This window comes from Macaca thibetana, chromosome 4 (genome assembly GCF_024542745.1).
Source record: "Macaca thibetana thibetana isolate TM-01 chromosome 4, ASM2454274v1, whole genome shotgun sequence".
In the NCBI taxonomy this organism is placed as follows: domain Eukaryota; kingdom Metazoa; phylum Chordata; class Mammalia; order Primates; family Cercopithecidae; genus Macaca; species Macaca thibetana.
The window spans coordinates 86,162,231-86,213,050 of NC_065581.1; the positions used below are offsets into that span (position 1 = coordinate 86,162,231).

Here is a 50,820-nt window from a genome sequence, read left to right on the forward strand (position 1 = left end):
TTCATCTAAATCCCTTTAAGTTTATTCAAGTTTGCCAAAAAACTTTCTTTTGGCGAGTTTTCATTGGAGATAATGGGAGATTACATTATAATTAGGGTTTAGGCAAATAGGCTTTTTCAAATTAGTATACAGGCCTGCATATGTAGAAATATAATATTTAGTACTGGTGATGAGTCAAATTAACTTTGAAATGAAAATGACATTATTGTGTATATAATTCACTTTATTAAAGTGAGTTTCAAATAAAACAAATGCTGTTTGGGTAAGTTTGGTGGGGGTTGATCTATATAGTAGATATATAATATAAATAACTGTTTTTCAATGATACATCAAATTAGAACCCTCTCCTTTACCCCATGCCCTAACATCAGTTGCCATTGGGCCATCCTTTTGCCTGGTATCTGGGCTGTGTGGTCTAGGTGATGGCAGTTTTCTGGTTCATAGAAAATGCTGGCATTTCGAGTATAAATGCAGATGTCCAGTGACGTCTTCCCATTTATTTTGCTTTCTGATTTTCTTTTTCTCTTAAGAAACCGTGTGAGTATTTCTCATTCTAATGAGTTACAAGTAGTCCCAAATAATGTATTTCCTTGAAATGTTTATGCAGAAGAAATCATTCTCTACCCAAGTTCCTCAGTGAAGACATCATATCACTGAGAAAGGACTTCTCTTTGAACAAGGACATGCTCCAAGAAGAAGATACACGAAGTGGTGATTATATAAAAAGGGACCATTTAAACACAAATTTTCTAGCCTAGTTACCTCTATGACACAACAGACAAAATGCATGTGTGTACTCTAATCTTCCAAGTTTCCCTACCAGGGAAACTTTTACCAAAATCAGAAGCAATTGCACCAATCTAAAGAGTTTTTCTTGTGAAGGAGTAAAACTTGTGAACCACAGCATATAAAGAAAAATAATGTGAATATTATCATTGCCTTTTATTAAAATAAACATGCAGAGGCAGAGTCGCATACAAAATAGGTAATAGGTTATAAACTGAAGCATGAGTTTCTGTCAAAGTGAGGATTTAGGTGCATGTGAATTTCATGCAAATGGCCTTTAGGTGCTTCCAAGTCCACCTAGCCTGAAGAATGTAATGACACTCGAGGAAAATAAATTATTCATGTGAATAGCATCAAGGGTCTAATGGGTGGAACTAAATGTGCCCACAACACTGGTAGTGTGCTTTTCCAGGGGATCTGGGTGACAACTAACATCAATCGCTACAGAGTCATACTCCTGCAGCACCTAATATAATGCTGTATATTCAATAGATGGTTAATAAGTACAAATTAAACCAGTAAGTGTCTTGTCAATGTAGCGTTGCAAAACTGCAGAAGGGATAGTGAAAACATGGGTGGGTCCTGGGACTTTTTTTTAACCATACCCTTAAATTCTTTTTCATTATACAGTTATTTCTGTAGTGCATGCCATGGAAATGTGAAATTTATAGAATTACAAACATCTAGGAGAAAATAGACCAGTATATTAAATTGAATAAAATGTATGCCGCTGGAAAGATGATCCTGGAGTATTTATCAATGGCGTGGGTGTCGATTCTCATGCTCACGTAGCTGCTTCTCTGACTTTTCCTCTGTGGGGAGCTCCTCTCTGAGGCCAGGGTCAGCTGCACCATCATCCTGTCAGGCTTCTCTCCATTCTCTGGCATGTAGTTGTCCAGGTCATTCACCTCCCCGTCACTGTAGTTGCCATCCAGCATCACAGTGCGGGGCGGAGGTAATCCACTGGTGCAGGGAAGCTGCAAACACAGCAAACACACTGGGGTGTGAGCTCAGCATCACCTCTCAGAAGCCCTTCAAAAGGAACTGCATAGTGGAGGGTGTTACCTTTTTCTGGTTTCTGGTATTCCCAGTTTGGGAAGAGGGTAAGTATCTTTTTTTTTTTTTTTTTTTTGAGACTTGAGTTTCGCTCTCATTGCCCAGGCTGGAGTGCAATGGCACAATCAGTCTCAGCTCACTGCAACCTCTGCCTCCGGGGTTCAAGCGATTCTCCTGCCTCCGCCTCCCAAGTAGCTAGGATTACAGACACACACCACCACGCCAGGCGGATTTTTTGTACTTTTAGTAGAGACGGGGTTTCATCATGTTGGCCAGGCTGGTCTCAAACTCCTGCTCTCAGGTGATCCACCCACCTCAGCCTCCCAAAGTGCTGGGATTACAGGCGTGAGTCACTGAGCCCAGCCTGGTATCCATTTTTGCTGATCTAAAATCTGCATACTGACTCTTAGGAAATATCACAATGCCATACCAAAGACCAAGAAGAATGCTCATGATTCATAGATCACCCTGTTCTCCATGAGATCATAAGCTGTTATGAGCCCTTGATGAAAATGTTTACAGATCACATTATTACAAGTGTGTGCATGAACATGTGCATTTGCTATGGGGATGGGGATTGGCATTGTGGGGATAGATTACTGCAATATGGTTAGAGTTTGCTGGGGGAGATAACCCCTGAGCTGCACACTGCAGGAGGAAAGGAGAGTCAGGTGGGAGGGAAGATAACCTGGGGAAAGGTGGAGGATGCATGAGGTTACGTATGAAAAAAGATTTCCTAGAATGAGAAAGTTCTTCCCTGGACAATTCTTTTATTACACCTTTATGTTCATAAATAATTTGTTCCACCATGTTAAATTGTCATTTATTTTTCTCCTGGGATTCCCTCACTAAACTATGAACAACACCAAGAAGTTCCCTAACACTTAACTAAGACGTGGTCCAAGTATGTGGTAAGTGGAAAATAAATGTTTCAATGAATGAAAGATGTCACCCAAAGTAAATTTCACAATGACTTGAAATACACCAATTTGTTTGCTCTTCACAACAACCCTGTGAAGTAGGCACAGGAGAGGGTTTCATGACCCTGCTTTACAGGGGAGGTCTGCCCTGCCTGAGGTTCCAGAACTAGATCAGGCTCCATCCTGACCAGACACTATAAGCGCATGGCAAAGTCACCTTCTCCCTCAGCTTCTGTTCCTTCCTCTCCTGCACGGTGGTCAGGTAGTTGACGGCCGCGTACTCCAGCACCGAGAGGAACACGAACACAAAACTGACCCAGAGGTAGATGTCCACGGCCTTGATGTAGGAGACACGTGGCATGGAGGCGTTCACGCCCGTGATGATGGTGGACATTGTCAGCACCGTCGTGATACCTGCAAGCACAAGAATGAGAAACAAGTGTTTGCTTGCCTTTCAACAAACACGGGATGGTTTCATGCCTCTGCTCATTTGTCCCTGCTGCTCCCCAACCTAGAATGTCGCCATCCCTGCTCCACTGTCTAGCAAACACCTACACATCTTTCAAGATTTAGCTTTTCATGAAGCTTTTCCTGTTCCTCTCCCCCTGCATCCCTACCCTTTCACCCCTCTGCATACCCTGTGTATTCATCATAGCATCTGTGTCACTATTCTTCTGCAAAGAACCCTAGACATTTTGACATTAAAACATTTGTTTCAATTCAAGTTTTACAAAATAAGAGGTTGCATGTATGAACAGGTATATATGTTTCTTATAACTACTGCTCCATCAAGGGGAAAAAGCCCATAAGGTTTATTTTAATATCATGTCCTGGCTCTTGGTGTGCAGTCCTGTTGTCCCGGGCCTGTGTTGACAGCTGCCAGGGCACCCCCAGCAGCCACCACCATGCTGGCCCTAGCTGCCCATTCAGCATTGTTCACTTGAGGATTCATGGGTCAATTTCACTAAGGATGACAACATTAACTTCATTTATAGGAAACAGATTTTAAAACTAGAGTGTTTATCTATTTAGCACAGTAACTGTTCAAGCTATGGAACAACTGTTAGAGGACAAGGCATCTGTCCATGGAAATTTGCCCGGGATTTCAAATTAAGCTCAGAACATTTGTTTGGCAAACAGCAAATCACAGGGGATTGGGGTCATCTTAAGGGCCAGCTCCAATCCAGTTTCACTAAAACCTGGTGGGTCGCATTCTCCCCTGCAGCCCCTGAACTGTCTGAGCAATGGTGGTGTGTATAAATGGGTACAATACTTAAGGTGAGAAAAAGAGCTGATGGCAAATAGCCATAAGTGGAATGCTTATAGAGAAGGGATTCTCAGACTTGAGTGCATAGAATAATTACTGGGAGAGCCTGTAAAAAATGCAGGTTCCTGATCCTCCCTCAGAGATTCTCATTCTATAGATGCAGATGAGACCCAGGACCCTTCGTTTTTAACAATTTCCCACAAAGATTCTATCACAAAGAGCCCTTGAGCTACCATTTGAGAAACACTGTTGTAGGACATGATTCATTTTGCAGGTGAGCAAAGAAGGCACCTAAAGACCAGGCTCACCCACCCTGGAACATGGCTTCGATAAGACTAAAGGGGGTCTGTTTGGATGGGCACCTGCAGAGTCCTGGAAAGCATTTTGCTACATAGATTCCTAATTATGGGATTTTACCTATAAATAAATAACTCTTGAGTTTTTCCAAGTCATAACGCCAAAAGGGGTACAGAATCAATTTGAAAAGAATGGTTTTATCTGGAAGGAATTGTTAATACCTATATTTGCAGATGCTTGGAATATGCACTTGAGATATTCCTTACCTAAGGGGACTCTGGCAGGCACAGCTCTGCGGTCGATCCAGAAGGACACCCAGGACAGCATGACCATTAGGGTGGCGGGGAAATAAGTTTGGAGCAAGAAGAAGAAGATGTGGCGACGCAACGTGAAGTTAATGTACAGACGGTTGTACCAGCCTGGGGGACACAGGAATAAAAGACAGTACACATCATGGCTCCTTCATAAAACACATTTTATTCAGGAAATCGTAAGTGCCTTAGACACTCCAATGGACTCTTGGACCATGTCTTTATAAGGTGAAAGTGAGATAAATCATGGAACAAAGTGATTATACAGCAACACATACCACCTAGGTGCATCTGTTTCGAGAAACCTTTGGCCCTTGTCCTATTTACAAAGGGAACCCCTTGAAAAGATCATTTAAATTTTTTTCTTTTTTTAAGACAGGGTCTTGATCTGTCACCAGGCTGGAGTGCAGTGGTGCAATCTTGGCTCACAGCAGCCTCGAACTCCTGGGTGCAAGCAATCCTCCCACCTCAGCCTCCCAAGTAGCTGGTACCACTACACCGAATGAATTTTTAAATTTTTCTGGTAGAGACTGGGTCTTGCTATGTTCACCAGGCTGGTCTCGAACTCCCGGCTTCGAGTGATCCACCCACTTCAGCCTCCCAAAATGCTGACATTACAGGTATGAACCACCATCATGCCTGGGTCATTTAAACTCCTGTTACTCCCATTACCTGGTCTAGGGTTCAGCAACCTCACTATCACCTGGGAGCTTGTTATAAATGCAGATACCTGGGCCCCAACCCAAACCTACTTAATTGGACGTCCATTGAACAGTATTCTCGGCTAGGCGCGGTGGCTCATGCCTGTAATCCCAGCACTTTGGGAGGCCGAGGTGGGAGGATCACTTGAGCTCAGGAGTTTGAGTTTACAGTGAGCTATGATCGCCCCACTGCACTCCAGCTTGAGCCACAGAGTGAGACCCTGTCTCTATTAGGAAAAAAACAAATATGTATATGTGTGTATATATATATATGTATATATATGTATATGTATATTTATTATTTGTTCATAATTCATATGCACGTCAAAGTTTGAGAAGCACTGATTTAAACAATCTCTTTAGATTCCTTAAGGGGAGAAATGTGCTTTAAGTTAAAAAAGAAAGTTACATACAACATTGTATTTAGGAACACAGTGAACAATCACAGGTCCAGCTACATTTTAGCTCTTCTTTTGTATCCTTAACAAGGAAAACATATGCATGGAGGAGTTGAAGACAAAGGGAGGATGATGGAAAAAAAAAAGTAAAAGGCCTTATATGAGTGAGATGCCTAGGACTGAAAATAAAATGGATGCGGACTTGGTAATATGAACTTGGAAACTTGGCATCCCGGGTCATTATAATGCATGGGACACGCCTCTGGTTACCAGCAAGCTACTGCAGAGGGATTGTCAGAATGCTGAGGGTCAAAAGAACAGGGTTCCCCCAAGGAACCAATACTTTTGGGGTGATGGATACAGGAGATAGTATGTGCTAGGTTGCAGTGCTATGTTGGTTCTCCCTCTTACAGATTAGAAAGACCATGGAGTATTTAATAAGAATGTGCTTCCCTGTGCAGTCAGTTGCGCAAATTTTAGCCATAGAAACTGCATGAAGATTTGAGCAAAATCATCCTGAAAGGTGACTGGTCAAAAAAGAGGCAAGAAGCACAATTCACAGTTACAAAGATATGGAATCAACCTGAGTGTCCATCAACAGATGAATGGATAAAGAGAATACGGTATATACACACCATGGAATACCACTTTCCCATAAAAAAAAAAAGATGAAATAATGTATTTTGCAGTAACTTGGATGGAACTGGAGGCCATTATTCTAGGTGAAATAACTCAAGAATTGAAAAGCAGATACCATATGTTTTCACTTATAAGTGGGAGCTAAGCTATGGGAACACAAAGGCATACAGAGTGGTATAGTGGACACTGGAGACTCAGAAGCAGGGAGGGTGGGAGGAGAGTGAGGGATGAAAAACTACCTATTGGGTACAATGTACACCACTCAGGTGACAGATGTACTAAAATCCTAGACTTTGGCCGGGCACAGTGGTTCACACCTGTAATCCCAGTACTTTGGGAGGCCGAGGCGGGCGAATCATTTGAGGTCAAAAGTTCGAGACCAGCCTGGCCAACATGGTGAAACCCCATCCCTACTAAAAATACAAAAATTAGCCAGCCTTGACAGTGGGCGCCTGTAATCCCAGCTACTCGGGAGACTGAGGCAGGAGAATTGCTTGAATCCGGGAGGCAGAGGTTGCAGTGAGTCCAGACCTGGCCATTGCACTCCAGCCTGGGCGACAGAGTGAGACTCCATCTCAAAACAAAACAAAACAAATCCTAGACTTCACCACTATACAATTCATTGATGTAATCAAAACCCACTAGTATTCCCATTAGTATCCCTAAAACTATTGAAATTTTTTTTTTTTTTAAAGGCAAGAAATGGAGCGAGTTAACCTCAGCTATTTAGTGCAGGCAAACTCCCAGGAGAGAGGTCACAGAGCATGCCCTCAGGCAACAGGAGAGGGTGAGCCTGTCCCGACCCTTGGTTCAAAAAGGAACAACTGGGTCCACAGGGGACTGCACTGAGACTTAGAAGGGAGTCACCAGGAGGGGCCGTGCAAGCAGCATAGCAAGAGCAGACTGGTCAAGAGTGGAGTGACCCCATGGGGCTGGCTGGAGCAGGGAGAACGTAAATTGAAAACAACAGACCTGAATTATACTTGTTTCTTGCTGTCAAGGAGGAGGCTCAGATCGGCATATCATGGTTGAGATGCCTACTAAGCTGGCAATGCGATTGTCTCAAATAAACCCGCTCACGCGGCTTATGTTTTCAGTCCTTACTAATTTTTTAGGTTATTACTCTGATGCATTGGTGGTATCAAAAAAATCACTTCCACCCACTGCTTGCTACCCACTAGATTTCACTTAGGATTTCTGTCTTTAGTTTCTTTTCTTTTCTTTTCTTTTCTTTTGAGACAGGGTCTCACTCTGTCGCCCAGGCTGGAGTGCAGTGGCGTGATCTCGGCTCACTGTAACCTCGAACTCCAGGGCTCAAGGGATCTCCCACCTTAGTCTTCCGGGTAGCTGGGACTACAGGTATGTGCCACCATGCTTGGCTAATTTTTGTATTTTTAGTAGAGACTGAGTTTCGCCATGTTGGCCAGGCTGGTCTTGAACTCCTAAGCTCAAGCGATGCATCCACCTTGGCCTCCCAAAGTGCTGGGACGTGAGCCACTGCACCCTGCCTCTGTCTTTAGTTTCAAATATAAGTGACACTGCTCAATTGATGACCAATTCAAACCTTTCCTGTAATAGAGGGCGAACCTCTGAGACCAAGCTGAAGCCGCCCTGACTCTCAGCCCTCACCCCACACTTACCTGTGCTGCTGTAGAAAGCCAGTTTGGTGGTAGTGTGGAATTCTTGAATGAGGAACTGGGAGAGTGAGATCCGTTCATCTGTCTTTAAGGAGTCGTTGCCTTTTTTCCAGTACAGCATGAGGTCATCTTCTGTATAGGCATCTGAAAAGACAGGGGCCAGCGTCAGACACAAGGTGGTGGCAAGACAGGATGGTCTGTGGGGCTACGTGGAAGCTGTGCCCTGACCTCCCACACTGATACTGGGATTGTGATATGATAGTTTGAAAAACAAACCACAGTCTAAATAAAGCAAAACAATATCCAAAAAGACAAATTTAATTATCTCCACTCTTTCAAAAGTCATCAGAGCAAAGTTCTCAAGCCCAAATGCTCATACTTCTGCAAAAGTTTCACGCTAAAATTCTGCCATTTATTAGGTTCAATCAAGTGAAATTGCTATTTTTGTAAGTTAGAAATGGTTAAATATTGGCAAAATTTCACATGGCTCAGCCTTACAAACAGGGAGTAATTTAGCCTTTTCCTTTCTTCTTTCAAAGTGTGGCGACTCATCAATTGATGGCAAGTATCTGTAAACACTATCAGGTAATAAAGGCTGCATTTTAGCAAGAAAAGACCCACAAAGAGATGGGAGTGGAACAAGTCCCTCCTCTGTAGGACTCCAGTTACTCCTACTCAGGGTAAAGTCGAAGTGTCTCCATGATCATCACCCTTTCTGGTGCTACCATTTCCCCTTCCCTCACCTGCTTCCGGTGAACTCCGAGTGAACAAACCTACCTCCAGCCTGAGCATAACTGAGGAAAAGCCACATGGCACTGCCAGTCCAGTCTGCTCATGTGTAAACAATTCCTTCCAGGACTCCCTGGCACTATTTTATTCCTGTTTTCTAACACTTGACCTGTGTGATGGTCAGTTTCATGAGTCAACTCGGCTTGGCTATGGTACCCAATTATGCAAACAAACAGTAATCTGTAACAGTGTTTTGCAGGTGTGACTAACATCTGCAACCAGTGGACTTTAAAGGGGATTTTCCTGGATAATCTGGGTGGGCCTGATTCCATCAGGTGAAAGGTCTTAGGGGCAGAGCTGAGGCTTCCTGGAAGAAGAAATCCCACCTGTGGACTGTGGCATCCGCTCCTGCCCCAGAGCGCCCCTCCTGCACTCCCGATGGCCTGCCCCGCAGATGTGCGACTCTTAGCCAGCCCCCACAATCCCGCTAGCCACTTCCGTGCGATAAATCTCTACTCTGTATATCCTACTGGTTCTGTTTATTTGGTGGAGCCATGACCAATACAACCTGAAAAAAGGCTACATTCCAGATGGAGGCAGAAGCTGCCCAGGCATAGTAGGGAAAACTAAGTTCTGGAGACAATGAACTCAGTATTTCAGTCTGGCTCTGCCACCGAGCTCTGTCCCTCCTTTGTAAAATGATGATAACCTGCTCATCAGGCTCTTGTGAGGGTTGCATGACAAGGCAGAGGTAAAGCCATTGTGCAATAAGCAGCCGCTCCCTTGGTCCTGGGTTTTATTACACCCTTTCCCCACATCCAATGCCCTAGGCAGCTGTCCCTTTGGCCCCAGTGGTGTGTGATGTCAACATCCCTGCACTCCTTGGTCCCAGGTGATTGGAGCCAGGGGACAAACACCTGATCCACTGCCACAAGCCCAGGCTGGCTTACAAAGTGCCCTGGACCAGTGAGAACCCTCACTCGGGCTTTGACACTGCCAGGGAGTGCCAGCGTTCAGGGGGAGTGTAGGAGTCACAAGGGTGTCCCCTGTGCTGTCAGAGAAAGTGTTTTGGCAGGGAGGAAAAAGGAGCGGACATGTAGAGGGACAGAGATGCATGTGGATGTGGATCATTTTACACAGCTTCAGCCTGGCTCTTTCTGTGGCCTGGTTTCTGGGAGGGGGGTGTGTGTGTGTGTGTGTTGTGTTAAAATACACATAACATAAAATTTACCATCTTAACCATTCTTTAGTGTAACTTCAGTGGTATTGCACTACATTCTTAGTGTTGTATTTATGATGCATGATAAATATAATGAAAATTATACTACATGAAAATTACTACATAAATACAACCATTCTTATGGTTGGACATACCATTTGCCAATGTATATTCTCCCATTCGTGGGTTGCATTTACTCTGTTGATAATGTTTTGATGCACAGCATTTTTAAATTTTCATGTAGTATTTATGTGGTAATGTAGTACCACATAAATACAACCATTATGATGGTCATACCACCATCCATCTCCGGAACTCTTTTCATCTTCCCAAACTGAAGCTCCATACCCATTTAACAATAACCCCTCATCCCTGTTTCCCCTCCCCCCAGCCTCTGGCAACCACCATTCTACTTTCTGTCTCTATAATTTTGACTCTGCTAAGTACCTCTTAAAAGTGAAATCATACAGTATTTGTCTTTTGCGATTGGCGGATTTCACTTAGCACACTGCCCTCAAGTTTCATTCGTGCTGTAGCATGTATCGGAAACGCTTGTGTTTTAAGGCTGAGCATTCTTCCACTGTATGCAGATACTACATTCTGTGTATCCATTCATCCAGTGATGGACACTTGGGTTGTTTTCATGTTTTAGCAATTGTGAATAAAACTGCTATAAATATGAGTATACAAGTACCTTTTCAAGACCCTGCTTTCAATTATTTTGGTTATATACCCAGAAATGGATTTGTTGGATCATATGTTCTTAATTTTTTTTTTTTTTTGAGACAGGGCTCTTGCTTTCTCACCCAGGCTGGAGTGCAGTGGTACAATCATAGCTCACTGCAGGCTCAGGCTCTTGGGCTCCAGTGATTCTCCTGCTTCAGCCTCCCGAGTAGCTGGGACCACAGGTACCAGCCACCATGCCCGGCACATTTTTGTATTTTTTGTAGAGACAGGGTCTTACTATGTTCCCCGGGCTGGTCTTCAACTTCTGGACTCAAGTGATCCTCTAACCCCGGCCACCCACAGTGCTGGGATTACAGGTGTGAGCAACCGTGCCCAGCCATTGTTTTAATTTTTTGAGGAGCTGTTTTCCCCAGTGGCTGCACCATTATACATTACTACCCACAAAGCATAAGGGTTCTAATTTATTCACATCCTCCCCAGCATTGTTTTCTGTTTTGTTGACAGTATCCATCCCAGTAAATGTAACTCATTGTAGTTTTGGTTTGCATTTTCCTAATGATTAGCGATGTTGAACATCTTTTCATGTGCTTCTTGGCCATTTGTATACCTTCTTTGGAGAAATGTCTATTCAAGTCTTTTGTCCATTTTTTTTAAGCAGATTGTTTTGTTGTTGTTGTTGAGTTTTAGTTGTTCTCTTTATATTCCGGATATCAATCTTAATCAGATAGATGATTTATCAATATATTCTCCCATTTGTGGGTTGTCTTTTTACTCTGTTGATAATGTCGATGCTCAAAATTAACAATTTTCATATAGTCCAATTTGCGTATTTTTTCTTTTGTCACCTGCGCCTATGGTGTCACGGGGCCTGGTTTTTAGCTTTTCCAGGATGTCTGTGTGTGTGCAAGCTTCCTGAAGTCGCTTGTTGTGCTTGAGAATCTCATCCACCACACGAACTCGCAGTGGCATTTCCCTAGGGCAACTGTTGTCAAACTTGTTTTGGCCAGGAAATCCTTTCTTCAGCAGAAATTACATTCAGAAGAGCAATAAAACATATCAAAAATGAGCTCTCTGGATGAACTCATGTGTGTGTGTGTGTGTGTGTGTGTGTGTGTGTGTGTGTGTGTGGCAAAGGGCCTGGAAGGAGACCCACATTCGCTTATCCCTCTCCTTCCCCTCCCCAAGCAGTTACCCTGACTCAATAGAACAAAGTTTAAAACCATTGCCACAGGGCATTAAAAAGGCCAGTTATGGCAATGAAGATTTTAGTTTCAAATTTGTTCCTGATATTTAAAATTACCCTAGACCTAGCTTCAATCTAACACATTACTTTAAAAGTATAGTCATGAAGACTGGGCGCGGTGGCTCACGCCTGTAATCCCAGCACTTTGGGAGGCCAAGGCAGGTGGATCACAAGGTCAGCCATTCGAGACCAGCCTGGCCAATATAGTGAAACTCCGTCTCTACCAAAAATACAAAAAATTAGCCAGGTGTGGTGGCAGACACCTGTAATCCCAGCTACTTGGGGGGCTGAGGCAGGAGAATCACTTGAACCTGGGAGGCAGAGGTTGCAGTGAGCAGAGAGACCGCACCACTGCACTCCTGCCCAGGGGACAGTGTGAGACTCAGACTGAAAAAAAAAAAAAAAAAAAAAAAAAAAAAGTCTACTCATGAATAAGGAACACACACTGTTCCTGCAGCTGAGAGTTAGAGGTGTTGAGAATTATCGGGAGCTGTGTGCTGATGCCTGGGCACAAGTCTACTCACAGCTTTCAATTTCAAGAGAGCACGTTTGTGTGTCCAAGGGAAATCGGCTGAAGTCCATGTTGCACATTGCAGTTACTGTAACCCTAGGGCGAAAAAGACAAAATTGATTTATTCAGAGCCTGCAAAAGACAAGTGCAAAATGATAAAACAAACAGAAAAGCCTCTGCTTCCTTCCAGTATCATAAATGCCTCTTCTCATACTTCATAAGCAACGTGTCAGGGTTTAGATAAGTAGCTTAAGAGAGATACCCTCACTGGAGTACTCTTTGGCATTTATGTTTAACCCAAGGGTCAGTGTGAGGCAAATAGAATGTCTCTGCTAACTCTTACCACATTCAAGCATTTTAAAGAAGCAATGGTCTCAATCAATATAATAATGTGAAATAAAAACTTACATGGTGTGGTTTCTTAAAAGAAGCCCTAGGACCATATATTGTCTCCTGTTTCAGATAAATTCCAGTTCTTTTGTTCTTTTATTGATTTTATTGATATTCAATATCGTATACAATACGGTGTACACTTACCCCAGTTGCCAAGCCTGGCACTTTTTCTTTAACAATGTTGATATTTTTATATTGATAATAGTATAGTGGACATATGTGTTGTTAGTGGATAATTCCTTGGAGATCAAAGTAATGGAAAAACACTGAAAGGTCTTATCGTGTTAACAGGCAAGCACTTGCTGACATTGAGTGATTTTATTTCAGAGTTTACACTGGGAAAGAGGCTTCTGCATCAAAAGCCAAACACATACAGATCATTCTTCACAGGTGAAAAGGCTCCTATCCAGTGGGAAATTTCGCAGCAGGACACGATTAACTCTTCTTCGCTGGTGCCGAGTGGACTACTTTTCCTTCGACCACGCAATATTTGCTATGTAAAAGTTGTGGAAATTATATGAATAATTTCATGGTCAAAAAGAAAAATCACTTTTAATTTAAATGGAAATTTCAAGGAAAAGAGCATTCTTGAAATGGAATTTTTCAAACATTTGCCTCATTTTTTCCCACTGCTTTGAGGATGTATTCTATCTATGAGGCATTTTTGATTGCCAGCAGCTGGGTGGTCTTATATCTCCTGGAAATCCTGATAAACAGGGAATGTTAGAGTGCAGGGGTTGAGGTGGGGGTCAGGCTGGCAGCTGACTCAGATGTGTAATGGATGGGTTTCCATTTCTGTGGGTACATCATCACATAACGATGCCCAATGGCATCATCAACATGAAATAAGCTAAGAACTAACTTCAGGGACACTTGGAGCTAACTTTAGGGACGTAGAATGCCCAATGAAGGAAATGTTTTGCTACGAACAAGGGGACTGAATACTCCTTCTCTTTCTGTTAGTTGGTACAGGAATAGCTGTTTTCAGATTTACAGACATAATCAGAATGGGTCTTCCCACCCTGAGTTGATGCTTCTCTCCGTATAACCTATACATAAAACAACTATTTGTGATGTAATCAAAGCCCATGTTTATTGTCATTTCCACAAGTCCCTTTAAAGCATTCATTGGAGGGGCTCTTCCCTGCCCTGGATGGAAACTTGGCAGGTCCCGTGGCTCTTCTGTTCACTCTCATGTAATAGTCAAAACCCTCTTAAGTTACACACAACACCTTAATTCAGAAATTAAGAGTTTTGGTCTGAGGTATTCATTAGCTTCAAAGTTCATTCAAATGAAGACTTCTGCTGTCCCTCCTCAGCTAAGATAAAAAGTTGGCATTTGACGGGTGTAGTGGTGGGTGCCTGTAGTCCCAGCTACTCAGGAGGCTGAGGCAGGAAAATTACTTGAACCTGGGAGGCAGTGGTTGCAGCGAGCCAAGATCGCACCACTGCACTCCAGCCTGGGCGACAGAGCGAGACTCCATCGAAAAAATAAAAAAAATAAAAAAACAAGTTGGCATTTGAGTGATCAGTTTCTGCCCATCTCTGATCTCCTCCCGCACAGGTGGAAGTGCAAGGAGACAGGGAGGTGGGCGCAGGGTAGTTCTGTGGCTGGGCAGTTTCCTGCTCTCTGGGCCTGCTACCTGGTGGAAGCTGATACTTTTTTCCTGGCTTCCTCACTCCCACGACTGGGTGCCTCCACACTGCAGGCTTCTGTTCTCCAGCTCTTGGTTCACCCACCGTCCTCTCCACGTACACTCACAGATAAGTACAGGCTGATCCCACTGCAGCAAAAACTTCTGGTTCTGCCCCCCAGGGTGGTCAGACAGCTCTTCTCTCCCACCTAACTGCACCGTGTCCCAAACTGCAGGCACACACACACCAACCTTTCTGAGAGGTCCCAGTGAAGGCCCACTCACGGCATGCCCACAGTGCTCTCCCGGGAAAATTTCATAAATCTTTCCTTTCTCCCGCTGTCATTGACTCCTCTTCTTCTTCTTCTTCTTTTTTTTTTTTTTTTACATCGTCGCTCTGTCTCCCAGGCTGGAGTGCAGTGGTGCGATCTCAGCTCACCGCAACCTCCACCTCCCTGGTTCAAACAATTCTCCAGCCTCAGCCTCCGGAGTAGCTGGGACTACAGACATGTGCCACCATGCCCGGCTAATTTTTGTATTTTTAGTAGAGATGGGATCTTGCCATATTGGCCAGGCTGGTATCAAACTCCTGACTTCAGATGATCCAGCTGTCTCAGCCTTCCAAAGGGCTGGGATTACAGGCCTGAGCCACCACGCCCGGCCTCACTGACTCTTTTATATCTTGAAGTTGACTAGGGATTCAAAAGTCATGGAACTGGTTTTTCAATATTACCTTAGCAATATTTACCAAGCATAACAGAGCATCTTACTTGTGGATTTCGGTTTTTATTGTATGCTGATGCCTAGGAAACTGTTCTCATCATCCTGTTATCTGTGGCTCCCTGCTCCTCCTCCCACTGCACTGCTGCATTCCTCATTTGCGTACTAAGCATTGGGTTCTGTGCCTGTCTCCTCCACTAGCCTACAGTCCCGGGAAGGACACTGACCTCTATTCCTGTCTTTATGTCCCCAGAGCTTGATCTAGAACCTGGCATGACTTTCATTCGTACAACTCCACAGGCCACCGTGGCACCCAGGAGGCTGTTAATAAGAATCTGGTGGAGTAATCAATGAGTGAATGAAGTGAGGAGATGGTTAATTAGATGTATTTTAGGAGCTGGCCAGTGGCTGACAGAGCTGACATGTTTTCCTTAAAATAAATTTCAAAGTGGTGGTCTTCAGTAACTCAGATCTCTTTTTTTTTTTTTCATTTAAATTGAACAAACTCATAACTCTATTTGCAATGAGAATTAACTCATCTGTTTTCACGCACAGAGAGGGAAAGGAGGTGTTTTCCTGGTGGGTGAGGCTCACTGAGGATTTTTTATTCTGAACATACCAAAGATTTTCTACTCCCTTCTTGCACTCACATCCAGTGGTGCACTGGACTAGACTTCTATAGGCTTTCGGGAGCTGATTGCTAGATTTTTAGGAAGCTTGTGAGCCAGTTGTTAAACACAGTCACTATTAAACATTAAAATTAAATGTCACATTAAAAAACATAAATAATAGCTTCCAGTTCCAAAATCGTGGCATAGAGGCAAGCTGCTTCACTCCCCACCACTGAAAACCAAAAACAAATATATCACGCTAAGATTTTCACCAGCAACAACCCAGAGCTCAAGGATGAGGATGAGACAGTTCCCTGGGCCACAGAGAAGTAGAAAAACTGAGATGACAGTAGGAGAACTGGACTTACACATCCCTGATGCTCCTCTCTCCCATTCTACCTGCCACCAAATGCATGGAAAATCTCCCCCCAACTCATGACTTCTACACTGGAAAAAGTGAAATTGAGGTGATCAGTCAGATTCCCTACCTTCTTGGGTTCCCTGGCAGGAGATTTCTCCTTACCTCAACCAACGAGAAGCATCATGATTGCCTGAAGGGTGAAATAGCCCTGAGAACAGGCAGAGACAAAGGGGAGGCAGGACTACCACCCTCATCCTGGAAATTATGCTCTGTAACCTGACCAAAGGAGATGCCAAATCAGAGTGGCTGTTCAGTAGTACTGTAGGAAGAACATTCTGTAGGTCCCCTAGGCACGAACTCCTAGCCAGCCTTCCCACACTGCTAGGATAATCCCCTCGGGACCTCCCCGATTTGGGACTGGCAGTGCACAGACAGACAGGTTACTGGAGTGAGGCAAACCTGGGCTTAAGGTGCCACCTAGAGCTGAAAAGGAGGCAGCAACCTAGTAACAGATTCACTAAACAGATATAGTCAATAAAAAACAAAACTAACTGGACAGAGAAAACTGGAATAAATAACTAATCCTTCAATGCAAAGACGTAGACGTATACCAACAAGAAACAACAGCAAACAGGGAATTAGGACCTCCCCAAAAGGGGATCCTAACAAGACCATAATTTGTAGTCTCTCTGACCAAGAATCCAAAATAGCAATTTTAAGGAAATGCAGTGATATCCAAAATAACATAAAAAAGCAATTCAGAAATTTATCAAAGAAATTTAGCAAAGAGATTGAAATAACAACAACAAAAATCGAACAGAAATGCGGGAACTGTGAAATACATTTGCTGAACTGACGAACTCTTTAGAGGCTCTCAACAGCAGAATGAACCAAGCAGAGGAAAGAATCTGTGAGCTAGAAGACTGGCTATTTGAAAATATAGTCAGAGGAGAAAAAAAGAAGAAAGAATGAAAAGGAACAAAGGCTGCCTATAAGATATGGAAAATTACCTCAAAGGACCAAATCTAAGAATTATTGGTGTTCAAGACAGAGCTGAGCAAGAGCAAGGGGTGGAAAGTGCATTCAAAGGAATAATAACAGGAAACTTTCCAAAACTCAAGAAAGAGATAAATATACAGGTATAGGAAGGTCTGAGGACACCAAACAGAATCAATGCAAATAAGACTACCTCCAGGCATATAGCAATCCATCTGAAAGGTCAAGAACAAAGAGAAGATCCTAAAAGCAGCAAGATAAATAAGGCAAATAACACATTAAAAAGCTCCAATTTGGGCTAGGCACAGTGGCTTATGCCTGTAATCCTAGCAATTTGGGAGGCTGAGGTGGGCAGGTTGCCTGAGCTCAGGAGTTTAAGACCAGCCTGGGCAACACAGTGAAACCTCGTCTCTACTAAAATACAAAAAAATCAGCCGGGGGTGGTGGTATGCACCTGTAGTCCCAGCTACTTGACAGGCTGAGGCAGGAGAATAACTTAAACCTGAGAGGTGGAGGTTGCAGTGAGCCGAGATTGCACCACTGCACTCTAGCCCAGGTGACAGAGTGAGACTCCATCTCCAAAAAAAAAAAAAAAAAAGCTCCAATTTGTCTGACAACAGACTTCCCAGTGGAAATTATGCCGACCACAAGGAAGTAGAAGAACATTTTCAAAGTGCTCAAAGAAAAAAAACTGTCATCCAAGAATATTATATCCAGCAAAATTATCCTTTGAATGTAAAGGAGAGATAGTCTTTTTCCAGACAAACAAAAGCTGAGAGAATTCACCAGACTTATCTTGTAAAAACAAAAGTAAAAAATACTCATCACTTCCTAATTATTTAACTACATTTTATTATTATCTATATTCTTGAAACCATTTACACTTATTGCATCTGTATAGTGGAAATACTGCATAATGGTGTGCTGCCATGAATTTCTTCCTAATTCTGCATTTAGTGACATCAGGTTGGGAGCCTGAAATCAGCCAGGATGGGAGTATTTACACTACAGAAATCAGCAAACATGACAAATCAGGGCTTGATTTATTGTTTTGTTGATTGTCTAGACTTAAGGCAGATTAAGCCTAAAAGGGTGTTATGCCTATTACCATTACATTGTGAGTAGTACAAAATATTGAGGATATATTTCAATATTTGAAAGCTATCATCCAATTCAGCAAAGAACTTGCTTTTTCTTTGATGAATGAGTAAAGTTCCTACACAGTTCTTCATTGTTTCACTTTTGTCTCACTAATGGAAAAGAAAATATCAACCAACATTCATCAGCTCTACATTCATTTGTTGATGACAGAATTATAAAAAACTTACAGTGGTTTTTCCAAGAACTAGGAAATCATGCTTAAGTTATAAATACATAGAATTTATAATAAAGAGCATTATACATCCTTTATGTCAGTGATGTTTACAATAAACTTATATACACATAGATATGCATACTTTCCCCCCAGGTAACCAATTGTTAAACATTTACTGGCATACCAATGGTCACATATGTTATGGTCTAGAACTCTGTAGCCCTAGTGATGCCATTGAGTTGTGTTGTTGTGTTGGTAGTTTCTGAGCCTTAAGATGCCTTGAAAACCTGTCTCAGTGGGCCAGGTGTGGTGGCTCACACCTGTAATCCCAGTACTTTGGGAGGCCAATGTGAGAGGACAGCTTGAGCTCAGGAGTTCAAGACTAGCCTAAGCCAATATAGGGACATTCTGTCTTTACAAAAATAATTTTAAAAAATTTATCTGGGCATAGTGGCACATGCCTTTGGTCCCAGCCACTTGGGAGACTGAGGTCAGATTATTGCTTGGGTCTGAGAGGTTGAGGCTGCAGTAAGCCATGATCATGCCACTGCACTCCAGCCTGGGCAATAGAGCAAAACTCTGTAAATAAAAGAAGAAAAGAAATAAAGAAAAGAATGAAAAAAAAAGAAAACCTGCTTCAGAAATGAGGACTTCAGGGAGAACCAGCTCAACATGGCTTGGGGAAGGGGTTGCACATCCTGCATCTGCCTGAGTACTTCTTATGGGAGGAAGCATTTTAAGCCTCAAAGATGAAAACCCCATAATCCCCACTCCGTGTCAGGTACCTAATTACTTAAGTTCCAAGCCAGAATGAGTATGGAGGGATCATCATAAATATTCCTTTGGGGAATGGGGACAGAAAGTCAGCTTCAACATTGCAATCTCTGACTCTATAGATCTATAGGTCTACTGTGCAACTATCCATGAACCTTCTACTTATACACTGATGTGTGGATTCATCTTTACCATTCATCAACATGGAGGCCAAAGCAAAGTCCGTGAAACTGGAATGCACCGTCCACACAGCAAAATAGGAGCAGACCACAGCAAGTGACCACATCCCTTCTCTGTGAAGGCCTGCTGCTCATCTCCACATGCCTAGAGTACCATGAGTTTCTAAAGCTCCTGTGCAGCCTGAAAACCACACTGTGGAGCTGGGTTTAAGGAAAGCTTCCTCAGGCCAGCGTTTAATGAGCAATTAAATGTTTTTAAAGTGTCTGAACTGGTAAGAAGATTTTATTTATTATATTTAAAACGTGATGTTCGGAATGGCACGTCAAGTCATAAAGTTGCCAGGGGTCCCCATAGTTTCTCAAGTAGAACACTATGGAGAGAAAGGAGAAAAAACATGCCTGCGGTGGCCAGATGAAGCAAAAGAACTTTTTTTAAACAAAAGTTCTAAAATGTTCCTGAAAAACGGGAATCAGAGAGATTGTAGGAGGTAAGTCCTTGAGAACACACTATCTATTTCTCTGACTCCTACTAGAGAAAAAAACTTGTTTATTATTGAAAGATAACATATAGAATAGTATCAGCTTGAGAAATTGCCCCAAATGTATTTTCAAGACTAATTCTTTAAAATTTCTACTCACATATAAAGTTAGTTTTCCTTGATGTTGAGAAGCTGGCAGCTACTGAAAAGTTAGAAAGTAGACATTCAGAGCCAAAAACCCAAACTGCTGTTGTGAAACCAATGCTTTTCTTGGTTAATATGAACAATCTGCTTTTCTTCCTACCTGAGACTGTAGAGCACTTTCCCATCGGGCTGGACCCGCAACATGACATTGTCTGTGGTGGTGTCATGGATGAAGGAGCGTTTGGAGTGCACGAAAAACATGTCAGGGACCCAGATCTTCTTGACCAGCCTGCCATCAAATGTCATGCTGAGGTTGTTGGTGCTTGGAAAAGACAGCCTCTCGTCCTTCCAGTAGTGCCTCAGGTAGAGTGTCATCGTAAAGTCCTGGGGCAGAGGGGCAGAGAGGGAACCCCAGACACACACAAACCCACTGAGGTGTGGATTCTGTAGCCCCTGTGGAGCCTCATTTAGCTGGGGAATGAAACCGAGCCAAGGGAGGTCTTGCTTCTAGTCCCCGGAGTTTGCTGCAGTAGGAGGAAAAGAATGCTGCAATGGCAGGGAACTCAGTGAGAAGCCTGGAGCAGACAGTGTGAGCGTGCCTGGCCCTGCCTCAAGCCACTGGCATTCGCTCTACACTTGAGGGGCTGCTACTGCCACCATGTGTGACTCAAGCCACAAGTGCCAGAAAGTTAATGTCTGCAAACAGCACTCAACCAGAGAGAAGGCAGTGGATAAATACCCCAGCTCCTGCACCCCTGAGTCGGGATAACCCTGAAGTGTGTTCTTCGCTGACTCCCAGAGTACTCCAGTGGCACTGAGTTCTGTGGTTCTATAACTGAGTTCTACACCAGTTCCAAAGTAACTGGTTTGATAGCACAGCCGTCTTTGCTTCCTTTTACTCCTCTCTTCCCCACTTTGTTCTGGTGTTTCCCAGGATCACCTCCCAAATAAACTGCTTATACTTATGCTTGTGACTGCTTGTCTCAAGTCTGCTTCTTGGGGGACCCAAACTAAGCTAGGTCCCTAAAACGTCCTGTAAGTCAAGGAGTTAGAGAATGTTGCACTTTTTATCTGAACCCAACAAAAAGTGGGGAGAAAAGGACACTCTTTTGCTTCTTTTGCATTTCCACAGCCAGGTACAGAATCCACAGGAATAAGATGTGTTTAACTACTTGGCAGCTGCAAACTTGGGCCCTGCTGCTCACATTTGAGAACATTTGTCCAGAAAATGCATCCCAGTGGCAAGAGCCTGACCACTGGAGTGGGAAAAGCCAAGCTTGTTATCTGGCTCTGTTTCATACCAATTGGGTGGCTTTGGGAAAATCTTCTTGAGCCATCTGTAAAAGGAGTGTGGGGATTCCCACCATCCAGGTCAGTTGTGAGACTAAGTGAATTCAGGTGCATGGAGCTCCTGGCCCTGGACAGGCTTTGTGAATCCCCCTGCCACGGCCCTGGTCAGAGAAGCACTTACCATGTCAACCTCTGAGATGCTATCCAAACTCTCCACCTGCACATCCACACCAACAGGAATGGCAGGGCCTGGGGACAGAGCATGATAAGAGCATTCACTGTTTTTACTTGAAATTTTACTATGGAGGAAATAGGCAAAAGAAGCATTTCCCCTGGAACCTCAACGTCATGTCAGATTTGGAGGTTTGGTCATGCCAACCTGAAGTCAAACCAGAGACAAAAGCATGGAACCATAGGCTGGCTTTCTGAAATATTCCAACAAAAGTTTGAAAGCTCCTTTCTTGGTTATATATGCTCATCTGAAGGTATGATGAAGACCTAGGTCAAAGGCTGGGTCTGATCTAAGAGTAACTGACTTCTTAGCATGAGGTCACCCACATGATTCCCTATATTTACCTTCTAGTTTTGCACCCTCTTTCACTCTGGAAGCCAGTGTCTCTTGTCTGGCCATGAGAAAGGCATTGTTTGGTAATAGGCACTCAGAACCAAAGTCATATTCAGGTCATTAGCCAAACCCACAGATCTGCATCTTTGCAACGTGATGAAGTGGCCTTAAAACATTAGATTTTTTGTTATTTCTGGGCCTTACGGACTCAATATTGATAAAGAGTAAGGAAGATAATGAAGGGAATCAATTCCTGCCCCCTTTCTTCCCTGCTCTCAGGGTGAAGGGCAGGCATGGAGCACACTGAATCATTATAGAGTATTAAAAAGGTGGGTTTGGATTCAACAATGGTGGATTATGGACTGGATAGAGACTCTCTTCTACAGCCTATTTACTCTTTGGATAAAAGTGACCGGAAGAAATAAATGGCAAGATAATTATTTCTTTTTTTTTGGAGACAGAGTCTCATTCTGTTGCCCAGGCTGGAGTGCAGTGGTGTGATCTCAGTTCACTGCAACCTCCGCCTCCTGGGGTCAAGTGATTCTCCTGCCTCAGCCTCTTGAATAGCTGGGACTACAGGTGCCCGCCACCACAGCTCTGTATTTTTAGTAGAGACATGGTTTTACCATGTTGCCCAGGCTGGTCTCGAACTCCTGAGTTCAGGCAATCTGCCCGCCTCAGCCAGGGCAGATGAAATCCCAAAGTGTTAGGATTTCAGGTGTGTTCCACCATGCCTGGCTGAGAAAGATTTCTAAAATATTTTTTTTCCAGGAAAATAAACCCATAAGGATGAAAACTTCTTGACATTAAGAAGGCTGAAACCCAGCAGCTGCAGGCTAAGCTTCATAGGGCTTTGCTATTCTTCTGCACTAAATCATTATTCTCTCAAGCTATTTTCATTTAATTAAAATGAGCAGATCACATTCTGCCCTAAGATATGTACCCTGAACTCTATCTGCCAGCTCCCAGATGACAACAAATTTAGTCCAAGGTTGTTATTTCCAGGTATTTTTAGGAGGCTGTATTGGGCTGCAGCTGCCCTGTGTTCCCCTACCCTTCCTACAGCCAGCTGCTGGCCTCCCTCATTGTGAGCCATCCTAGAGGGGCAGCAGCCACCCAGCAGCAGATGCCTCCTCAGACTCTGTTCAGCAGAACCCAGGGCGGGGCAAGGCGGATGCTCAGAACGTACTGTGGGCTCGATGTCTTGTCCACCAAGCACAACCGAGGCAGACTGGGTCAGGGGAGAGCAAAGCTGTGCTGTACCTTGGCTGATTTCCTGCCCACAGACAGAGGACCAGAAGAAAGAGCGCACCGCGAGAGCACACATCCCATACCTCCGAAGCCAGGCCTCATGCTGAAATCATGGTCATCTATCCTCAGAAGCTGTTCCGACTTTGTCAGAGGCGATTTGGTGATGTCAGGGCTTCGTCTCAGAATTGGGCTGCCAAGGGGGAAGAAACCAGTGAGATCATATATTCCAACCAAGACAAATAAAAAGTAACTCACATTCTGACTTGATCTTGATAGGTGTGATGGGGTATGCTATTTCTTCTTTTAAGCTATCCCCTCTTCCTTTCTCCATCTTTCTGGATAAATGAACTGACCCAGAAGGTCCAAGACATGGACTTTGACCGTGACTGTGGAGCTTTAAAAATACTGATGCCCAGGCCCCACCTCAGAGATGCTGATTTGGACTGTCTGGAAATAGGGCCTGAAAATTGGTCTTTTTAAAGTTTCCCAGATGATTTTAATGTGTAACCAACACATTAAATCACTGGTTTAGTCTTGTTATTAATCGCTGGTTCTAGTCTTGTTATTAATAGCCCAAATTCCCTTAAAGTGTCTCAGCCTTTTGAGGGGTTTTGAGCTGGAGGGGAGAGCAAGTGAGTATGGTCCGAGCCTGGTCCCCTGATCTCTGTTGGCCCACTGTGGAGGGAGCAGGACCTTGCCCTGGAGGGAAATGCTGACCATCCCGTCTGCGTGGAAGGCGGCTACTCCTGCTGCTGCTTCTGAACTGCACCTGGGGTCATTTGTATTTGTTTTCTCTTTTTCTCTATTGGTAACATACTTTGAGCATTTGAAAATTTTTTAGAAGAAGAAATGTAGTGAAGACTCAGCCTCCCACTTCTGCCTCCACCCGCCCCAGCCCTCATCCACAGGCGTTTCACTTTTTTTTTTTTTTTTGAGACAGAGTCTCACTGTGTCACTCAGGCTGGAGTGCAGTGGTATGATCTCAGCTCACTGCAACCTCCACCTCCCAGGTTCAAGTGATTCTCATGCCTCAGTTTCCCAAGTGGCTGGGATTACAGGTGCTTGCCACCATGCGCAGCTAAGTTTTATATTTTTAGTAGAGACAGGGGATTTGCCATGTTGGACATGTTAGTCTTGAATTCCTGGCCTCAAGTGATCCACCCACCTCAGCCTCCCAAAGTGCTGGAATTACAGGCATGAACCACCGCACCTGGCCAGGTGTTTCTCTTACTGGTTTCTTGTCTATCTGAGCAGAGTTTCTTGTATACAAATATATACAGATATATATTCCTAGTTATTCCCTCTTTATTTTATATTTTTATTTACTTACTTATTTTTAGAGACAGGGTCTTGCTCTGTCACCCAAGCTGGAGTGCAGTGATCTATCATGAGCTCACTTCAGCCTCAAACTCCAGGGCTCAAGTGATCCTGGACTCAAGAGATCCTCCCATCTCAACCTCCCAAGTAGCTGGGACTACAGGTACATGCAACTGAGTCCAGTTAATTTTAAAATTTTCTGTAGAGACAGGGGTCCCACTATGCTGCCAGGCTAGCCTCAAAGCCCTGGCCTGCAGGCAATCCTCCCACCTAGACCTCCCAAAGTGCTGGGATTACAGGTGTGAGACACCACACCCAACCTGGAAGTACTTCTCAAACTAGAAAGTGGTACACAAATGGGAGGAGCCATTGCCATTTCTGAACCCACCAGGAAGTGTCCTTCTAAAGTGAGGAATTACCGTGCTGGCAGCAAAGGAGGTGGCCCAGGGAAAGAATTGGAACCAGCGAGCTGCTTACAGATATAAGAGAGGAAACCGGGTTTGTCAAGAGAAGGAACACCAGCTCCCATTGCCACAGACATCCTCTCTCACCAGCTTGATCCAGGAGCCAGCCCCCCACCCCCTGCTGCCGTCTCCTTTCAGGCTCCCGTTCCTCTGGTCCCCATCCTCCAGTTTCTGATCCTTGGTGAGGGGTCGGGGAGCGGCTCTGCTGAAAATCACTGCGGTTGAGGTTCAGGGAAGAAACATCTGCAAAACAGTGTGCATGTGCTTATGGTCATACCTGATTTGCTTGTGGGCATCTTCATGTACTTCTCGTCTTTGTCTTTGAGGCCTACTATGAACAAAAAAAGTAAAGGCATTGTAGAGACAGTCTAGTTACTCAAATCAACCAAGCACCCCTCTCCCTCCAGATTTGCTTCAAATCTAACCAGAATAAAATGTGAAAGAAGGAGAAAAAACTATGAAGCTTCAATGCATTCATTTAGCCTCTTCTTGAGCATTTTCCAAGTACCTACAGAAGAAACTGGAGGATTCATTACTCAGAAGGTCTAATTTGAAGAGGTCCGACCTAAAATAATCTTCCCCACTGGTCTACCCAGGTCTGAAATGGACACCATTCTCTTAGAAGGCTCTTAAGGATGTATACATTTTAACTTTGATCCACCATAAAACCATCATTATGGAGAGTAACACATTTGCTAAGTGAACTGCATCACTTGAGCATCCTCGTTCTTTGGCTCATGATTTCAGCCAAATGGGCACTGACAGAAGATGAGAGAGGAGGAGGAGGAAGAAAGAGGTCAGGGTATTTATTCCTCATTCTCTCCTGGCTTTGATGCCAGGGACTAGCAATGCCTGTGTTACTCTGTGATTGCAGATAATCACAGTATCTTCAATAAACTCCAATAATAATATTTCCCCTTCTAGTCAAGGGGTAGTCCTGGCTTCCTGCTATTCCTAGTCCTTGGGGGCATCAACACGCCTGACTGGATCCCTGAACTCTGCCCACATCTCTTTGAATTGTTCTCTTATTTAATTATCATGAGTTAAGCCCTTTTGAAGGCAATGCTGTTTTCTGCCAGGACTCAACTGATGCACAGGGACACATCAGGACAGATGCACAGGGATTATGTCATCTGTAGAAAATGGAGCAGAGACAGGTGTGCGCTCTGCAGGCGTGGGCAGAGTTAAGACCGGGGAGTGGCATGCACTCCGGGCAATGGGCCATCACAGTTGATGGGCAGCATGAGGCCGAAGGACACCGGGGACAGAGTTCTCTTCGCATTCAGTCCCTTGCACGGTGCTGGACCCCGGTGGACCCTCAATACCTATTAGTTGAATGAAGGAAGGAATCAGCCCCTTAGATGGGCACTTAAGAAGGGAGACAGGAGGGAATGAAAGAGGAGGTTGGAATGGAAAAAAGCTTGGCCCAGCTCTTACTTTGGCTTTGGGCCGGCCTGAAATGGAACCAGACACTGACGAAAGGAGTTTTGTCAAATTCTGAGATGCCACTGCCTTTGCCTTCAGGAAGCCTGGATTCTAGCCAAGAGAAGACGGATGAATAGGATATAGTTATGGTCTTTTTCATTATTGTTTAATATTATTAAATAACTTTTTTCCTGTTTACCTGCCCGTGTAAAAAAATTTAGAAAATAGATTAATCATAAAGGAGAAGATGAATATAAACTCACAAGTAACCTCTGCCATTCTGCATCTGTATTTCTTATAATTCTTGGAGAATTACACTGTTTGAAACTTTCTTTTAAACTCAAATTATAATATATCATGGAATATTTTTTGCGTGATTGGCATCTTTTCGCCATCTGAGGGTATGATTATTAATATTGAAATGATGTATTACACAAAACAAGTAATAGGAAAATCTGACACTGCTTGAGCACTTCCTATGTGCGAGTTATATGCTAACTCCTGTTACGTGTGTTAACTCAGGTTATTCCTCAAAACAACCCTAGGAGGTAGGCCTCGTCATTATTCCCATTTTATATGCAGGAAACTGAGACACAAAGACTTTTAATAACTCGTAAAAGTGAAGGAGCCAGAAGTCAGAGCCAGGGGTTCTGGCTCCAGGGTTGGAAGCAAGACTGGTCATAGCATCACGTTGGAAGATTTGCCCCCCACTGCCAGGAAATCGGCTTAGATGTGGAAGGTCTGAGCTTATCGTCTCCTCATACACAAGTTAACATGGACCTTGCACAAAGTTGGTGCACGATAAATATTTATTGAATGAGCCCCAGGAGGTTATGAAGAAAGGATAGGCATGTACCAAGTTAAGATGATACAGGATGACATTCGAGACAGCTTTTTGAACTGAACATACGGTGTACATTTGTTGAACACCCATTTTTATTTTGGATGAAATGACAAATTCCAACCTATGAGACTTCTTGATGTCTGCTTGTTCTAGTTCTTAGTCTGTGCGTGGATGCTTTCCCAAGAGGTGTCAGAACTTTCTCAGGGGTGAGCTGGAGCAGGGATGGGGGTTTGTGATGAGGGAGCTCTGCTGGAAGGCTCATTCAGCTAATGGCTGGGCATCTGATAAGTTACACTTCACCTTGCTGACTATTTCATCTGACAAGATAGAGAACTTAATTTTTACAAAGAAGCAGAAAACGGCTAATGAAAATGATCTTCCTTTCTCAGCATTTGTAACAGCCAAGAAAAGAAGTCCTTGTATGTAGTGCAAAACACCCAGATGTTGTCCTTGGCACACCCCCACCCCGCACACCCCCCCAAGCCCCGCCCATCTCTCAATCCTCCTCCAGAGCCACTGAGAACAACAGGGTACATCCAGTTCTAGCTCCACTTCTTAGATATGTACCTGCTCATAGGGGTCCATTTTTCTGATGTGCATAAAGGCCATGAAAGACCAACTGGGGCCTTGCCCACAGCAGTCAGGTGGCCAGTCCTGGCTGACTTCCTTCTCAACGTCCCCCACCCTGCCCCGGCTGTCTTGTCCTCTCCATCCCCACCCTGCTGCCTTGGGTGTCATTACTTAGCATATGGGAGGCAGCAGGCTTTCCTGCCTCTGGTCTTATCCTTCTCTAATCCAACCATCCCACCAATACCATGGAATGAAAATCACAATTATGTCACTTCCCCTCTTAAAACCCTTCATCCTCAAAGTAAAATCCGTGGAAGTTGGGCATACAAGGCCCATAATAAGGCTCCTACTCACTTTCCCACTCTCAGCTCCCACTCTGCCCCCAACTTCTTGCTGTTGTCAATTACATCTCTATGCTTTGCTCCCGATGTCCCAACTCTCTGGAATGCCCTTCCCATTAGTCTTCACACCCTTTGTTATCCAGACAGCTCCATGCATTCCCAGATAAAATACCACCTCCTCCTGAAAGCATTCTTGAGTTTTTCTCCTTCGCACTGAATTCAGTGCTTCTCTCCTTTACATGCTTTCATCAGAATGTGCACACTGTGCTGTTGTGGTGATAGGCCTTCTGACCATCCCATTCATTTCACCGTGGGATCAATAGATGAGAGACTCTACTTTTTTTCTTTTTTTGAAACAAGATCTCTCTCTGTTGCCCAAGGCTGGAGTACAGTGGTGCAATTATAGCTCACTGCAGCCTCAACCTCCTAGGTTAAAGCAATTCTCCTGCCTTAGCTGCCCAAGTAGCTGGGACCACAGGTGTGTGACATCATGCCCAGCTAATTAAAAAAAAAAAAAAAATTGTAGTGAAGGGGTCTCACTATGTTGCCCAAGCTGGTCTCCACATCCTAGGTTCAAGGGATCCTCCTGCCTCAAACTCACACAGTGCTGGGTTTATAGTTGTGAGCCACCATGCCTGGCCTCTATGTTACACATCTCTGTAAACCCTTAGCAGTGTGCAGAATTGACTTTACAAAGACAGGTACAAAATATGGAAGGAGTAGCACAAACTCAAGGGTGTATTCCACAGAATTGAAGGGACCCATAAAAACGAGTCAAGGGAGGCCAGAGTCTAAATGAGACTCAAGAGACATGGTAAAGACAAGCAGAATTCTTTCCAGTTGCATCCTGAGCTAGGAGAGTCAGTAGAAGGAAGTATACCACTTGGAGAAGATGAAGCAAGATTTCATTTTGGTTTTTTTTTTTTTTTTTTTTTTGAAGACAGGGTCTCACTCTGTTGCCCAGGCTACCATGCAGTGGCACAAGCTCAGCTCACTGCAGCCTTGACCTCCTGAGCTCAAGCTATCCTCTCACCTCAGCCTCCTGAGTAACTGGGATTACAGGCATTTGCCACCACGCCAAGCTAAGTTTTGTATTTTTTGCGGAGTCGGGGTTTTGCCATGTTGCCCAGGCTGGTCTTGAACCCCCGAGCTCAAGTGATCTGCCCGCCTCAGCCTCCCAAATGCTGGGATTACAAGTGTGAGCCACCGCGCCTGGCAGAGATGAGGCAATGTTAATAAACAATTACAATAAGGCTGAGATTCTGCTAACAGAATCCAATTTTACTTTGCTATTCTCCATCAAAGAGAGTGGTCTTCAAATCGGGAAGAGAAAAAAGAATTATTTGCTATCAGAATAGCGGACATGTAGCACACAACCATCTAAGGCTCAGCCCTGATCACACATTGGAATCACCTGAGGAGCTTAAAAATCCCAGGCCACAGAGCAGACCAATTAAATCAGAACCTCTAAGAGTGGGAGCCAGTCATCAATAGTTTTCAAATCTCATGTGATTCCAATGTTCAACCAAAGTTGTGATTTCTAATTTTAAAAATGGAACTCTTTTGCACAGCTCTCTGAGGCCGTGACCTGGTACAATAGGAGGACAGCAGGCAGTCAGGAAGCCAGCACACTGCCTTGAACCCATTTGGCTTACTGGTGGGAGATGGCAAGTTGCTTCTCTCCGGGTCTGTTTCCTCAGCTGTGAAGTAAGGGTTTAGGCAATGAGATGGCTTCAAAACATTTCAAGTTCATTCCAGAAGGCAGCAGGCTCCCTGAGATGTGAGAGGCGCTTCACTGCTCTAGTCCTGTTGGCTGAAGGCGATGCTAGAAAGGTAGGTCCCCTGCCAGAGCTGCACCAATAGGGGTCTGGGTTCCACGCAGACCCACTAGCACTGGGGGTGTGTGTGTGTTTAACTTTCATTAATTTAATGAGCATGCACTCATCATGTTATTTATATTGCATTTCTTGAATTGTTATAGGGGCTGTGCATTCTTCCACATAATGAGTTGAGCATTTTGTATTTTTCCTTGGCTGTAAATATTAACTAGTTCATTTCCTTTGATTCCTTCCTAAGTGGGTTTTTGGTAACTACTACTCTGCTTTTCAAATCATGTTCTCTAATATGTGTGATGGTTAATTTTATGGGTCAACTTGGTTAGACCATGGTACTGTTCTGGTCAAACATCAGTCTAAATGTTACTGTGACGATATTTTTAAAAGAGGTGATTAACAGTTAGATCAGCGGACTTTAAGTAAAGCAGATTACCCTCCATCATGTGGGGAGCCCCCATCCAGTCAGCTGCGGGCCTTCAGAGAAAAGACTAAGGTTTCTCGAAGAAGAAGGAATTTGCTTCCAGACTGCCTTCCTACTCAAGACAGCAACACGCCAGCTTCTGCCAGAACTTCCAGCCTGCTAGTCTGCCCTGCAGATCTCACACTTGGTAGTCCCCACAAATGTGTGATCCAGACAGAGAAAGGCATAAGGATGTGGATGTGGACAGCCTATTGGTTCTCTTCCTCTGGAGATCCCTGACGGATAGAGTGTGAACACTCCTTGACCTCTGAGGCCTGCACATCTGAGGGAGACCTGAGCTGTTGCCTGCAGACAAAGGGCCACGAGGGCTGTCTGGGGTGGGGGTACCAACCCAGCTTTAACCTGTCAGCTTCTGTCCGGTCTCAGGGTATTTGATCAAGCTGTCTTGCCACCATTACTGATTTCTGTTCCCACCAACTTGGGCCCCTAACACACAGACAGCCCTGGCCTGCTACTGCCTTGCCACAGAGTAAAAAGAACACATCAATAATATGTTTGTCTAACTGCTTCTTAGATAAGATCTCAGCCTATAGTCCAAGTTGCGGACTTAAATAAAAAATCTCAGCCTAGATCATCCCTTTTTTCCCCTTGTACATATGTCTGAATTCCTATGCCTGGGAATACCATATGCCTTCTCACTTGAAGATGCCAGGTTACTTTATTTATTTATTTATTTATTTATTTTTAATTTAAAGCTCTGAATTTTGTCCACCTATTTGCTTTATTAGAATTCTCAGATTGTATTATTCCCATTTCTTATAGAACGTACTACTTTCTAACTTGTAGATATCTATTTGACCCTAATGCCAACATTTTAGACTCTTGTTAATGCCTTTAGAGTGAAATCCCCATAGCCAATTAAATGTCTCAGTGCTTAAAAACAGAAACAAAACAAACAAAAACGAGTGTTTGTCAAGGGGACAGCCTGCAATGCATTTCAGAATGTGAAACTGTGGATGGAACATCTCTACCTCGCTTCACCTCCCGCCCTCTCGCCTGGGGAGTGGAGCAGAGACCAGGCCTTCAACAGAGGTTAGTCAAGACTCACGAGGTCTTCTCAATGCTATCACCGCAATCCCAAGAGCCACCACTGCTTGTTTGAGGTTAGATTTATTTGATGAGGCAGCTTACGGTATTGGAAGGAGTGCAGACTTGGCATCAGTCAGACTTCAGTGTGAATCCCAGGGGAGCCACAAACTAGCTGTTAACCTTGGGCAGTGATACCTCTGATCTTTCTGTGTCTCAGTTTCCTATAAAATGGGGGGAATAATACTAACTTTACTGGCGTGCTGTAAGAATTAAGCAAGAAAATGTTAATTTGAACCACAGGAAATGGCTGACATTCAACTGTTTGTGATGTACAAAAACATTTTTACTTGGTTCAACCTGAGTTTTATGTCCATCAATATAACTTTCTTTCATTTTCTGATGGCGGGAGGAGAGCACCAGAGTAGAAATGTGGGGTCTGTGGGGCTCTGCGGGTATGTTATGTGACTATGGCACAAGTTTGTGTACCTTTTTGAGCCTTGCTTTTTTCATCTTTAAAGTGAGGGGGTTTCTAAGGTCCTTGAAGGTCTGACATTCTGCAGAATATTTTTTTTTTTTTTTTTTTTTGGAGATAGGTCTTACTCTGTCACCCAGGCTGGAATGCAGTGTCACAATCTCAGCTCACAGAAGCCTCGACTTCCCAGGTTCAAGTGATCCTCCCACGTCAGCCTCCGGAGTAGCTAGGACCACAGGTGTGTGCCACCACACCTGGGTACTTTTGCTTGTTTTTGTAGAAATGGGGCCTCACTATGTTCCCTAGGCTGGTCTCGAACTCCTGGGATCAAGCAATCCTCCTCACTTGGCCTCTCAAAGTGCTGGGATTACAGGTGTGAGCCATCATGCCCAGCCTTCTGCAAAATTTTTGATTTTTGTATTCACAAAAACGGTCTGACTAAGGTCTGTCTCCCCCACTAGACTGTCAGCACCTCGAGGGGAGGAGCAGGTCTTTTCTGCTTTCCATTGCCTCCCAAGCCATGGGCACAGTGCCTGGAGTATAGTTCCCTCAATACATATTTGTTGAATGAATGAATGAAGTACAGGAAATAGCAAGGGTCAGGATTCACTCATTTATTCATGCCCAACATTTCATGAACATTCACCATTGTTCTTGATTGTGGGGAAACAAGGATAAATGCGCCCTCAAGGGGCTCACAGTCTAGAAGCAGAGACAAATGAGATAAAAAAGGCAATGCTGAGTGATTAGTCCTTAGACAGAAGAGTGGTGGAGAGCTGCAGAAGCTCAGAAGTAAGCCACCTAATTGAGACTTGAGAGGCAGGGGGTGAGGGAGGGCCACGGAAGGCTTCTCAGAGGAGGTGACACCTCTGCTAAATATTGGAGGGAGAAAAAACGGGTCAGAGAAATAAGAAAGAGAATGGCGTTGTGAGCATGGGAGCAGAAGGTGCAGAGGCCTTAGGAGACTGCAAGGAGGAGGGGCAGGTCGTAATCAGCAGGGAGACAAGGACCAGGCAGCACAAAGGGGGGACTCAAAAGTTCAAGCAAACTTTCTGGGGAGCAGAGGGACGAGACTAAGAGAATGCTACTAGCTTCAGAGAAAATCAAATTTTAAGGCGTTTAGGGCAATCAGTCGCTAATCCCACAGCTTTCTCTTTGTCACGCATGACAGGGATTTGACAGCAACACCTCATGCCACATTGTTGCCACCCCTGGCCTGTCTTCATCCTTTGAAACCTCCAAAGTCCCTCCTACCCTAAAGCTCTCCTGTCTTCCTCTTTCACCTTCATCCCGTCTCAGTCTTTCAGTTCACACCAAGTTTCTTGTAAATACTGTCTATATTCACTCCATTTTCTCTTCTCCTCTCCTCAACCCACTGACATCTGTCTCTTTGTGGGATGACCATTAATGACATGTAGCTACCATATCTAGGGCTCACTTCTCAGTCCTCTAACTAGTTGATTTTGACCTTGCAGTGATCTGACCACTCCCTCCTTCTTAAAACCCTTGACACCTCGCCAGAACCCCTTCCTAGTCAGAAAGCCTCTGATGGCACAGTCTGCATCTCATTGAGTGATTGGTGAAGAGCTCACTGCCCAATGTAGTGCCTGCCCTGTAATAAGCACTTGATAACTGTGGAAAAAATGTGCCTCTTAACATCTGCAACACCTCTGTGTTCCAGTTCTATACCCATTTCTCTGGTCACTCATTTCCAGTTTCCGTCATTGAGTCCCCTTCCTTTGTCTTCTCCTCAAATGCTGCTCTTCCCCAAGGTCTGTCCTTGATCCGGTCCTTATTTCATGCCACATGCTATCTCTGGACACCTCATCCATTGCCACCTATGGGGACTCCCTTTAAATCTAATTCTCCAAGCCCAGTTTCCTTCTTGAGCTGCAGACTTATATCCCTTCCTGCTGACTGGACAGCTTTCTCTTGGTATCTTGCAAGCACATCTAGGTCCATATGTTCATACCAAACTCACCACCTTCATCCCCAAACCTACTCCTCCGCCTGCTCTCCTTCCTAGCACCACCATCTACTCAGTCATACAATCCAAATACCTGCTGAACATTCACCCTAAACTTCTCTCTTACCCTGAAGCCAATCAGATTCTGACCATTCTAGCTCCTTGAAATCTCTCATATTCATTCCTCCCCCATCCCCATCCTGTTCATTGCACTATGAATGAGCTTTGCACCAGCTCTTACCTGGCCTCAGACTCTGGTCATAGACTCTGGATTACTTTCTCTGTTTCCCCTCTAGCCCCCTTCCTGGTGTTCCATCATGCTGCTGAGCAAGGAAGCATCGTCTCTCCGAAATGGAAATCTGCTGAGACCACTCAGCTCCTCTTTACCTTCAGAATAAATGTGAATTCTTTAGCACGACAAAGAATGCATGATAATGTACTTCCAGCTTCTGGTAGGATCAGTTTGCCCTCCCACAGCCTGAGCTGGCATTGTCCAGGGGCCTGTAGTGTAGGCAGCTTATGTTTCCATTCTTCCAGGGAAGAGAGGAGAGGACAGACAGTAAGTTTTGGGTTTTGTTTTGTTTTGTTTCTGAGACAGAGTCAGATGGGCCCAGGCTGGAGTGCAGTAGCATGATCACGGCTCACTGCAGCCTTGACATCCCAGTCTCAAGCCATTCTCCCACTTCAGCTTCTTGAGTAGCTGGGACTACAGGCACATCTCACCATGCCCAGCTACTTTTTTTGTACTTTTTATAGAAACTGGGTCTCACTTTGTTCCCCAGGCTGGTCTTGAACTTCTGGGCTCAAGTTATCCTCATGTCTCAGTCTTCCAAAGTGCTGGGATTACAGGCATGAGCCACCATGCCCGGCCTGAGACAGTAAGTTTTGATTTATTCTAGAAAGATCGCCCAGTGCCCTGGCATTCTGATCTTGATTCTGCATGATTGGTGAAGATGGGTCCTATCTGGATGTGCCTCCCATGGAGATTCTGGGAAAACATGAATTATTTGCTGGGGTGGAGACTATAGTGAGGTAGGTAAGGCGCATAGGGAGTAAAATGTTAAGAGCCAGTCACTCTCTGGGGCATATAAGCACCTCCTTCAGTTTTGCACCCTAGGCACCTCACTAGACTCACCTTCTGGTGTGCCCATGTTTACCTAAGCTATTTTATTAGCATGACCATGTGAAGAAGCCTGGATACAAATTACCAGCAGCTTATGGATTTAGAGTCTGGATGAAATTCAGTAAGCCCTTTAAAAGTTTAGGCTACATAAAAATGAAGTTTAACCTGACTGGTGGGGTATAAGTTGGGTCCACCTAATATTCTGGAAAGAAATTTGCCCACATGTATCTGGAGCTTTCAATGTTTTTGTTCCATTTGATCCATACCACTTCAAGGAGTCTATCCTAATTAAATAATTATGTATGTGAACAACTCTTCTTATATACAAAGACGTACAAACAGATTATTTGTAATAACAAAGAGGAAGCAACCAAATGTCTGTAAATAGAGACAAACACTTAAATGGTAGCACACTGTGTATTAATTTACATATTTGCATTATTATGCAGCCAATCAAATGATAATTCTATTGACTTTTAAAATAAGTAAACATGCAGACAATATTATATTAAATACAATAAGGTTATAAAACTATACGTATAGCATAATTCCAAACTACTTAGTATTCAGTATATGCTTACCAAAAAAGACAAGAAAAAAATACACAAAAATGTTAACAAGGTTACTTCTGGGTTTGGAGATTACGGGCAATTCTTGGATGTTTTAAATTTTTTTTTCTCCTTTTTTTGGTAAATTTAAATAATAGTTATATGTGTCTTTCATAACTAAAGAAATGAAAGTTTTTAAAAGTAAAATTACAAAGAAATTTTATTTCACTCTCTAAGATCAGTAACAAGACTCACTCTCACCACTTCTATTCAACCATAGTACCAGAAGTCCTTGCCAAAGCAGTTAGACAAGAGAAAGAAAGAAAAGGCATAGAAATAGGAAAGAAAGAAGTGAAATTGTTGCTGTCTGCTGATGACATGATCTTATACATAGAAAACCCTAAAGACTTCACCAAGAAAACTGTCAGAACTAATGAACAAATACAAGAAAGTTGCAGATTCAATTCAACATGCAAAAATCAGAAGTGTTTCTATACACTAGCAACAAACTATCTAAAAAAAGAAATTTAAAAAATCCAATATACAGTGGTTACAAAAAAAAGACTAATAAACTTAACTGAGGAAGTGAAAAATTTGTACAATGAAAACTGTAAAACACCAGTGAAAGAAATTAAAGGAGACACAAATAAATGGAAAAGTATGTTCATGGGTTGAAAGAATTGATATTGTTAAAATGTCCATACTCCCAAAGTGATCTGCAGATTCAATGCAATCCCTGTCAAAACTCCAAGTCATTTTTCATAAACATAAAAAAAACCCTGAAATTCATATGGTACCACAAAAGATCCCAAATAGCCAAAATGATCTTGAGCAAAAAAAACAAAGCTAGAGGCATCACACTACCTGATTTCAAGCTCTATTACAAAGCTATAGTAATTAAAACATCATGGAACTGGAATATAGACGAACACATTAACCAGTGAAACAGAAGAGAGAGCCTAATAATAAACCCATACATTTACAATCAATTGATTTTCAACAAAGGTCCTAAAAACACACAATGGAAAAAAAAAGTCTCTCCAATAAATATGTTGAGAAAACTGGATAACCGCACGCAGAAGAATGAAATCGGACCTTCTATCTCACACCATATACAAGAATCAACTCAAAATGGATTAAAGACTTAAGTGTAAGACCTGAAACTGTAAAACTGATAGAGGAAAACATAGGAGAAAAGTTACACAATATTGGTCTAGGGAGTGACTTTTTTGCATTTGACTCCAAAAGCTTGGGCAACAAAAGCCAATAGACAAATGAGATTACATCAAACTAAAAAGTTTCTGCACAGCAGAATAAATAACTAATGCGGTGAAGAGACAATCTGTAGATTGGAAGAAAATATTTGTAGGGCATACACATCTGATAAGGGGTTCATATCTAAAATATAGAAGAAAAACAACTCAGTAGCAAGAAAACGAGTAACCTGATTAAAAATGGGCAAAGGACTTGAATAGACATTTTTCTTTTTTTTTTTTTTTTTTTTTTTTTTTTTTTTTGAGACGGAGTCTCGCTGTGTCTCCCAGGCTGGAGTGCAGTGGCGTGATCTCGGCTCACTGCAAGCTCCGCCTCCCGGGTTCACGCCATTCTCCCACCTCAGCCTCCCAAGTAGCTGAGACTACAGGCGCCCGCCACCGCGCCCAGCTAGTTTTTTGTATTTTTAGTAGAGACGGGGTTTCACCATGTTAGCCAGGATAGTCTCGATCTCCTGACCTCGTGATCCACCCGCCTCGGCCTCCCAAGTGCTGGGATTACAGGCTTGAGCCACCGCGCCCGGCCAGAATAGACATTTTTCAAAACAAGGCATACAAGTGGCCAACAGATATATGAAAAAATGCTCAACATCATTAGTCATTAGGGAAATGCAAATCTGAACCACAATAAGATATCATCGCACACCAGTCAGAATAGCTATTATCAAAAAGATGGCCAGGCATGGTGGCTCATGCCTGTAATCCTGGCACTTTTGGAGGCCAAGGTGGGAGAATCACTTGAAGCCAGGAGCTTGAGACCAGCCTGGGCAACATAGTGAGAACCTGTCTATAGAAAAAAATTTTTTAAATTAGCCAGGTATTCATAAATTAATGAAACCATTATAATCCAGCCTAGGTAACAGGGCAAGACCCTGTCTCTAAAACAAACAAAAAACAAAACAAACTTAAAAATATGAACAATAACGAGAATTGGCGAAGATGTGGAGAAAAGAAAACCCTTGTAACACCGTTGGTGGAAATGTAAATTAGCACAGCCTTTATGGAAAACTAGACGGAGGTTCCTCTAAAAACTAAAAACAGAATTACCATATGATCCAGCAATCCCATGTCCAGGTACATATCCAAAGGACTTAAAATCAGTTTGTTGAAGAGATATCTGCACTCTCATTTTCATTGCAACATTATTCACAATAGCCAAGTTATAGAAACAACCTAAGTGTCCATCAATGGATGAATGGATAAAGAGAATGTGGTATACAATGCAATACTATTCAACCTTAGAAAAAGAAATTCTGTCATTTGCAACAGCATGGATAAACCTGGAGGACATTAGGCTTAATGAAATAAGCCAAGCATCAAAGACAAATACCGTATAATCTCATTTGTATGTGAAATCTACAACAATAGAAATCATATTAACAGAGAGCAGAATGATGGTTACCAGAGGCTGGGAGATTGAGGGTATGAGATGTTGGCCAAGAGGTAGTTTCAGTTAGGCAGGAGGAATAGTTTTTTGAGACATATTGCACCGCAGGGTGACCATAGTTAAAAATAGTGTATTGTATATTGCAGAAGTGCTGAGTAAATTTCAAATGTTCTCACCACAAAAAAATAGTAAGTATTTGTGGTAATGGATACATTAATTAAACTTAATCATTCCACATTGCATGTATATATCCTTACATCATTTTGTATGTACCACATTAATATATACAATCATAATTTGTCAATTAAAATATAAATGTTTAAAATAAATTATTTAAAAGAAAGTCTATTTCACTCTCTTAGACTTCTTAATCACCGATATTTGTGAATAGGTTGCCACTCTAACTCTGACTTGGGAAAAGTTTTTGATGAAGACCAACAGAGTTTGTTGTTGTTGTGGCTTTTAATCCCTATAAGCACATTTGGATCAAATAATCTCTATGGCTGTACCACTCCACAAGTTCCAGTGTTTGCCCAAGCACCTTCTGACTCTGATGGTAATAGGGCACAGTGGCCTCCCTTAGTATCCCAGGGCTCACCATGACCACTGGATATTTCAGCTCCTAGTTTTGCAATGTTGTTAAGAACAGCTTGAAACAATGCTGTGAGCTACAGCTGGCTGTCTGGGAGCCCATGTGAGGAGGGCTCCCTCCAGCCCCAGAGGGAGGACACTGAGGCGCTAGACACACAGCCCTCCTCCTAACCCCAAACTCCCAAAAGCTAGATTTCTTTTCATATTCACTGATCTCTCAGACTCTATTTATATTTACACTCAAAGAAAGGTGAAGTTCAATTTGAAGTTAAGGCTAATAAAAGACCAAGAATCAACAATGCCCTACTGTCTCCATTTCCTCATCACTACAAAGACAGCACTGGATTAGGTTGTCTCCAAGTCTCCTGTATTATTGACTGATGCGGGGCAAGCAGGTGTGCATCCCAGATTAGACATTGCCAGTGCTGCCACCAGAATGGCCCAGGCAAGGCTGAGTGCTAAGGGGCTGGTGGGGAACCTGGTTTCCTGTCTAAGCTCCCTCTGCAAGTGCTGGCAGACAGGGCAGCATGCACCTTTGGTGTTGACCACAGGCAAGCACTTGCCTGCAGGCACCTCCGTCCATGGCCCTCCCAGTTTACAGGTAGTGGACCATCTAATAATGATCCTTCTAGTCATACAGCTTGGAGAAAGCTGCTTTCTTTTAAAATATTAAAAAGTGATTCACAAATCTAACAGAAATAATTACAGCAGAATCATTCTCATGAAATATAGGTCCCATTGGTAATTTGAAAATTCACAGATTTGTTCTAACCCTAGGACACAGACAGCAAATAATTGCCCTTGATTTTTTTTTAATGTGCATATATTCTATTTTCCAGAACCTACCTTTCACCTAGGACAATTCATAAGGAATTTTAAAATATGCACTGATAAAATAATCTAATCTAGCATCATTTAAAAAGAAAACGTAATTCTAACCTTCTAAAAGCAGGGCAGCAGGAGAACAAAGGGAAAGGGAAGAAAAAGGCATCTACACAAAACACCATATGCTGGAAATGATGCTCAGTTTCTAGAACAATACTGTAAGCTCACTTTGCGCACCCTCTTTTCCTAAATCCTCTATCCGTAAATGTCCACTCACCTGCCTTTCTTAGACATCTCGTGGACTTCTCTTCCAGGCCAGTGCACTCTGCTTTCAGTGGCCAAAACCCATCCCCACCACAAAAGAAAGATGCCAAATTTCATATTTGGGACAGTCAACATGGGTTTCCAAATTCAAACAGCTCTCTCCAGAAACAGCAAAAAGGAAAATGTTGTTCTTTTTCTCTCTTTAAGACATTATTGGTCTGTTCATTATTAGAAGGATGTTTACTCATGCAAAAAAAATCAACCCACAGGATGCAATCTGGAGAGCAGGAGAAAGCAATTTCCACTAAACCTATAAATCCTCCTACGTCAGATGTCAGGGATTTTCTGAACTGAGGTTGAATTCCTGTGTCCCAGTGGAACAATTATTTTGGCCAGTCTAAATTAGTTCATCATCAAATGTGGTAAAAATGTTGGTGAAAGTCTTACTTTCTGGTGCATTGAATAAAAGGAAAGTAAAAATGGACCAAAGCAGTTTCCAAAAGGAATAAGGCCAGAGGTGCAGAACTGCTTTCTATGTTCACATTAATGAGCTCCTCCCTGGATCTATTTTAAGCTTACAGCCATTATTATTTGCTTTAGCTGAGGGCTGGATTTGAACAGCTCCCTGCCCCCACTTCCTGTGGCTGAATCCCTGAAACCCCAGGGCCTGGTACCTGCGTGGGCTGTCTATATGGCTGAGATTGAGAGGGCAACTGGGGAAGAGGCTTTTTTGTCTTTGTTTGGCACAGAAATAAGTAAATTTCCTTGTCAGTTGCATTATTCTTATCATGAACCTCACTGCACTTTCCACATTTCAAAAATACCAGTAATAAATTAATTTTAGCCTCAAGTCTGTGTTATTTATAGATAGTTTTTCTTTTGCTTTGATGCTTACTTCAAGACTCTGCTATAATCTACAGGCCAGAGTTTGTGTCTTCATCAAAAGACAGTCTCAGAGCCTCGTGAAAGAGACTGTTCTAGGTACTCCAAACTGTTATCTCTTCAAAGCTGAGCTGATATGGTTTTGATAACTTTCAGACTGTACCGGTAAACTGAGTCAGGATTCCCAGAACTCTATAGCTGAAAAGCAGTTTCACACAACTGCTAACCCAAGATACAACAGAATGAGAATTAATTACACAGGACTGAACGAATTGATGAGAGAAATTTTGTTGGGGTTATTTGAAATGTAGTTGTTTTAAGGTTCTGTTTCCAGATCGTAAGAAGCTTTGTCTTTCTCTTCTTATGCTATCTGTAATTCACAATAAGTTTTTAAATTCTGCTTTTATAAACCAAAATGAAGTATTCTTGAATGATATATGATTCTCACTGACACGATTCTCCTTGTTTGAATTCAGAAACTTACCCAGTCTCTTAACATTTCTTGGCAATATAGTTGTTTGCATAGGTTTAGTAAGAATCTGTCCTCTCTTTTGCCAAAATACAACTGGAAGCGAGAGGTGACAATGTACTAGCAGCCCTTGCTCTCGATGCCTCCTCGGCCTCAGCATCCACTCTGGGGGCGCTTGAGGAGCCCTTCAGCCTGCCACAGCACTGTGGGAGCCCCTCTCTGGGCTGGCTGAGGCTGGAGTCACCTCCCTCTGCTTGCGGGGAGGTGTGGAGGGAGAGGCGTGGGCAGGAACCCGGGCTGTGCCAGACGCTGGCGGGCGAGCGTGAGTTCCAGAGGGCACAGTTGCGGGCTTGGCTGGCGCCGCTGGCCCAGGGCAATAAGGGACTTAGCACCCAGGCCAGCAGCTGCAGAGGGTGCCGGTGGGCTACTACTGCACTAGAGTTCTCGCCAGGCCTCAGCTGCCTCCCTGCAGGGCAGGGCTGGGGACCTGCAGCCCCCCATGTCCAAGTACCCCCCTCCCTGTGGTGGACTTCTGCACGGCCCAAGGCTCCCAGATGGGCGCTGCCCCCTGCTCCATGGCGCCCAGTCCCATCGACCGCCCATGGGCTGAGGAGTGCAGGCAGGGCTCGGGACTGGCGGGCAGCCCTGCCTGCAGCCCCCTGTGAGATTCACTAGGTGAAGCCAGCTGGGCTCCTGAGTCTAGTGGGGACTTGGAGAACTTTTATGTCTAGCTAAGGGATCGTAAACACACCAATCAGCACTCTGTGCCTAGCTCAGGGTTTGTAAATACACCAATCTGTACTCTGTGTCTAGCTCAAGGTTTGTAAATACACCAATTGGTACTCCGTATCTAGCTAACCTGGTGGGGACTTGGAGAACTTCTCCATCTAGCGCTCTGCGTCTAGCTCAAGGATTGTAAACGCACCAATCAGCACTCTGTCAAAATGGACCAATCAGCTCTCTGTAAAATGGACCAATCAGCTCTCTGTAAAATGGACCAATCAGCAGGATGTGGGTAGGGTCAGATAAGGGAATAAAAGCAGGTTGCCCCAGCTATAAGTGGCAACCAGCTGGGGTCCCCTTCCACGCTGGTGGAAGGTATGTTCTTTAACTCTTTGCAATAAATCTTGCTGCTGCTCACTCTTTGGGTCCACGCTGCCTTTAAGAGCTGTTAACACTCACCGTGAAGGTCTGCAGCTTCTCTCCTGTCAGCGAGACCACAAACCAACCAGAAGGAAGAAGCTCCAGACACAGCTAAATGTCTGAAGGAACAAACTCCGGACACACCATCTTTAAGAACTGTAACACTCACCGTGAGGGTCCATGGCTTCATTCTTGAAGTCAGCGAGACCAAGAACCCACCCATTCCAGATACATTTTGGCGACCACAAAGGGACTATTGCCTATCCCCAAGTGCTGACACTTTCGCCTATTGTGGTGAGACTTTCACCTATCACCAAGCAGTGGAACATTGACTATCACCGAGTGGTGAGCACCAACGGACCCCTTTCGCTTGCTATTCTGGCCTATTTTTCCTTAGAATTTGTGGGCTAAATACCGGGTACTTGTTGGCCAGTTAAAAGCGACTAGCGCGGCCACCGGATTTAAGACAAGGGTGTCAGGCTTTTTGGGAAAGGGCTCTCTAACAACCCCCAACCCTTTGGAGTTGGGAGCGTTGGTTTGCCCAGAACCAGATTCCGCTTTTGCTGTACTTCTGGGCTGAGCCGAGGGTCGACTGAGAGGAAAGTCATGCAGCTCCAGGGTCCTGACAAGTTGGTTGACCCTGCGGCCATGAGCAGAACTCTCAAAGGCATGTCACCCAAGTGAGACTCGCCCATCTATTCTATCTACTCTGACCCTTGCCCCTGGGTCCTAATGCCTGCCAGACAAACTTCCTCTTGCCTGTCTTCTCTGAGGTTAGTCCAGCTTCTAAAAATCGCTCCCTGTCTCTGGTGGTTTTCTAGTTTCTCCTGTAAGAATGACTTCTAATATGAACTCCAAGACTCTGTTACCTTCTTTAGGCACCCAGACTCACCAATCAGAAAGACAGTTTTTGCCCAAAGCCCTGTCATAGCAGGGACTACCTGGAATTTCAGGATCCCTGCTCAGACTACCAGGCCTAACAAAAGCTATTCCTGAAAGCTAGGATATGGGGAGCCTCAGCAATTGTATCCTTCCTGTTCATGTAAGTGAGGACAAAAGGTGTCACTATTCCAACCCTGGAGATCCCTTCTCTCCCTCAGAGTATGGCCCTCCACTTCAATTTTGGGGTATAACATCTTTATAGGACAGGGGTAAAGTCCTAATGCTAACAGGAGAATGCTTAGGACTCTAACAGCTTTTCAAGAATGCATCAGTAAGGGCCACTAAATTCGATTTTTCTCAATCCGGTTCTCCATGTGGTCTGGGTGGACAGGCAAGGGTACAGGGTTTCGAGAATGCATTGGTAAAGGCCACTAAATCTGACCTTCCTTGGTCCTCCATGTAGTCTGGGGGAAAAAACTAGTGTTTCTGCTGCTGTGTCGGTGAGTGCAACTATTCTGATCAGCAGAGTCCAGGGACCACTGCAGGTTCTTGAGCAGGGGTTGTTTCTGCTGCTGCATCAGTGAGCGCAACTATTCTGATCAGCAGGGTCCTGGGACCATTGCAGATTCTTGGGAACGGGGAGAAACAAAACAAACTGAAATCACAGGCGGTTTTGTCTTTCAGATGGCAAACACTCAGGCATCAACAGGCTCACCCTTGAAATGCATCCTAAGCCATTGGGACCAATTTGACCCACAAACCCTGAAAAAGAGGTGGCTCATTTTTTCTGCCCTATGGCTTGGCTGCAATATTCTCTCTCTGATGGGGAAAAATGGCCACCTGAGGGAAGTACAAATTATAATACTATCCTGAGGCTTGACCTTTTTTGTAAGTGGGAAGGCGAATGGAGTGAAATACCTTATGTCCAAGCTTTCTTTTCATTGAGGGAGAATACACAACTATGCAAAGCTTACAATTTACATCCCACAGGAGGACCTCTCAGCTTACCCCCATATCCTAGCCTCTCTATAACTCCCCTTCCTGTTAGTGATAATTCTCTTCTACTCTCCCCTGACCAGAAGGAAATAAGCAAAGAAATCTCCAAAGGACCACAAAAACCCCCAGGCTATTGGTTATGTCCCCTTCAAACTGTAGGGGGAGGGGAATTTGGCCCAACCTGGCTACATGTCGCCTTCTCCCTCTCTGATTTAAAGCAGATCAAGGCGGACCTGGGGAAGTTTTCAGATGATCCTGATAGGTGTGTAGATGTCCTACAGGGTCTAGGGCAAACCTTGAACCTCACTTGGAGAGATGTCATGCTACTGTTAGATCAAACCCTGGCCTTTAATGAAAAGAATGCAGCTTTGGCTGCAGCCCGAGAGTTTGGAGATACCTGGTATCTCAGTCAAGTAAATGATAGAATGACAGCCGAAGAAGGATAAATTCCCTACCGGTCAGCAAGCCATCCCTAGTATAGATCCCCACTGGGACCTCGACTCAGATCATGGAGACTGGAGTCATAAACATCTGTTGACCTGTGTTCTAGAAGGACTAAGGAGAATTAGGAAGAAGCCCATGAATTATTCAGTGATGTCCACCATAACCCAGGGAAAGGAAGAAAATCCTTCTGCCTTCCTCAAGCGGCTACGGGAGGCCTTAAGAAAATATACTCCCCTGTCACCTGAATCACTTGAGGGTCAATTGATTCTAAAAGATAAGTTTTATTACCCAGTCAGCCGCAGATATCAGGAGAAAGCTCCAAAAGCAAGCGCTGGGCCCTGAACAAAATTTGGGGGCATTATTAAACCTGGCAACCTCGGTGTTCTATAATAGGGACCAAGAGAAACAGGCCCAAAAGGAAAAGCGAGATCAGAGAAAGGCCACAGCCTTAGTCATGGCCCTCAGACAAACAAACCTTGGTGGTTCAGAGAGGATAGAAAATGGAGCAGGCCAATCACCCAGTAAGCTTTGTTATCAGTGTGGTTTACTAGGACACTTTAAAAAAGACTATCCAATGAGAAACAAACTGCCCCTCATCCATGTCCACTATGCTGAGGCAATCACTGGAAGGTGCACTGCCCCAGACGACAAAGGTTCTCTGGGTCAGAAACCCCCAACCAGATGATCCAACAACAGGACTGAGGGTGCCCGGGGCAAGCGCCAGCTCGTGTCATCACCCTCACTGAGCCCCGGGTATGCTTAACCATTGAGGGCAAGGAAATTGACTTTCTCCTGGACACTGGTGCAGCCTTCTTAATGTTAATCTCCTGTCCTGGACGACTGTCCTCAAGGTCCGTTACCATCCGAGGAATCCTGGGACAGCCTGTAACCAGGTATTTCTCCCACCTCCTCAGTTGTAATTGGGAGACTTTGCTCTTTTCACATGCCCTTGTTATGCCTGAGAGTCCCACACCCTTATTGGGGAGGGATATATTAGCCAAGGCTGGAGCTATTATCTACATGAATATGGGGAACAAGTTACCCATTTGTTGTCCCCTACTTGAGGAGGGAATCAACCCTGAAGTCTAGGCATTGGAAGGATAATTTGGAAGGGCAAAAAGTGCCCACCCAGTCCAAATCAGTTTAAAAGAACCCACCACTTTTCCTTATCAAAGGCAACATCCCTTAAGGCCTGAAGCTCATAAAGGATTACAGGATATTGTTAAACATTTAAAAGCTCAAAGTTTAGTAAGGAAATGCAGCAGTCCCTGCAACACCCCAATTCTAGGAGTACAAAAACTGAACAGTCAGTGGACTAGTGCAAGATCTTAGACTCATCGATGAGGCAGTAATTCCTCTATATCCAGTTGTACCCAACACCTATACCTTGCTCTCTCAAATACCAGAGGAAGCAGAATGGTTCACTGTTCTGGACCTCAAGGATGTCTTTTTCTGTATTCCCCTGCCCTCTGACTCTCAGTTTCTTTTTGCCTTTGAGGATCCCACAGACCACACGTCCCAACTTACATGTATGGTCTTGCCCCAAGGGTTTAGGGATAGTCCTCATCTGTTTGGTCATTCACCGGCCCAAGATCTAGGCCACTTCTCAATTCCAGGCACTCTGGTCCTTCAGTATGTGGATGATTTACTTTTGGCTACCAGTTCGGAAGCCTCATGCCAGCAGGCTACTCTAGATTTCTTGAACTTTCTAGCTAATCAAGGATACAACGTGTCTAGGTTGAAGGCCCAGCTTTGCCTACAGCAGGTCAAATATCTAGGCCTAATCTTAGCCAGGGGGACCAGGGCCCTCAGCAAAGAACGAATACAGCCTATACTGACTTATCTTTGCCCTAAGACATTAAAACAGTTGTGAGGGTTCCTTGGAATTACCGGCTTTTGCCGACTATGGATCCCCGGATACAGCAATATAGCCAGGCCCCTCTATACTCTAATCAAGGAAACACAGAAGGCAAATACTCATCTAGTAGAATGGGAACCAGAGGCAGAAACAGCCTTCAAAACTTTAAAGCAAGCCCTAGTACAAGCTCCAGCTTTAAGCCTTCCCACAGGACAAAACTTTTCTCTGTATGTCAGAGAGAGAGCAGGTATAGCTCTTGGAGTCCTTACTTAGACTCGTGGGACAACCCCACAACCAGTGGCATACCTAAGTAAGGAAATTGATGTAGCAGCAAAAGGCTGGCCTCACTGTTTACGGGTAGTTGTGGCAGTGGCTGTCTTAGTGTCAGAGGCTATCAAGATAATACAAGGAAAGGATCTCACTGTCTGGACTACTCATGATGTAAATGGCACACTAGGTGCCAAAGGAAGTTTATGGCTATCAGACAACCAAGTGCTTAGATACCAGGTGAAACTGCTTGAGGGACCAGTGCTTCAAATACATATGTGCGTGGCCCTCAACCCTGCCACTTTTCTCCCAGAGGATGGGGAACCAATCGAGCATGACTGCCACCAAATTATAGTCCAGACTTGTGCCACCCGCGATGATCTCTTAGAAGTCCCCTTAGCTAATCCTGACCTTAACCTATATACCGATGGAAGTTCATTTGTGAAGAATGGGATATGAAGGGCATGTTATGCCATAGTTAGTGATATAACTGTACTTGAAAGTAAGCCTCTTCCCCCAGGGACCAGTGCGAAGTTAGCAGAACTAGTGGCACTTACCCGAGCCTTAGAACTGGGAAAGGGAAAAAGAATAAATGTGTATACAGATAGCAAGTATGCTTATCTAATGCTACATGCCCATGCTGCAATATGGAAAGAAAGGGAGTTCCTAACCTCTGGGGGAAGCCCCATTAAATACCACAAGGAAATTACAGAGTTATTGCACACAGTGCAAAAACCCAAGGAGGTGGCAGTCTTACACTGCCAAAGCCATCAAAATGGGAAGGAGAGGGGAGAACAGCAGCATAAGCAGCTGGCAGAGGCAGGGAAAGACCAGCAAGAAGGAAAGAGAGGAAGAGACAAAGAGGGAGTCAGAGAGAAAGAGAGACAAAGGAGAAGTCAAAGAGAAAGAGAGAGAGATGGAAGTAGTAAAGAAAAAACAGTGTACCCTATTCCTTTAAAAGCCCCCGAGGTGGCCAGGCGCAGTGGCTCAAGCACTGTAATCCCAGCACTTTGGGAGGCCGAGACGGGTGGATCACGAGGTCAGGAGATCGAGACCATCCTGGCGAACACCGTGAAACCCCGTCTCTACTAAAAAATACAAAAAACTAGCCGGGCGAGGTGGCGGGCGCCTGTAGTCCCAGCTACTCGGGAGGCTGAGGCAGGAGAATGGCGTAAACCTGGGAGGCGGAGCTTGCAGTGAGCTGAGATCCGGCCACTGCACTCCAGCCCGGGCTACAGAGCGAGACTCTGTCTCAAAAAAAAAAAAAAAAAAAAAAAAAAAAAAAGCCCCCGAGGTAAATTTCTAAATGTCTACCCAGCCAAGGCATGTTCTTCTTATGTGGAACATCGGCCTGTATCTGCCTTCCCAGTAACTGGACTGGCACCTGCATCTTAGTCTTTCTAAGTCCCAATATTAATATTGCCCAAGGAAATCAGACCTTATCAGTACCCCTCAAAGCTCAAGTCCCTGAACACGGAGCCATACAACTAATACCCCTACTTATAGGGTTAGGAATGGCTGCTGCTACAGGAACCGGAATAGCTGGTTTATCTACTTCATTATCTTACTACCACACACTCTCAAAGGATTTCTCAGACAGTTTGCAAGAAATAACAAAATCTATCCTTACTTAAAATCCCAAATAGACTCTTTAGCAGCAGTGACTCTCCAAAACCACGGAGGCCTAGACCTCCTCACTGCTGAGAAAGGAGGACTCTGCACCTTCTTAGGGGAAGAGTTCTCACCAGGCCTCAGCTGCCTCCCTGTAGGGCAGGCTCGGAGCCTGCAGCCTGCCATGTCTGAGCCCTCCCCTGCAGTGGGCTCCCACACAGCCCGAGCTGCCCCCTGCTCCATGGCGCCCGGTCCCATCAACTGCCCGAGGGCTGAGTAGTGCAGGCGCGGCTCAGGACTGGCGGGCAGCTCTGCCTGCAGCCCTGGTGCAGGATCCACTTGGTGAAGCCAGCTGGGCTCCTGAGTCTAGTGGGGACTTGGAGAACTTTTATGTCTAGCTAAGGGATCATAAACACACCAATCAGCACTCTGTGTCTAGCTCAGGGTTTGTAAATACACCAATCAGCACTCTGTGTCTAGCTCAAGGTTTGTAAATATACCAATCAGTACTCTGTGTCTAGCTCAAGATTTGTAAATACACCAATCAGTACTCTGCGTCTAGCTCAAGGTTTGTAAATACACCAATTGGTACTCTGTATCTATCTAACCTGGTGGGGACTTGGAGAACTTCTCCATCTAGCACTCTGCATCTAGCGCAAGGATTGTAAGCATACCAATCAGCCCTCTGTCAAAACGGACCAATCAGCTCTCTGTAAAATGGACCAATCAGCTCTCTGTAAAATAGACCAATCAGCTCTCTGTAAAATGGACCAATCAGCAGGATGTGGGTGGGGTCAGATAAGGGAATAAAAGCAGGCTGCCTCAGCTATAGGTGGCAACCCAGTGGGGTCCCCTTCCACACAGGTGGAGGGTTTATTCTTTTACTCTTTGCAATAAATATTGCTGCTGCTCACTCTTTGGGTCCATGCTGCCTGTAAGAGCTGTAACACTCACCGCGAAGGTCTGCAGCTTCACCCCTGTCAGCGAGACCACAAACCCACCAGAAGGAAGAAGCTCCAGACACGTCTGAATGTCTGAAGGAACAAACTCCGGACACACCATCTTTAAGAACTGTAACTCTCACCGCAAGTGTCCGCGGCTGCATTCTTGAAGTCAGCGAGACCAAGAACCCACCAATTCCGGACACAGAAGCATCAGTTACGCAACGAAAGCCTTGCCTTGAATGCCCTATTTGAGAATAATGTTAATTTAGTGAAGTGTGACAAGCCATTTTAAGGAATAAAGGTTGGCTGTACTTACGGAACCAATGCCTACAATGTCCTCTCAGGAAAACTGAGGTAGGTCCAGTTTATAGTGTCCAGTCTTACAGTTAGTAAGGAAAGTCACTTCCAGGCAAGTACTTGGGGATATTTTTCTGAAATGTCTAGAAGAAAGGGATTCACTCAAATCTATAGGTACTGCAGGTAAAATTTGGTGGAGTTTCTTGGGCTTGGTCTCCTAATTTTAGCAGGATAGAAAATAATAGACATGGCTGGGCATGGTAGCTCATGCCTGTAATCCTAGCTCTTTGGGAGGCCAGGGTGGGAAGATCACCTGAGGTCAGGAGTTCAAGACCAGCCTGGCCAATATGATGAAACCCTGTCCCTACTAAAAATACAAAAATTAGCCAGATGTGGTGGCATATGCCTGTAATCCCAGCTACTCAGGAGGCTGAGACAGGAGAATCGCTTGAACCTGGGAAGTGGAGGTTGCAGAGAGCTGAGATCGCACCACTGCACTCCAGTGTGGGCAACAAAGAGTGAAACTCCGTCCCCAAAAAAGGAAAGAATAGACACTTTTAAAAGTCCACTCTAAGATGCCTTATGATAACTTCTAGGCAGAAGCTAATTTGGAATCATTCAACACCGTATGACTCTAGGTTTTGCAAAGCAAACTTCGAAGGAGGCCTCTATGATGCATAACTCTCTTGATGCACTGTAGAAGTAGTTAGCCAAACCTAAGGAGCCCAGCCTTTTTTTGTGATCAAGAATAATCTTTAGAATTATATATGATAACAAGGAGAGGGAAGATGGTCAGGAAAAATTGTCAAACTTTGAAATGAGCAAAATAGATTACTGGGTGTTCTTTCAATAGAATGCTGAGCCTTGTCCAGCGGGACCTCCAGGGATTGTCTGATCCTATAGGGATGTATGCCTTTGATTGTCTTTAGGCTATTTTACAATTCTCTAATAGTAGATGTTAACACGTAGAAAACTGATAGTAACGCATATCTTTCCTGTCCATAACTATGCAAATTATTCCTTTTGTGCTGTGGAGAGTATAAATCTCTATAAATCAAGTCCTTATTTGAACCAGTTGTAACATCTTACTGGTCCCTTAACTAAATAATGAGTTAAATAAAATCTTCAATGTCTGTTCATTTTATAGTTATGTGAGAGTCA

At 44.1% G+C, this 50,820-nt stretch overlaps 1 protein-coding gene across 1 annotated transcript; it reads right to left on the minus strand.

Annotated features, from left to right (window-relative positions):
- Positions 1–923: 923 nt before the first annotated feature.
- On the minus strand, positions 924–40,450 carry GABRR1 (gamma-aminobutyric acid type A receptor subunit rho1). The gene is made up of 10 exons (XM_050789548.1): positions 39,880–40,450; positions 25,172–25,225; positions 23,197–23,303; positions 21,479–21,546; positions 20,168–20,391; positions 12,415–12,497; positions 8,016–8,156; positions 4,593–4,745; positions 2,980–3,176; positions 924–1,763 (listed from the first exon to the last, which is right to left on the minus strand). Exons 1-10 carry the CDS (start codon positions 39,999–40,001, stop codon positions 1,470–1,472), a joined length of 1,443 nt encoding a protein of 480 aa, XP_050645505.1. The 5' UTR covers positions 40,002–40,450; the 3' UTR covers positions 924–1,469.
- Between the last annotated feature and the right edge of the window lie 10,370 nt (positions 40,451–50,820).

What these genes read in the sequence shown, in the direction of transcription:
- GABRR1 (XM_050789548.1), bottom strand. Translation starts at nt 40,001, where the DNA reads ATGTTGACTGTCCCAAATATGAAATTTGGCATCTTTCTTTTGTGGTGG. An exon ending in GAGATGTCTAAGAAAGGCAG is followed by an intron (nt 25,226 to 39,879) that starts GTGAGTGGACAT and finishes TTTTGTTCATAG; the next exon opens with TAGGCCTCAAAGACAAAGAC. An exon ending in AACAGAAGCTGAGGGAGAAG is followed by an intron (nt 1,764 to 2,979) that starts GTGACTTTGCCA and finishes CTGTGTTTGCAG; the next exon opens with CTTCCCTGCACCAGTGGATT.